General features: G+C 44.1%; 1 protein-coding gene across 1 annotated transcript; it reads right to left on the bottom strand.

The window, feature by feature from the left end:
• Positions 1-30,506: 30,506 nt before the first annotated feature.
• On the bottom strand, positions 30,507-62,115 carry LOC147663076 (monocarboxylate transporter 13-like). The gene is made up of 4 exons (XM_086950695.1): positions 61,234-62,115; positions 33,057-33,939; positions 31,992-32,376; positions 30,507-31,520 (listed from the first exon to the last, which is right to left on the bottom strand). Exons 1-2 carry the CDS (start codon positions 61,985-61,987, stop codon positions 33,728-33,730), a joined length of 966 nt encoding a protein of 321 aa, XP_086806821.1. The 5' UTR covers positions 61,988-62,115; the 3' UTR covers positions 30,507-31,520; positions 31,992-32,376; positions 33,057-33,727.
• Positions 62,116-72,089: the final 9,974 nt, after the last annotated feature.

The following is a 72,089-nucleotide window of genomic DNA, read 5'->3' as shown; positions in this document are numbered from 1 at the left end:
TTCAACTGGTATACAAGTGAGCTTTTGTCCAATATATTATGCCTGGTATTACAGCACCGGTTACAGAAACGGCTGTGATGGAGTGCCATGCATTTACTCAAAAACAATAATTATGAATCAGTATTGACAGTTTATGACTCAAATACAAAACCTTCTATATCCAACAGTAGAACCACTGATTACTGAGAGTTTTGCAAGCTCGATTGCCTTGTATTTAGGCTTGAGATCTGGGTACATGTGGTCAGAAATAAATGAACAGGTGAGGGGACAGGGAGTGCCAGGTAGGAGGGAACTTCATAGACTGTGTGCGTGTGTGCAACACCTGCCCATCCACCTCCGGACAAGGATATATAATCAATGAGGGTGCAGTGTGCGTCGGTCTTTAGCCAGACTTCCTTTCGTCTCTCCTGTCGTCTCTTCCCGCTTCCTCCCTCGATTTATATCTCTACTTCTCTCCTCTCTCAGTGTATTGAGACTGAACTATTTTGTCTGATGCCCAATGGAGCTACATGGTTTAGCTATAGAGGAGATGGGCCGCGGATTCGCTCCTTGGTCGTCACCTACCCAGTTGGCCTTTAGACAGATTTCATTTTGACTCTCCTTGTTATCTCCTCCCCATCCTCCCTTTCTCACCTTCCCTGTTCCCCACTCTCTAAGCTCCATTTATTTTGCCCTCCATGTTATTTAAATGTTTCCCTTTGAGATCTAGCTATTTGGCCATAGCCCGGTGGAGCTACCTGATCGCTATAGAGGAGATGGTTTTGGGACTTCCCCCTCGACCGTCACCTACCCAGCCGGTCTTTGGGCAGATTTTCCTTAGTCTTTCTGCCGTTTCTCCCTCCCATCCTGTTTTTCTGCGAACCTCTTCCCTCGACACTTGAGACCGATCTACTTTGTCTGACGCCCAATGGAGCTACCTGGTTTAGTTATAGGGGAGATGGACCGTGGATTCCCTCCTTGGTCATCACCTACCCAGTCGATCTTTAGACAGACTTCCTCTCGTCCCTACGGTTGTCTCTTCCCTTATTCTCACATTCTCACCTCACCTATCCCCCACTTCTTTTCTCTCTCCTCCCTCTCCTCTCCTGATGTATTGCTGATGGTTTAACGTAATGTGTAATTGTTGATCTTTTTCTGTTATACTGTTAAACCACATCTTGCACTTCCTTTCGTCCCTCCTGTCGTCTCCTACCACATCCTCCCTCTATTTATGTCTCTCCTTCTCCCCTCTCTCAATGTATTGAGTCTGAACTTTTTTGTCTGATGCCCGATAGAGCTACCTGGTTTAGCTATAGGTGAGATGGGCCGTGGATTCCCTCCTTGGTCTTCACCTACCTTGTCGGTCTTTAGACAGACTTCTTTCCGTCTCTCCGTATTGTCTCTTCCCTTATCCTCCCTCTCTCACCTCCCCTGCCCCCTTCAATACTTTTCTCTCTCCTTTCTCTCCCCTCCTAATTGTATTGCCTAATGTTTAAGATTTATTGTGTTATTGTTGAACTTTTTCTGTTACATTGTTGTTTCTCATGTAAAGCGCTCTGATACTTCCGGGTCTAGCCAGCGCTATATAAAACTCTTTAAATAAAATAAATAAATAATAAATAAATAAATTCTTGCCATTGTGCGGGGTTGGTTCATGAGGGGAACCTAGATGCGTCCGATAAGTGTATCTCGTGTTCTGCGATAATTGCTCTGCAGAGAGCCTGAAGCCATAATAGGGTGCTGGGGCCCGCCTGGGTCTTCCAGGACGTAGCTGTTATGCAATTTGCCTGCGCCAATGCCAGGTCAAAAAACTTGTTGTGATCCTTGTGTGGTGCATTGCGCTTGTTATTCCCAATAGGAAATGCAGGCCCTGGGTGTTATCGGGATGCCCGCTGCCACCGGCAGCGTTCAAGCTACTTCATCCCAAAATGGACCAAGATGTGGACACATACAGAGTATGTGGGGAAGCTGTGCCTCCAGGGCAAGACACCTGGGGCAGGCATCAGTCAAGGTGGTATACATGCATGCAAGCCTGTGCGGTGTTAAGTACGTGTGGTGGAGATAATTGAACTGTGTGTACTACATACTGGCATTTGAAGATATAGTTTTTGGGTGATTTATGCATTGTGCCCATTGTTTATTGGTAATGTTAGTAGACAGTGCCGTGTCCCCGTTCACGCGCAATGGGGCCAGCAGAAGAGTCGGATCAGGCCTAAGGGAATTGTAAATAGCCCTGATTGCCCACCTACCATGCCCGTGTGCTAGTAGGGGGATGTGGCGTGTTTGTTGCGAGTATTAACCCATGAATGGAGGAAATGCTGTGAGAGTGTGGTATGGAACAGAATGTCCCCGGCCTCTCAGGATCAAGTGACGGGGAACATGGTGGCTGGTTGATGCCGGCCCCAGGAGCTCCTGAGCGAAGGAGTGAGGGAATTCAACTTTTGGGGAAAGCGTGAAGCCTGTTGTAATGATCTGGTGTGCGGTGGTGAGGAATGGTGGTGAGTGTGATTGAATTTGGCCGATGGTTCCACTTCAGAGGTGCATATGGGCATGGATACGGTAACAGGCTGTGCCTTACAGGGGGAATCGGTGCTGGGCGGCAGTGTCATTGCAGAGATGCCACGCAGCGACGGCGTTGGCCGGGTTCAGGTTCAGGGGGGGCAGAGTCTGCACAGTCTGCGCAGAATCAGCCTATTTGGAGGCAAAGCCCAGCAGTCACTCAGTGGAGCCAGCAGGGGTCCGGCAGCAGATCGCATTGTTTCGACGCAGAGTGTACCTGGTGGCACGGCAACACAGCAATAGCAACAGCAGCAGTATTCGAGGAGCAAGGCTACAGTAAAGCGGGGGTGGATGGAACACAAACTCCCCTCTCAGTTACTCTCAGTCTCCCCCTATGAGCTCGGGTAATGAGGAGTTGGGGGGATGAAAGTATTAGAGGAGTTCCCACACAGGCTTTTACAGGGGTGAAAAGGCTACCAAGTTCTCTGTTGCTAGAGAGGGGCAATTTCCACCTGTAAGGAACAGGTATATTTTACGCTCAGCGCCTAAGAGGAAAGGTGTTGCTGGGAGAGTAAAGGATTCTATAGCCAGAGAGCCCCTGGCAGTATCCCCCGTTAAAAAAGCAACTAGAGGGACTGAGAGAACTAAGAGGTGCGGGCCAAAGGAAGGGTGCTTACCTCCTAAGCCTCCCCTCCCTTAGGTCTTACTTTAAAATCATGGAGCAGGTTGCTCCTTCCACAGAGGGGGTGGGAAGTAAGGCTGTGGAGTTGCTACACCAGGCTGAACCGCTGTTGTTGGAAAATTGCTTTTCTCTACGTCCAGAACATCAAGACGACACCCAAGCCGATGCCCAAGTAACCCAGGAAGGTATAATGGGTAGGGGAACTGTGGGTAAAAGTCCTAGCCTGACACAGGACAACTGTGGGAGCCCTGGGTCGGATCATCGCCCCCAAGAGAAGTCTCCCTCGGGAAATCAGGTAGAGAATCTACACTTTACTTAGAGACAAGATATCTTGGTTAAATTTGAGATTTCTGAACATAATCAAAATGGCATCCAAGATAAATGTGGGATACTCGAAGAGAAAATACATGGAATTGCCCAACGTACATCAAGTGTGGAAGGTGAGGGAAAGTACTGTCAGTTGCTTTGGCTGAGAACACCAGTGATATTGTAGGTCTTAAAACTTTAAACAAGCTGTTGCAAGAGGACCTGGAGAGGCTTGAATTACATGCTAGGCGCAATAATGTGAGACTTCTTAATATTCCTGAAAATTCTGAAAATAATGACATCAAAGCCTTTATTTGTAAGCTTCTGGGGGAAGGTCTACTTCAAGATAAGCCTGATATCGTTTGGAACATAGAAAGTCAAAGGGTGCATAGGGACCCGTTCAGGTTAAACTCTGCGAGGAAGACACTAAGAAAAATATTGATAAACGCCCTCTCATACTTGGTTAAGGAGTTAGTGTTGGGACGTGTCCTGAAGGAATGTTTTCAGAAGTTTGGAGACCGTAGCTATTGAAAATGATCGGATGTCGGGAAGAGAACAGCGCAGAGGCAATGGGATCGGGGCACAAAAATGAATGATCTACGCGGTAAGGGGGTCCAGGTACAGATGAAGTTCCCTGCAATGCTGAGGATAATGTGCCAGAACAAAGTGTATAATATCAGAGATCCTGGAGAAGTGGACTTCCTTTTGGCTCAGATGGAAGGGTCAGAATAGTGGAGCAGAGGATGCATCTATGTATTGATATAACTTTCCCCTTAGTCACACTTTCCTTTTCTACTACTAATTATTTTCTCTCTTAGTATTTTAAATTTCCTCCCCAAACTTGGGGCGCCGCTAAAGGCGATCACTTTGCCTAGGGATAGGAAGGGGGTTCCCCAAGGTGGGAGGGTGGTGAGGCGCACTGGGTGCAATACAATATATCTAAAGCCGCCATTCAAGGAAAAAATTTGGGCTCCCTTTACAGGTCTACCGGAAGAAGACATATTACACCTTTATTGGAGGTCTTTCGTGCAAAGATTCCTGCCTCCTTGCTGTATGGGGCAGAAATGATGGATGTAGGGAAATATTTTTTTAAATACAGCGGTGGGCCGAATTCTTAGAAGCCTAGCCTAAGTCAATTTGGCATGTTCTGCTGCCGCCCTTAAGCTAGATTTGGATTGAGAAGTACCTGGGAAAGGGCTTCCCAGGGGTAGGGCTATGGGTCTGGCAAAGAGTGATTATGGTACACTTAGGTTCTGTTGCGAAAAATATTTTTAGAAGATTTAAAAGAAAAGTCATTATTCTATAGAAATTTTATGATAGCAATAGATTTGTTGTAATCAGAGCAGACATCGATTTTTACTTTGTTGCCGTACCGACCAACTAAAAGATATCTTGAAACAGGCCACTTGGTCTTTGAATTTCTCTAGGGATAGGGAAACTTGCACTTTAAAGAAGGCTGATAAGTAAAGTACAGGCTCATATCTCATGGAACTTGCCGCATGGAGTGTGCCATTTTTGGTTATTGTTGAGGCATGGCAGGCTTCTTTTAAATCCCCTTCTGGTGAAATAGTACAGTTCATCCCCGAACTGTAACCTATGCAATAATGGTCCTCAAGATGTTACTCATGTATTATTTATCTGTCCAGCTTTGTTATTGTGTTGACGGAAATGGCTGAGACCAATATGTTTACAACTATTCATTCTTTCTACCTCAGCAGTACTAGAATCTCTTTGTGATCCTCCTAACGAAATGTTCTGTAATAGAATTTTTACTTTTTTAAAGTGTTTATTAAAGTTATATTAAGGTGCATCAGTTACTTGGGTATAGATGCTGATAATTATTTTATGTGGGTGATTTTATACTCTATTTATTGTTTGATGGTATTTTGTGGTATATACATTATTTTCTCCATATTTATCTTTCAAACCCTTGCACTGATGGCACAAAGGTCACTTTAATATTTTGTACTGTGTGAGTTGCTGCTTTTTTGTTACTTGAAAACCCTCTGATCTCTTGTTCAAGAGGAATATCTTATTGTGTCTCTTTAATGGCAAACCAAACATTGTTTTATCTATATGTTGGTGATTTCGTGATTCATGTGGACCTCCATAAATAAATAAACTTAAAACCTGAAGATATAGGCTAGAATGCCATTTTAATGACAATTTCACGTTTGTGAGTGGGGAGAACTCAGTAGCCAGTGGGGATACAATTCTCACAGGCCAACACTACCCACTTTGACATCATTTACTGTGGGGTTGGCATTATACAATCCCTCAGTGCATCTCTTTGCCCATATCCAAGATGTCTGGACCCTTCTTCCCTGGGACGGCATCGGCACACCACTGAGATGTGTTCAGTATAATGAGCCATCTCTATTGGAAAACGGTTCTACAACGGGCTTCCTCCTTGAGAGAAGAGGCCAACAATTCTACCTACACATGGAGCTGGGAAGCCAAGGTGTGACTCACATTTGCCTCTCAGAGGTGGTAATCCATTAGAAGATGGACCCTCTGTGGACACCGCCCCTGGGCCATCCTGGCAGGGTGATATCACCCCTTCTCCCTCCAGCAGATCCCTTGTTTTCCCTCCTGGGAGTACTTCACACCTCTTAGCAGGAAGGCACAACCAGGTGAAAACTCCTGTAGTCAATCAGAAGTTGCGATCAATCAGAAGAGTTTTGGAGTAAGAAAGTTGTGACTTTTTAAAGCCACTTTGAATTAAAAGTTACTTTAAATCAGACTGCAGCATTAATTCATGTGTAATGCAATTATTAATTTGATATCTTGGGAGGACTAGATTTGTTTGTCCCAAATGGAAGTCCGCACTTAGCACGTGTGCTAGAGAAACTCCATGTTAGCTAATGGGGCTACCAACCTTACTACAGTGAAAACGACAATCGTGAGTTTTCACTGGCAAGACATCTCAAGTTTATATTTGACTTGGCCTTATTTTTAATATCTGGCATGCTTCCTTATGCGTTACTAAGGCCTGACTCAGGGGGGTGACTTACAAATATTCAAAAGGAAGGTTTAGACACAACGAAGGTCTATTTTCTAAGTAGGGTTGGCAGTTTAACTGCAGCCCGCTAGGCTACAGTGTCAAACCTAGAGCCATGTTTCACTTTGACCCAGTACTTCCGCCCAAAAAGTGGGCACATCAAGTGCTGCAGTCCACTGGTGACGTTTAACTTACTTGTGCTGGATACACTAATTGCAAATACACTTTGTGGGGTCCAAAGCACCTGCACTGGAGCCTGGTCAGCCGGGCCCAGCACACTTCAGAGTTAAAACACCAGCACCATCAGTCCAGAAAACTCAGGGTGACCATTCAAAAAGAGGCACTTCTCCCAAAAGGTAAGGAAAAGTTCCTATACAAGGTTTCAAGTTATGCCGACTTGTGAATTGTTTCCAATCTCTTATATATGTTTGTTGCTCAATTCATGAATCTTTCAGCTTTTCATTTAAGTGTGTGGCTGCCTCATGTCAATCAGCTGGAGTCTTCTATAGATTTTAAGGGTCTTTAGCCTACAGACAATTACAGCTGTTCCAGAAGGAGATTGAGCTCTTCTCTTGGAAGTGTGACTATCTGTGGGTGGTGTCGCAATAAATGTGGTGAATGGTGTTTGCATTCTCAGCTTAGTAGAAGGGAGTTTGGTGCAACCAGCTGTACACACTTTTCAGAGTCACCACCTAGCTAGAAATTGTTAGTGTTATCGTTATACATCATTGATCAAATATGATAATTCTGGATCACATTTCCAAGTGTAGAGACAGGACCCTACATAGGGATGAAGTCTTTCCTTGTATTTTCCTGTGGGTCATTAGAATTTGTATATTTGCACCCTGAAGAATCCTCCCAATTGGCAGAACACTGTACTAAACAACAATAAATGATTTATTTTACCTATTTTAAATCTGATGCAGTTTATGAATAGTAAGATATAGTTGCTGTTTGACCTGTTCTGTTGAGTAGCCTTTCCCCAAATATTTTGCTTTTGACATTTTACTCAAGTATTTTGTTGGCCGTAGGACTCTTAGCCTTAACCACTATTGACCAGTGTTAAAGTGCATGTACTTCTTCCCTCAATATATGTGTAATTGGTGTCCATATCCAAAGTCAAATAACGTACGCTCTCGAGAAGAAAGCAGCAGAACACCGATATCTGAGTCCAAGTTTATTTACACAACGCGTTTCGGCAAGAAGCCTTGATCACATGTAAAAGTGCATATTTCAAGCAGTAACTGATAAAGTTTTTCCACAAGCACAAATAAACAAAGGACTATGCCTGTTAACAGAAAAACCATGGCAGCCATATTGTAGTCGTAAAATACATGTACAATTCTGGTTAAGTCGTGTATTCTGCAGAAATACTGTACAAACAAACAAAGTGTCCTCCTGAACGTACACGTCGAATGCATATGTGTACATAAATGTCAAATTACGATGTTCACAATTGGCAAAAAACAATAAGTCTAACAGACAGACCACAGCAGTGTCCACCACTGTTGGCCGATGTCAATACTGTCCTGGTTAAAAGTGCCATGAAACTCATAATTGGAGTGTAATGACCAAAAGAAAAAAAATAGAGGCACTACACATATTTATATGAACAACGGCAATAGTGTATATGTATGGTGGGCAAGTGACCAATCACTCCGGAACAGAATCACATAGAGAGCTGTGGTGAACTCTTACCGCATGTGCGTGTTCCTGCCAAAGTGTTAACCAAGGCTGATACAACGGAAGTACGTGTATTCATTGCAACAATAAAAAAAAGTGCACAGCGGGGCAATAACGGGCAAGTGCCCTTACAAACAGGGGGGCATCTGCCAATGTAATGGAAAAGTGGCTCGTGCACATACCAGTTAGCTGCTGGTGAATAAATCTATTAAATTACAGTGTGACAGGTGTGCGGGCAGGTGGGGGGAAAAGGGTAGGATGCCCGTGCAAGTGAATACATGTGAAAGGGCCCCTTCCTTTTCTCCTGTAAAGGAAACACAACAAGAAGAAAGAAAATAGTTAAAATTATGTAACAACATCTGATTACAGTCAGTTCATTTGAATGAACAGCAAATTAAAAACAGCTCCTAAAGCACACCCATAGGAGTTGAAAGCAGAGAGCCATAAAGGGCATAAATGTTAGTTATAGACACAGCCGTATCTATACAGATTCAAAAAGGACTAATCGCTAAGGATGGATTCAACCTTTCCCTTAGATGGATGGACAATTCCTCATCAATATTCAATCCTCCCGGGCTCTTAGTTTGGAAAGCTATAATGAATCTAGATTCCCGCTGCCTGAGAGTAAGTACCCTATCAGGTAGCTCAAATCTGATACATTGGAAAAGTGTTTTTCATAGAAATGTCGGGCGACAGGGTATTTAGGGTCATTGTTCGTAATGGCTCTAAGATGTTCCTAAGATCCGTTTCTTCGCTGCACAAGTAGTGCTGCCGATATATCAAAGCTTGCAAGTGCATTCCGTGGCATAAATAACAAAACTCGTGCTGCACGTAAGGAATTGTGTAATTCTTTTGGCTATACCCCTGTATTCAAGAGCTCCTCTGAACTTACTATGTCTACACGCCTTGCAATGGCCACACAGAAAAAATCCTATGAGGCCATGGTTGGCGGTGATGGAGTAGTTGGTGATGTCATTCTTGACTACGAGATCTCCGATCTTTCTGTCTCTTCTGTATGTTATAGTGGGTCTCTCAGCTATGCTTACCCCTAGGACACAATCTGTTTTCAAAATATCCCAGTGCCTAGCAAGGATACGCTTGATTTTGTGTGACTCTGAGTAACTGGTGTTATATGTAGTTGGGGTATACATAATTAGCATATTTAATGTATCTAAAAGCCCCTTGTAAAATGGTATACCATGTGTACAGGGCCTGTAATATAAATGCTATTGGTGGGCTTGCAGCACTAACCGTGGCACCCACAGAAGTAGCCTTTCAAACCTGTCTCATGCTTGCCATAGCGGTGCCTGGGTGTGCAATTTACTGGCACTTCGACTTGCTATTTAAAACTACTTAAGCTCCCATTTGTATACATATAACTCACCCCTAACATAGGCCCTAGATAGCCCACAGGGCAGGGTGCTATGTAAGTAAAAAGGTAGTGTATGTACTTTTATGTTTTGCATGTCTTGGTAGTGACAAACAGCTTAATTCATTTTTCACTACAGTAAAGCCTACTTCTCATGAAGTAGCATTTGAAATTCTCTTATACACTTTTAAGTGGTAATTCCTGATCAGAAAGGATTAGCTACTCCATGTTTTATATCTTTGGAATAGTAATGATAAATCCTCCTTACTGGTAAATTTGATTTGACCTTGCTATCTTAGAAATGCCACGTTTGGAAAGTGGACATTTTTCTGCACTTACAGCTCTGTGTGCCTTGCACCCTGTCTCAAATACACGTCTGGAGTGGGTGACAGCTACACTTTATGCAATCCCTCTAGACAGCTACAAACACAGGAAGGATAGTTGTGTCTGAGTACTCTTCTACATACATCTGAATTTAGATGGACCTGCCTGGGCAGGATGGAATTGAGGGGCTAATAAGTCACTGAATACGTAGTGTGCTGTTCCCCTAGGAAAGGGTTGACTTACACCCATAGACTTGCAGATAGGGCTGCAATGAAAGGAAGACTTGTGCACTTCAAGGAGCTGCTTTGAAGTCACCCTCACATCAAAGGCACTTTTGGGTGAAAGTACTGGGTCTCTGCCCCCTAAAATCAGACACTACAGAATTTTAACCGAAGCTGAGCCAGAAGATCTCCTGTGCTGCTTAAAAGACTGAACTGGACTGCTTATCTGAAAGGCCTGATTTTATGCTTGTTGCCCTGCTGCCTGATTCTCTGTGGTTTTGCTGAAAGAGAGCTGGACTCTGACTTCCCTTCAAGTGTGTTCCATGGGCTTGTTGGCTGGTCTCCTGTTGCTGGACACTCAGGGATATCAAAGTCTCTAGCCCGGCTCCACTGAAAGTAACCCGGATGCTTGCAATAAGGACTTCATTGCATCTCCTTTCTGTGTGTGGTAGAACCTGTGCATCAACCTGGTTGCCAGTATAAAATCGGAGCATCACATCAGAACAGGCACTTTGCCTTGTGAGATCGATGCATCGGACAGAGTATCGCAGCTGCAGCAGTTTGGAGAGATCAACACATCCCCTGTGTGGAGAAACGCAGCGCATCGCTCATTGCTTCTCGACCCCAACACACGTCTATGAAACTGACGCATCAGCATCAGCATGTGGAGAAAATCGCCTCATCCTTGACCTGCAGGAACTGCATTGATTCATCTCATGACACATCTTGCTGTTGTGATCAAGAAAGGTATTTTGCTCATTGAGACTTGATTGGGTGCTGTAATCCGCCTGCTCTCTGTCGAAGTTGACCCAAACCTTGACTTTTCCTGGGTCCAGCGCGAGCAGGTAGACATTTTTTTGTGCTATTTGCCTCTTAGTGCTACAATGCATTTATCCTTTTGAAATTCAATATCTCAACTTCTATAGATTGGATTTTTGTTGGTTTGGTCTTGTTTTGTTCATAAAAGAATAATCTATTTTCCTAAACCTTTGTCCTTTTGACTATACCATTTCACGGTGAAAGGTAATATTTCTCTCCATGTGTTCTCATACCTGGCATGTCACGCAATTTGGCGCTTACTTTCCCTCCTTGTCAAAGAACATTAGATGTTTCAGCACCCAGGCTAATGTGCTGCATAGCTACATACATATAAGGTCCCAAAGGCAAGACTGATTGCATTGCAAATGCTTGTTTCTGAAGTTCCAAGCTGGCCAGTATTAACTGGACCTGAGATGGACCCTGCTTTTGGCCTCTTGTGGAGTGAGTTATGACCACAGGTGCTGTTCCTGAAGTTGTGGGATACTTGGCTTTGTCCAACTGGACTTCTCCTGCTACCCCATAAAACCTAGGACTTAACACATCAAGAACTAAGCAGAACCAATGCAAACCACCTCAGCCTATCTGACCAAGATGCAATCTTGCTGAGCTAAAAAAACTGATTTCTCCTGCTCAGATATTCTCTGCAGCAGCAAATCCAATTTAGCGGACCCTCTGCGCGAAGTTATCCAGTCTTTTGGAATTCATTGTCAGATATGGCCACAGCCTTAACTTGCTGCTGGATTCTGAGATGCAAATAAGAGACTAAGGTCCTGATTTAGACCTTGCCACACTCTGGTAGTCCTAACAATGAGTGTCTGCCACATACAAAAAGCAAAGCAATCCCACTAATGTTTCTCTTGATAATATACCTAACAGCATTGAAATGAACTGTCATGGTATCTGGATGGAGATAGTGTAGAAGTTCAGCTTGACTTTTCATAGACACTGGCTTCATTCGTCGTAGCCATCGACTGCAAATTCCCACATTAGGTAGCTTGGCTAATTGACCTCAGGATGAGAAGCAAAGTTTTTCTGACAAATGCATTTATTTGTGCAGCTCTTTAAGATAAGCTGAGCACCCTGCCTACAATGGAGCTAGTGTTCGACGTAAAACAGTAGAAGAATGACAGTGGCATTCAGCACCGTCCTGGTAATAATCAAGAGCAAGGGGGGGAAATAGAAAGAATCTGATAATCAAATTCGAATTAAGCTACTAGCAGTTTAAAAGAGAATGGCCAGCCGTTTCTAAATGTTAGACCTCTCTGGTACCGTTAATCTTCACATGCATGACCAACAATCTTCAAATGAGTTTCCGATCAAAGTTTCCAAGCTGGCTAAATGCGCCATGACTCATGTGCATGCATCACAATGCATTGTGACACTCGCATCATCATGTCTGTGCACGTATCTGCCATGTTGCCCATGTGTCATAATGCAAGCTAACTTTTTTCAATTTGCAGTGGTTCTTTCTAACCTGGTAAATGGTGTCAAGCTTCTTCCGAAGACGGAGATCTGCTAAGAGTTTTTGATTGACCACTTGAATACCACATAGGAGCAGGAAGGGGAATCAGGGAAGGGAGGGAGAAGACACAGGAGCACTTGCTGTCTCAGATCAGTGTCTGCAAAACTCAGCTTGGAGTAGCTTCTGCTTGAGGATTAGTCCACTCACTCTCCATAAGTTGATGTATGGAACAAAGGCTAAATATGTATGAGAAAAAGGTAGAAGTCAGTAATCAGTGGTTCTTAGATCTGAGTTCATCATCTGTACATTCAGAGCACGCCTGCATAGTGTAAGTAACAATTTAAGAAAGCCACCCTCAGCCCCCTCCAACAGAACCAAATTCACTGAGTCTCAGACCTCAGCTTCAAACAATGCAGCAGTTTTAGCCTGTGCTCTGTACATGTCCACAGGTGGGGACTTAGCATTCTGCCAAAGCCAAGGGTACTTTTTGTTCTATATTTTCAGGTTATACATTTTTAGGTCTCGCTCGAGACCTATTGCTGTTGAGTCGGCTCTCAAGGGACACAGACAGGGGCACGCGCGGCGATTTCATAGCGTGGACGCGCATGCCCAGCCCCCCGGAGCCGTGCACATATCCTGTCACATTCCCAGCAAGTCAGCCTCTCGCAACCGTGCGCGCGCGAGCACACATACACAGCCACACTCACGCATGCACACACACACGCGCACACACACACGCATGCACACACACACGCATGCACACACACGCAGTCAGACACACACACCCCCACCCCCTTACCTCACCAGGCTCTTGTCGCTGCGCTGGTGTCATCTCTGCATCACCTGGCTATCCGCTGGTTGTATCAGGACTCTCTCAGCCTCTCTGGCTGGATCGGTGCGCCGACAGTGTGAACAGGATTTCAGCATGTGATCAAAATCACCAGGAGGCAGCTTTAGGCTAATCGGACTAATACTTAGCCCCAAAGCAGCTTCTGTGGCGGTTTCCGTTTCCGAAAGCCACCCGGCTTGTATGCCAAGAGTACGCCACTTCCTGCATGTCTTCCGTCCCAGCTGCGTAGGTCGCAGTGGCTTTAGCAACAGTAGTTCAAAGGTCTTTTAAATCCTGTGGTCAAAGTTCAGGCCGAGGCTGGCTGTTACTTTAATAGGCCTGTGGCTTTGCGCAATTGTATAACATCGGCACGGCATGTTTATAATCTGATTTTTCAATGTGCTGAAAAAGGCAGGAGTGCCGTACGTGTTGCAGTTTTTTCTTCAATGAAAACTTAAATATAGCGGCGCAGCGCGGCATCTCCTTGGTGACCGGCGGCTTCTCACCTCATCGTGGCCACTGCTGGAAGTCCGGGCGGGGGCGGCGGGTCCTCTGGAGTCCGACCCAGGGTGTCAGGGGTCTCGAGCACCACGCAGCTACCAGGCGGAGGCAGCCCTGGGGGGCCCAGGCCATTAACCGGCTGCTGCAGGGGCGGCGGCGGAGCGCGGGGCGGCGGCGTCCTGTTGTGTCCCGGCGGGCTGGCGCTCCTCGGGCTCTCGTGTCCTGCCCCCGCGGCGGCGGCCTCCTCCAGTTCCTGCCACAGACTCTCTCGGCTCGTGCGCACTCTCCCTCCTCTCGGGCTCCGCGAAGCCAAAGAAATACCGTTAGCGGCCGCCAGCAGGGGGCTGCGCGCGCTCACCAATGGATGGGGAGGTGGGGCGCGCCCGCAGCTCCGTGTGGGATGGAGAGGAGGAATTGGGCGCACGCAGCCAAAGGGATGGGGAGAGGGAAAGTGGGAACTGGGGGGTGCTGACGGTCCCCGTGGACTGGGGTGACGGTCGCGAGCGTGCAAAGTCCAAATGGAGGCGCTTTCAGACAAGGGGGGGTTGAACAGCGTCGAGGGCGCGCATAACTTCTTCCACCTAGGGCTGGGAATTGGGATGGGTGAAGTCCAAGAAGTAGATGGAAGGATAGATGGAGCAGGGAGACGGGTTGCTCGGTGTGTGCGAAAGCGGCGGCCATCTTTAAGCAGTTCGATTACGTTAGGCAAGTTAAAGTAGTAACCCAGAAACAAGAGAATTTTTGGTTTGTGCCAATCTAATGAAATCGTGTATTCTCTTAAGTGAACTTTAGACACATAGCTGGTTTTTTTGATTGCTAGTATTCAGACCCGTCTCCGCTACTGGCAAACGCTGCAGACCGCATTCCAACACTGTGTCCCTTAATCACCCGCCCCTTTCCAGGCCTCCATCCCCCCATCCCCCTGAGTCTGTCTGTCTTTGCCCCTCTTAAACCGTGTCTCTTCTACCACCGTCCACCTACTTTTTTCTCTCCTTTAGTTTGTGTCCCCTCATCGGTCTCTCTCGTGCTCTAGTCTCCTCATGTAACATACTAGGTTCTACGGTGATGCGCTCTGACACCTGTGGGTAAAGTCCGCGCTATATAGAAATGCATTCAATAAAATAAAAAAAAGTATCCCCTCCTCGCTTTTCATCTCTCCGCCCCTTTGTGGTCTGCCCGACCACTTTACTGTGTCCTTCGTTGTCTCTCTTTCTCACTGACTCTACTGATATCCCTCACCCAATCTGTGCCCCCCCATCTCAGCGTCTCCTTCGCCCTCCCCCCACTAACTCTCTGTTCCCACCCTCGCCCTCTCTTCCCACCCTCACCCTATCTTTAATTTTACTTTTGACTTCTCTCTGACCCCTCGTCTCCTCTTCCTGTGCCCCTCGTGCATGTTTGCCTCGCCGCCCCTCTCCAGGCGCTCATGTCTCCCTCGACTCCTCCTTTCTACCATCCTCCCTCTTTCCCTCTGTTTCCCGTCATCTTTTCTCATACGCATCTCTCTAACCCCCCTCCCCCTCATCTTTCCAGATGTGTCTCCCCTCCCATGTCTCTGTCTGTTGCCCTCTGTCTCACTCAGCCCTTCTCTCATCCTTCCTGTTTTGCGCGCCCTCCATTTCGTTATGCCCCTCTTTCCTTAATGCCACCTCTCATCTCTGTTATGCCTGCACGTGAGGATACTGACAGCATCAACACGCACCCTCTGCCTCTTTCCAGCTCGGATTTATGCACAGCGGGGATGGGTGCAATGCCAGCGTCTCCGCTACTTGCAAACGCTGCAGGCTGCATTCTAGTCCATCGTTTATCGCCCACTATGTCACTCGACAGACACCAGCACGTGCACAGCAGCTTTGGAGCTGCCCCGTCCAGTCCCAGCGGGCAGGCCAGGGCTTCTCTGGATGGGAGACAAGCCACTGCTGACCGTTCCAGCCCATGTCTGCCCGGCCAGGGGGTGGAGCCCGAGTTCTGTGGCAAGAGGGCCGGTGCTTAATTGGTTTCTGGTGCTTAGAGATAAGCAAAATGGCAGTTTATGAATACAGTATGCATTCAAAATTACTAATACCTGCCTCCCCAGACTATGTTTTAGCTATAGGGACTTGGAATAAAGAGCACTTGCTACCCAACATATGCACTCATGTCAAATAGAACCTCTGGTACAAAGTACACCATCATGAAGTTACCTATTGGAGTTTGTGGTCGGGAGGTGGAACATGCCTTTATGCATTGGGGTGTAGAGGAATGACTTGGCAAACTGGATGACTAGCTTATTGCAAGAGACTGAGTGGTTTAAGGTTTACATGACTCTACCGCCCCCACTCTACCACCCTCACTGTACCACTCTACTGCCCTCACTCTACCTCCCTGACTCTACCACTCTACCGCCTTCACTCTATCGCCCTCACTCTACCAATCTACCACCCTCAGGCACTCATTCTACCACTCTACCGCCCTCACTATACCACTCTACCGCCCTCAGTATACCACTCTACCCCCCTCACTACCACTCTACCACTCTACCACCCTCACTCTACCACTCTACCTCCCTCATGCTACCGCCCTCACTTTACCGCCCTCACTCTACCGCCCTCACTCTACTGCCCTCACTCTACCACTCTACCGCCCTCACTCTACCACTCTACCTCCCTCACGCTACCGCCCTCACGCTACCGCCCTCACTCTATCGCCCTCACTCTACCGCCCTCACTCTACCGCCCTCACTCTACCGCCCTCACTCTATCGCCCTCACTCTACCGTCCTCACTCTACCGCCCTCACTCTATCGCCCTCACTCTACTGCCCTCACTCTACTGCCCTCACTCTACCACTCTACTGCCTTCGCTCTACCGCCCTCTATACCATTCTACTGCCCTCCCTCTACCGCCCTCACTCTACCACTCTACCGCCCTCACTCTACCACTCTACCGCCCTCACTCTACCGCCCTCACTCTACCACTCTACCGCCCTCACTCTACCGCCCTCACTCTAACACTCTACCGCCCTCATTCCCTCATTCTTCTGCCCTCACTCTACCACTCTACTGCCCTCACTCTACCGCCCTCACTCTACCACTGTACCGCCCTCACGCCCTCACTCTACCGCCCTCACTCTACCACTCTACCGCCCTCACTCTACCGCCCTCATGCCCTCACTCTACCGCCCTCACTCTACCACTCTACCGCCCTCATGCCCTCACTCTACCACTCTACTGCCCTCACTCTACCACTCTACCGCCCTCACTCTACCACTCTACCGCCCTCACTCTACCAACCTCACGCCCTCACTCTACTGCCCGCACTCTACCACTCTACAGCCCTCACTCTACCACTCTTCCGCCTTCACTCTACCGCCCTCACTCTATCTAACTATCGCCCTCCCTCCCTCACTCTATCTATCGCCCTCACGCTATCTATCGCCCTCAAGCTATCTATCGCCCTCACTCTATCTATCTATCTTTCGCCCTCACTCTATCTATCTTTTGCCCTCCCTCTAGCTATCTATCGCCCTCCCTCTAGCTATCTATCGCTCTCACTCTATCTATCGCCCTCCCTCTAGCTATCTTTCGCCCTCCTTCTAGCTATCTTTCGCCCTCCCTCTAGCTATCTATCGCCCTCACTCTAGCTATCTATCGCTCTCACTCTATCTATCGCCCTCCCTCTAGCTATCTTTCGCCCTCCCTCTAGCTATCTTTCGCCCTCCCTCTAGCTATCTTTCGCCCTCCCTCTAGCTATCTATCGCCCTCACTCTATCTATCTATCGCACCACACTGCATCACTCAGGGGCACCACAACATCACTATGCGCTACCACAGCATCACTGAACGCCACAGAATCACTCGTCGCCACCACAACATCACTCATCGCCACCACAGTATCAATCTGTGCAACCATTCAACAATAACTGGTTCAAATATTTTCTCTTAATGTTTCAAGCTGTATTACAAATGTCACAAAAAGATGTTAATATTTCACTTCTGTTCTTGGATTTTCGTCACAATAAAATACATTGAACATAAGCTTCACAAACGTTATTTACAAAAGTTTAAGCTATTGCCATTATAAATTACAGTAACTTATTTAAGTATTAATTATTTTAAAAAAATTAAAAGCCATTGTTATTTGTAATATAAATACATCTAAGTCACGTAAATACAAAACATGTTGCATTACAAATGCTATAGGTGTCACATTTGCAAAAGATAAAAGTATTGGCATTGTAAATGACAAAGCTATTAATTTAGCTATTTTCAAAACCAACACATGAATAAAATATTTGTCATTTACAAGACCAATAGCTCAAACTTTCCTAATGCGAGACCTATTGCATTGCAAATGCTTGTTTTATGATCTGATTGGACCATTTGTTAGTACCCATGATTTACACACCAAGTAATCAAACTCTTGTACACATTGTATGTTTATGTTATCTAGTTGATAGCTCGTTTATAGTGCTTGGGGGCATGTACGTCATTTAGAGGTCACCAGGGGTCGCAGCTGTGACCCCTGGCTTGCCCCTTGCTACCCCTGGCCCTATCATTATGACCCCCAGTTTCAGATGCTGCAGCAGCAGTGCTAGAAGCAGGTGGAAATAAGGGCTTTCAGGGCAGTTAACTATGTCCAGGCGGCCCCCTCCTCGTAAATATCAGAGAGGCAGTCTTCAGCTCATCACGAGCAGCAACAGTATCCCTTTGATCTGGGGAGCTAAGAGGAAGCTGTGGACAATTAAAAAATACTGAAAGTTAACAGGGTAGGCCCAAGTCATTACCTTGTTCTGTTTTGCTGGTGAATTGAAGAAAGGAGTTTTCCAGGCTCTAGTGGGATGTGGGCCTATACTTTTTAAGATTGGCCGCGTCCGCCCCAGATTTCTTTAAAAGGGGTATGACTCTAGCTTCTTTTAGGTTGGATGGCATATACCCAGTCTCCAGAGAGTGGTTGAGCATGGAGATGATATGGCTTTCCAAGACAGGGAGTGCCATGTGAAAAATTTGGGGGTGGCAGGGGTCTGAGGGGGAACCTGTTTTAATTTGAGTCATGATTTGACGGAGGGAAACAGGGTCCAGTGTGGGGAGGCTAGTGAGCATAAGATCTGAGGGGGGTTCCTGAGGCAGGTGAGCGGGGCTATCGTTAATCGAGATATTATCAATGTCAGAGGGGATATCTCTCACTTTCTGCAGAAAGAAAGCTTGGAATGTGTTGCAGTCAATGCTGCCATTCTCTGGTTTCTGCTCTGCCTTTTGGCTGAGTTCCTTCAATATTCTGAAGGTCTCCTTCTGTCTGTTGGCCGCTGATTCTACTCTCATAGTATTCTGCTTTGGTGGCAGTGATTTGTTTTTTGTATAGATTGAGCTGGGTCTTATAGATTTCTCGCTCTGCTGGGTCGTTAGTTTTACGCCATCGCCTCTCTGTGTGGCGGAGCTTTGTCTTTGCTTCCCTTAATGATTTATTAAAACCAGGGTGCCCCCTCCCTTATCTTTGATCCTTTCCCTTTTCTCGGGTGCAACATGGTCTATCGCTGCTCGTAGACTGTTCGTGAGGGTTTCGCATTCCTAATTTAGGTTACTCTTTACAGCCATGGGGGGAGGGGACCTGAGGAGGGTTTCCACTAGCAATGTGAGTTCAATTAAGTTCCATTTCCGTACCATTTTCCATTTGGGAGCGGGTTTGGGCAGGTGGGTATCTGTCGGTATACAGCAGCATTGTGATTGGTTATCCATGTTTGGCATATTTGTGTTACCAGTAGATCACTAGTAAAGGTCACTGAGTGTGCCAGGGCTGGTAACTCACATGCTACAAGTGGGCTTGTAGCACTAATTGTGCCACCCATAGGAGTAGCCCTGAAAAGATGTTTCAGGCCTGCACCACAGTGCCTGTGCACAGTTTGTTAACTTCCATGTCGACTTGGCAAGTGCACCCACTTGCCAGGCCTTACCCTTCCCTTTTCTTACACATAGTACACCCCTATGGTAGGCCCAAGGTACCCCCCTGGGTAGGGTTCACTGAATGTGAAAGATAGGACATGTACTGGTGTGTGTAACATGTCCTCATAGTCAAATACTGCCAATTTCGTTTTTCACTATTGAAAGGCTATCTTTCCCATAGGGCAGAATGGGGAAGGCTTTGTAACATTTGACAAGAATATCTTCCCATAGGAATAACATAGAAAATTGGAGTCTGGTATCCCTGAACTCAGAATTTAAAAACACATCTTTCAGTGAAGATGGTTTTTAAATTATGTGTTTGAAAATAGCACTTTTAGAATGTGGCTATTTTCTTGTTCAACCTTTCTGTGTGCCTCTGCTTGTACGTGGATTGACTGTCTGGTTTCAGTGTGACAGAGGCAGAAGATGTGCATTCCCTATAGACCAGTGGTTCCCAAACTTTTGACTCCTGAGGACCCCCATTGAGGCACCACTGGAAGCCGGGGACCCCCAAGCAATTTGTATGATTTAAATTTCAAACATTAAAACAGTAATTCGAAAACAATAAACACACATGTGCACACAAAACAAATACTTGAATTACTAAGGATTTTAGTATTTTATATTGAAAGAATTTGCATAACACAGGAAGGTTAGTGATGCATCTCTGTGACTAACTTTTAAATGGTTGGTTTCATTTCGCAGTATGAGGCTCCTGCCAGGGCCAGAATGGAAACTCAAAGCAGCCCTGGCAAATGTTTTCAGACCAGTCCCCATAGAGTGCACACCAAGTGCAGTGAGTGAGCCTGACACTACAAAAGGGGCTTTGGGAGGCTATCCCCCCAAGAAAATATAGGAAACAATGGTGCATTCTACAACAAATGTATCATTATATATTTAATTGTATCAGCTTTTAAAGAATAGTAAATGATGACCTTACTATGCACCAGGATACGACAATCTTTATTGGGGTTCTTCAATTATTCCATTATCACCCTCCAACAGTTACTCTCACATCTCCATAGCCCCTCTGACACATGTATTTAATTTGTTTTATAGCATCTCTCATACCATTGAAGGATGTCAGAGCACTTTACATCACACACATATAGGGGCAGATTTACAAGCCCCTTACGCCACGGGTGCGTCACAAAATGTGACGCGCCGGTAGCGCATTTTACTGCCCCATATTTCCATGGTAGGGAAAGCTACCCTGGTGACTTTTCCTGATCTTGTAAATATGGCCCATTTGCACACAGCACTTTGCATGAAAGGGACGTTCCATGGGTGTTCCTGTGGGTGCATGGGCAACACCCATGAAACCAGACACATTTCCAGATTCACAATAATTCGTAAATCTGGAAATGTGTCTCAATGCTATGCGTCCCCAGGGGAGGCGTAGGTAGGCGCAACGAGGAGAAATGTATTAATTTCTCCTCGTTTTTTCCTCTTTCTATGCTTGTTGCATTCTGCAGCATGCATAGAAAGAGGGTATCACCTCTGGTGATTGTTTATGTACTGGAAGGTGTCCCTTCCTACACATAAATGCATCACACTTAGAAGTTGAAAAACGCCATTTCTGATTTTTGTGCGCAGGAAGGGAACCCTTCCTGCATATAAACAATCTCCCCACGACTCAGGCATCCTTGCACCATGGTGCAAATGTGCCTGTGCAGGCGCATGACAACAGTTTGTGCGCCAGCACTGGGGGAAGCACAGAGATGCGACATATTGTTGTAAATATGTCACATCCCTGTGCTTTGAGAGTGGCTCAGTGTGGCACATCCAAATGGCTTGCAGCACACACTGAGTCAGACTCCTTGTAAATCTGCCCCCTAGAGACAATGATTAATACGTGTAAATCAGTGTATAGAAAATGTTACATAAAGCTACAACGTGTAGGATTCACATGTCATTCATATTGGTAGGCATTTTTAAAGAGTGCTTGGTCTTGTCTGGAGAAGCACAAACTCAGGATTCAGAACGTAACACAGGGGTTAGCATTGACTTTAACAATAAAAGTGTATTTCCACCTAAATAAACCTTTTTAGCAGCATCAGGATAATGAAAGACTTGGAAAAAACATATGTTTCTAACTTGTACCATGCAGTTTGCAAGCAGCTCTTTGATGACAGTTTATAGGTCACTGTGCTAGATTACGATTATCACTTATGAACTGCACATTAATGAAAGAATCTCTGTGACAAAAGCAGTAACCCACTAACCTATGCACATAAAAACAGTTTTTCAAAAAATGCATGGTACACGTTCTTAGTAGTAGGAATATTAACCCTCTGTGCTACATTAGATAAGTCAAAGCTGCCACTTGACAAACCTCTCATCTCTCTCCAGCAGGGACATTAATCACTGGCGTTATCTTGACACTTTTATTGTTGCCGGAAAACTGCTAATTCTACAAGGATCTTTGCTGTGCTTTTAAAATTACTGCCTGAGGACCCCCTGGGAATGTGTCACGGACCCCTGGGGGTCTTCGGACCACAGTTTGTAAAACACTGCTATAGACAGCCTCTGGGGGGGTTGAGGTGGGCCTGGCCCTTCCTGGATGATCCAGCCCTGAGCTGAATAGGCCTGATCTGCATTTGGAGTGGTGGGAGCAGTAGCACCTGTACCTGAATTGGGCAGTGCATGCCTTCTACAATGCTGGCTCCGCCCCCCTGTGGTGTGTCTGGGTTCAAGACCCACACTGACAAAGGATGTCATTGTGCACTTGCAGAAGTGCCCCCAGAACTGGTTTGGACTTGGCTCGGAGCCCCTTGCACAAAGGGATCAGAAACATTTTTGGGGTATAAGTATCAGACCTAAAACCCCTGAACTTTAGACTACTTATGGAATCAAGACGAATCTTTGCTGAGGAAAAGAACTGGAGGAACTGAAGAGAAGTACTGCCCTTGCTTTGTGTCTTGGATTGGCCTGCAGTCACTGTTTCTACCAAAAAAAGGAGAAGTACTTTGCTGTGTGCTGAGTCTCAGGCTTAAGGAAAGTCTCCAAGGGTTTGAAGAAGAGCTTGCCTCCTGTTTTGAAATCCCAGGAACAAAAGGACTTCACCCCCCAGCTCCTATTACATTCTCTACTGGGAGTTCTGACCTGCTAGGAGGTGCCTGTAACTGTGTTGGGCCTCTGGAGGTTGTCTCTGCTGTTGGAAGCTGGAAGAAGCCCAAGAGAAGTAAGAAATCCTGTTTTCTAATCCGTCAACGCCATCGCTGTGACACCAGAACCTGCACCGTGGCCTGGGGAGCCGTTCATGAAGTGAACGACGCATCGCCCGGGCTGCTCCTCTGCTCCGATGCCCAACGACACCTGGCGACACCCGCAGTGATCGGCCGTGCCCGATGCCAGCACTCGCATCGACTCCGTCTTCGCCAGCACCTGCATCTTGTTATCGCAGCGCAGATAACCACTGAGAGTGACTAAAGAAACTTGCCGATGTCGCATCATCACCGGAGCGGGCATCGGCCATCTTCGATGCAGTGCATCGTCAGTGACATAGTTTTTAAAGGTACTGTCTGTTTGGGGGTCTGTGTGACTCCACGCCCGACGCCGTGATCCTTGCGGGCAGTGCTGTACCTTTGTTTTTCTTATTGTCCTGACATCGTGATAGCCCCAATTGGTGGTATTTGATTTCTACAAGCTTATTTTGGCAACATCCCTTTTAAAGACATTTTACTGAGCATCTGTATGCAGGACTTTTGTAGTTTTGGTCTTGTTTAGCTTAGATAAAGATACTTTATTTTTCTAAACTGGTGTGGCTTCCATTTGTAGTGTTTTCACTGTGTTACAGTGAGTGTTGGTACAAATACTTTACACATTGCCTTTGGGATAAGCCTGTTTGCTCGTACCAAGATACCAAGGGGGTGAGCAAGGGTTATCTAAATTGTGAATCTCCATTACCCTGACTAAAAGCAAGGGTCCCTATTTGGACAAAGTTACCTACCTCTGCCAACTAGAGACCCCCATTTCTAACAAAGAGACATATATCTTTTAATGCAAATCCTAGTCAAAAATTTTTAGTACATGGGGTATCCAAAAACACCGCAGGATGGTCATAAATCATTGTCGGAGATAATTGTCATTATTATCACAGTACAGCCATAAGTTCTTTTTCCATTAACACACTTTTCCTCCACAGTAAGAGTCTTCCTTACAACTCCAACCTGCATTTGCTTCTCGATCACTGATTTCTCTTCAGGAGTTTCTGAACTGGAAGAATACCAGATATTGTTTGGATGCTCTTCATTCTCCTATTTTCTTCTTTGTTGTTGTGTGCCGATTTCTTTGGCCAAGTCATTAAGAGCTGCTGTAGGTACGGGTTAATTCACCACCAAAGTGAGGGCATCTTTTAACTCTTCTCTAAGGCTTATTAAAAAGAAATGATTACTGCCTCATTTCTTTAAGCTGCTGTAGCCATTAACTGTTGGAACTGAAAAATATAGTAGGTGGGAACTTGATGAGTTATCCACAAGACCTGCCTCTTTTCAAGTGTAACCTTAAATTGAGTCATGAATTTTGTATAATTAACCAGCCAACAATTCTTTTCTAATCAAGGAAGTAGGACAGAAAATAGTTTCCCTTGCACAGTAAGACACAATGAAGGTAACTTCAGTCGTGTTATAGGAAAAGTACTCAGGTTGTAACAAAACAAAAAAATTGACACTGGCCCAAAAATGACTGAAAATTCAAAGGATTGCTTGAACATTTTTTTATTTGGAGCTGGCAGAGAGGGTGATGCTCCCAAAACTCTTGTTACTGACGGACCCCAGGATGCAGTACTTCCCTTGTTACTGTTGCTAACAGAAGAGAAATCTGTTATTTGTATAGAGCTCACAGGTTACAAAGTCAGCCAAATTGTTAGCAGTTGCATAGTACACATCCTGAAGTGGTCTCCTGGCATGATGCATGTCAGATACTGGCTTGCCAAACTCTCAAGCTTAGGCCAAAGACACAAAACTGCTGAGTGCCCTGGCTGTCCCAGACTTTCTCTTGAAGTATTGCCTCCTTGAATATCTTGTAAGAGAAGGAAGGGGAGAATGAAGAGGGAGAGAACATATAAATACGCAATTGCTGTTGTAGGTTGTGTCAGCTAAACCTGGGTGGAGTAGTGTCAGGTTGCAAATTAGCTCACCTCTTCAATGTTCAGTCTTCCAGAGTGGTCTAACTTTCAAACTCTTCAATGTCCAGACTTCTAGAGTGGGCTAACTTTCAAACTCTTCAATGTCCAGTCTTCCAGATTGGTATACCTTTTTAACTCTTCAATGTCCAGTCTTCCAGAGTGGTCTAACTTTCTAACTCTTCGATGTCCAGTCTTCCAGAGTGGTCTTTCAAACCCTTCAATATCCAGACTTCCATAGTGGGCTAACTTTCCAACTCCTCAATGTCCAGTCTTCCAGATTGGTCTACCTTTTTAACTCTTCAATGTCCAGTCTTCCAGAGTGGTCTAACTTTCTAACTCTTCAATGTCCAGTCTTCCAGAGTGGTCTTTCAAACCCTTCAATATCCAGGCTTCCATAGTGGGCTAACTTTCAAACTCTTCAATGTCCAGTCTTCCAGAGTGGTCTACCTTTTTTACTCTTAAATGTCCAGTCTTCCAGAGTGGTCTAACTTTCTAACTCTTCAATGTCCAGCCTTCCAGAGTGGTCTAACTTTCAAACTCTTCATGGTCCAGTCTTCTAGAGTGGTCTAACTTTCAAACTACTCAATGTTCAGTCTTCCAAAGTGGTCTAACTTTCCAGCTCTTCAATGTTCAGTCTTCCAGAGTGGGCTAACTTTCAAACTCTTCAATGTCCAGTCTTCCAGAGTGGGCTAACTTTCAAACTCTTCAATGTCCAGTCTTCCAAAGTGGTCTAACTTTCTAACTCTTCAATGTCCAGCCTTCCAGAGTGGTCTAACTTTCAAACTCTTCATGGTCCAGTCTTCTAGAGTGGTCTAACTTTCAAACTACTCAATGTTCAGTCTTCCAAAGTGGTCTAACTTTCCAGCTCTTCAATGTCCAGTCTTCCAGAGTGGGCTAACTTTCAAACTCTTCAATGTCCAGTCTTCCAGAGTGGGCTAACTTTCAAACTCTTCAATGTCCAGTCTTCCAGAGTGGTCTACCATTTTTACTCTTAAATGTCCAGTCTTCCAGAGTGGGCTAACTTTCAAACTGTTCAATGTGCAGTCTTCCAGAGTGGCCTAACTTTCAAACTCTTCAATGCCCAGTCTTCCAGAATGGTCTAACTTTCAAACTCTTCAAAGCCAATATGTCTGACTTATGAAAAAGTCCTTTTTGTGTCATTGATGAGTTTATGCAGTCAATAAGTTGTCATTTATGTACTGTCCTTCAGTTTTGCACTCTTGCATCCATTCATCAATCAACTGACTCATTCTTGCATTCACCCTCTGACATGAGTGCGAATAACATACACATAAACTCAACAACATATGCAAGCTGAATTAAGTAGAAAAAAAGAAAACATGCTGCAATCTGATCTCCTCAAGTCAAGGTCAAGCCAGACCTAAAACGTAGTGTTTGAGAAGGCAGCAGTGAAAGCAGTGATGCAAGCCAGTCAAAGACATGACATAGAGGCGATGCTCCATGGGAGGGGCAAACACGTCATTGACAAGCTGTGAGACCCAAGCCCCTCTGTGTTCTTGGTAAGCCGCGAAATGCCTCACAACAGAGAGCACATGTGGTGTTTTGTAGGCAGGGCTGACTTTAGCACTGGGGTGCCTGTGTGACAATCTTTGTTGACATCCCCTCAGCTTGAGTTACAGCCCTCTCCATGGATTCCCTCAATACCAGCATCCAAGGGTGCCCATCATCTTTCCATAGCCCTTCTCTCACATGAATTTAATTTTCTATAGCTTATACCAATGTATGGTGTTCAGGCACTTTATATCACACACACTATACAGAGAAAATTATTCATAAAATGTATAAATCAATGTACAAAAAATATTACATAAGACAATGCAAACAATATTTTGTGCATCTGACCTCTGACCCCCTGGCCAGAGAAACTGCCCTCCCTTCGCGCAGCTCCATCTTTGGTCCGCTACCCACAGCACCTCTCTGCTTGCAGGTAGGTGTTTGAGGACCTCCTCCACCCGCAGGCTCATGCCTGCGCCTCATCCCTGGCGGTCCAGTGGGAGAGCCTTGCTCTTTTGCTGGTCTGCTCGGCCTGCTTCCATTATCTTTCTGTTCCTTTTCTATTTTTCTGCCTATCTGTGTCTTTTGCTTCTGGCTATTTGTGCACGGTTTTCTTTCTATTGCCTTTTACTGACTATCTGTTGGCTCTTTGTCTGGTTGGGCTTTTTCTCGTTGTGCCTTTTTCTGTTTTCCTGTTGTTGCCTTGTGTTGTATTTTTTCCGTTTTGCCTTTTGCTCCATTTTCCCGCCACTGCTGCCCCTGTGGCCCAATCCCCCCCATTGGTTCCCGTTCCGCCTTCCAGCTGTGCTCCCTCCCCTGCCCCCTAGTTAATGGCGGCTGCTGCGCGACAGGTTGAGGAAGATCTCTGACCTCTCTGCCAGAGAAACTGCTGTCCCCTCGCGCTGTTCCGTCATTGCGCTGCTGTCCCCAGCACCTCTCTGCTAGCAGGTAGGTGTTCGAGACTTTCCTTCACCCATAGGCTCCTGCCTGCGCCTCATCCCTGGTGGTCCAGTGGGAGAGCCTTACTCTTCTGCTGGTCTGTTCAGCCTGCTTCCATTGTTTTGCTTTTCCCTTTCTGTTTTTCTGCCTATCTGTGCCTTAATGCCTCTGGCTATTTGTGCCCGGCTTGTCTGTCTATTGCCTTTTTCTGTCTATCTATTGGATTTTAGTCTGGTTGTGCCTTTTCTCGTTGTGCCTTTTTTCAGTATTCCTGTTGTTGCCTTGTGTTGTGATTTTTCTGCTCCCTTTTCCCACTGCTGCAGCCCCAGTGGTCTCTCCCTTTCTGCCGGTTCCCGCTCCCTCTTCCCTGCTATGCTCCCTCCCCCGACCCCTACTTCATGGCGGCCTCACAATGGACTCACGCAGTGGGTGCATCGCTGGCCAAAGACCAGCCCATCTGCGCCAGGGACCTTCGTCCTCCGATATCCCAATGCTACAAATCAGCCGACCTCCATACACTCAACCCAGGATGAGGCAACAGCTGCCAGCTGTCAATTCTAAACACCACCCATGGCCAGTTCTCCTGCTGACACTGCCACCACACCTTCACCCACCTATGGACCCCCATGGCTACCACCCCCCACCGGAAACCATCGAGCGAAAACCCTGACTTGCATACTCCTCAACATACGCTCCCTGCACAGATACCCAGTAGAAATCTGGGACCTCCTCGACACCCTATCACCTGACATTGCTTTCCACACAGAAACCTGGACCAATGCCAGCTTCGCCCCTGACATTGAAACCGCCATCCCTGATGGATACAAGATCCAGAGGAAGAACCACCTCAACCACCCTGGAGGAGGACTCGCTCTTGTTCATAAAAGCTCCCTCCGACTCACTACAGCCAGTACGAATGCCTCCCCGCCCTTAATGGAACACCTACACTACCAGATCCAGACCAACCCCAAAATGACCCTACATTACACCCTCACCTGCAGACCTCCTGGACCGGGCACTACATTCACCTCAACCATCACAGACCTCATCACACCTTAAGCCATCGCCTCCATGGTCTAAGTACTACTCGGAGACCTGAACTTCGACCTCCATAACCTCAGCGAGCCCAACTCCACTACCCTCCTGGACAACCTCAGCAACATCGGACTGATACAGATCATCACCACCCCAACCACAAGGCTGGCAACTCCCTTGACCCCATCTTTGCAGGGGAAACAACATCCGCTTCAGCCACACCACGCAACCCCTCTACACGACCACCAGTGCTCTTCTCCTTCTCAAAAATCACCACACACAAGCCTACAACACGCCCCCATGCAGGAACTGGAGCAAGGGCACCGAAGAGCACCTCAACTCCTACCTCAACAATGTCCTGCACCCATCACGACCAATGCCAACTCAGCACCCAACAAACTCCACAGATGGATCATCGAATGTGCAAACACACTCGCCACCCTCCAGAACTCAGACAGACAACACCCCACGAAAGCCTCCTGGTTCACCACTGACCTCCGAGAATCCAGATGCACATACTAACGTCTTGAGAAATCTTGGAGAAACAGTAACACCCCTTAAAGCATGCACCACTTACAAAACCACCATGACAGAATACCACCAACGCATCAGATCCACAAAGTGGAACTTTATCCAGGACAGAACCCTCTCTAACTCCAACAACTCCAAGGAACTCTTCAGCATCATACAAGAATTCACCAAACCCCCCAGCGAAACCTCAGACGCCCCCCCTCCCAGGACCTCTGCAATAAGCTTGGCTCCTACTTCCATAACAAGATCAAGTCCATATACGGCTACTTCAACAAACAGAAACAAATACGAACCATCCATGCTCACAGCAAGCAGGCACTATGCACTTACATAGGTGGACGGGCGGGCCTGCTGTCTGCTGCAGACATAGCCACTGAGCACATCCTTGCCATGGTTGCCATCCTAGCCACGTGGGCATTAACCCCCAGTGATGCATAGGGAGTCTGTTGAACAGGATGCCAATATCAGAGCTAAGCGGTCCATGCCTGGGGGCTCTCAGGAAAGGAAAGCGTAAGTACTGGGCAGCTAAACATGGCAGTCAATCACATGAGCCGGGTCAGATGCCTCAGAAACGAGCAGCAGCAAACTCTGGGGCTAGCAAACATTCTGCTGTCAGTAGAAACTTCTGTAGGACAGAACTGACCTCAGGCGTGGAAGACAATCAGAGCTAATTGTACAACCACTGTGCGACACCTGAAGAAATGCGTACCAATCACCAGCAATGTACTTAAATACTTGTAACCCCAAAAGCTAGCTGGAGCCTTCTAACCTGGTACGTGTTGAAAGGAGTGCCTCGTGTTCACACTGGCATGCTGATCTGCAAACAATCTACCCCACCACGCCATAAATGCCTACCTCCTATGAATGATGTGGCTAAGGCAGCCAGATGTGATGCACAGCTGGCACAGTAATGCCACATAAACACAAAGCGCAAAACACCAAAGCAGGTGTCATATTGTGCACTCGACACTCCAGACACGCATGGATATCAAAGCACAGCTGAGCCCTCCTCGGGTGAGGACTATACCCCTCCGCCTTCATCTGTGGCATTTACAGACCTCTGTCAAGGATCCAGCGTACAGAGCAGAGTCCATCTGCTTTCCAAAGGGCCTCTCTTCCACTCCTGGGCGTGGCCATTAGATTCAGAGCGAGGAACTCTTTTAATCTCCTGCCGGGATCTGTGCCCCCGATCTACACAATCTACCTCAATGAGCCCCAGACTCTGTTCCAGTACACAACTTAATTTAAGTTCCCCAACTTGAGCTCTGGGCCCAACAAACCATACAATCTTCACCTCCTAAGCAATATGTATCTCCCCATGTATATGTCTATAGGAAGAAAGCTGTGGCACTCTGCAACTATCTACCATGACACTGTGCGATACATCTCTTCTGCCTTCCCAGTCTGGAGGCAGTGGCATGGATTGGCTAGCTGGAGGTCTGGCCATCACTGGACAGTCTAGGGGACATAACGAACCTTGTTTTAGTGGAAACCTTTACGGTCTATTTCAGTAGCGCCACACCTTGAACATTGGGGGTTTGGACGCCTCCCCCTCCTATTGAAAGTCTTTCAAGAATGGAACCTACAAGAACTCACAACTCGGGGGCTTATCCACACACCACAGAAGATTCCAGATGCTCTTGAGTTACCCACTCTCCAGTCCCACCCATGAGTCCTTTGCTCCTACACCAAAACAGCAGCACATTAAATTAGCAGATACAGAGTACATGCACTTCATTAATATCAAAGGGAAAATTACAGCACTTCTCAGCAGGGGTTCAATACCTTTTTTATTGTTTTAGTATTTTCTGAGAAATATTACAAAGGCAGATAAATACATTCAAACCTTACAGAATTCATACATAATTCATACAAACTTCTATAAATGATAACACTAGCTATTCAGGCCGATGGATTACACACTGCATCGCCGCAACTGGCAGGGGACTGCCATTCCCTGATGGCGATGATGTGGTCAGTGGCTTAGCAGCTGCAGCACCGGCAAGCATATTACAAGTTTCAGGACCCCCAGCGGTGCTATGGAGGTCTTTAGTCTTTACTCCATGAAAAGGCTGTCAGTCCTGAAACAGAGGAGTCCCTTTTGAACATAAGCATAGGCCACAATATGTGCTCCCCTGTATGCATGCACCCCAGTTCCTGCATGTCATGGACTTTAAAGTTGATGCTGTGCAGGAACTGTTTTTGGCATTCCCATTGTGGTGCCCATTTTCAGAGGCACTGCCATAAGACCAAAAAAAATCCCACCAGACACAAGGAAACTCGTAATCTGTCTGGCAGTGCACAATTGTTTTGGCGTGTGAGAGCGGGCGGCCAGCGTGGCGTTCCACTCCCGCACCGCCAATCTCGTAATCAGACCCTTTATGCCTATTTCTAATTCTATCTCCCTAAACAAAAACAGTATTATGGGTAGTGCAATCTTTATTGTATTACAGTGCCCAATGATTGTAACAAGTAGTTTGTTCATCTATTTCAAATCAGTTGTCAACTTTCTTAATAGAGAATTGTAATTTAGTGGGACAGTCTGTCCTGCTGAAGCAGTAATTTTATCTCCAAGGTATGTGCCACAGTGGGTCTTTCTATTGTCTGTAAAATTGTAGTTATGATTGGAAACTATCTGTGTCTCCCATGCCACTTATGAGATAGCTAGAAACTCTCCCACAAAGAGAAGCGTCCAACTCAATTTCACGCATCACGGTTTCTGGATTCATGGTCATTATTGCCACATCACCTGCATATGCCAGTAGCCTAGATGTAAATCCTCTAAGCACGGGGGCCTCATTTATGAGCTCTTGCGTCACTTTTACGCAGCCGGTGCGTCACTTTTTGTGACGCACCAGCAGCGTAAAAAATGTGCCTTGTTGCACCATATTTACAAAGTGACGCATCTAGGTAGATGCGTCACTTTGTAAACCCCTGCGCCACATTATACCTGCACCAGGTATAATGTATGCACACCTGCCTCACAGCAGGCATAAGATTGACGCAGGCCCTTTCACATGGGGCTTGCCCCATGTGACAGTACACATTGCTGGAGTTGCGTCACGTTTGTGACACACTCCAGCAATGCGTCACTTTTGCGCCATACAGATACGTCAGAAATACTGACGCATCTGTAACTCCTTGCGCAACGATGCATCATACTGTAAACATTGGTGTCGCAAGGAGGGCCGCAATGAAAAGTGACACATTGCTGTTTTCACGCAGCGATGCGTCACTTTTCATAAATGAGACCCAGGGTCGTCTGGTTCACAAAGGTAAGCTTACACTTTTGTGTAAGTTTGTGATTTTTTTCAATTTAGGAAGAAATGTTAGTGTTAGTATCTTTCATAATCTAATATTATGGTTGTTAGTTCTTTTTCGAGTTAGGTCAAAGTGTCAGAAAGTATCCTAATTAATTTAGACTGCTGTTTCTTCCTCTTAAGGGTATAACTCATAGTTTCACCTCTGAAACTAGCCTTAACTGCATCCCACACAATTTCAGACGAGGCACTGCCATTATTCCACTCAAAGAACATTGGTGGAAGATTCTGCTAATTTCAGTCCTCAGCATGCCCTGAATGCCATGTCTTTTAATTACAATACACTGAGACTGAACACTATCTTTTACCATTAAAGACTACCCCCCACATGCATCATTGTTTCATTTTGCACTTCCTAATTTGCGATTTTTAGGGAATCGCAAATTAGGAAATGCAAAATGGGATGCATGTACATTTTTGCAAAATATTTGAGAATCGGTAAAAATCGCAATTTTTACCGATTCTCAAATATTATGCGAATTCCAAAGTGCGAATTCGCACTTCCCATTGTTTCCTATGGGCCAAAAGGCCCATAGGGATCAATGGGAAGGCTTTAACAAATTGCGATTTTCATTTTGAAAATCGCAATTTGTTAATGCATTTCATGGGTGCCCCTGCACCCCTGAAATGTATTTTTCGCATCATGTTACACACACACATGTCCTAAGGACATGTGTGTCCGTAACATGACTGCTTAAAAAAAGCATTTTTAAGCATTTTTAAACCTTTTTCCAAATTTACCGAGTGGTTCAACCACTCGGTAAATTTAACCCCCTAATTGCGAATTCGCAATTTGAAAAATATTCATGCATTGCTTTTAAGAAATCGCATATTTGCGATTTCTTAAAAGCAAATGCAATTTTAGAAATCGCAAAAATGATGCAAATTCTAAAATTGAATGATGCATTCCAAAAAGCTATTTTGGAATCGCAAACGGCCGATTTTAAGGAATCGCACCGTTTGCGAATCCAAAATACTTTGATGCATGTGGTAATACAACTCTATGTGAGCGCAAACATCTATTCAGTAGAAATCAAATCTAGATCTGACGCTGAGACTTTCATGAAAATTGTAGGACAGGTTATCTTTGTTGCTCTTGCAGAAGAAGTACAGAGCTGGAGCCAAGTTATGTGCACTCAAGTGAAAACATGTGGCTATGAAGATACAGTTTATGTGGCAGCTCCTAGCATTCTATGGTTGCTCAGTGGTTTGATTTTGTTGAAGATGCACTCTTCCACAGTGATCATGATACACCATGGCAGTAAGGCGATTGCCACCGAGGCTCATGTCCCCTGTTAACCAGTCTCCCTTAGAAGGGGATGGAAATCTTGGCTGGTGCTGCTCCTGTCTCATCACCAGTACAAAGCTCTGGCTGAAGATGACTGTCATGATAATATTTTAAAGGGGTCTTGAGCTCTGTATGTTAGTCATCATACATGTTATAGCAAGAGCAAGTGTCTATGCTTCCTACATTTTAGCACACCTGAAAATGGAAAAGATGGATAAACAATCCCTGGTACTCTCACACCCTCTAAACCACTTTTGTCCAAAGTGGAAAAGAGAGACCATTTCTGATATTGCACACCAAGGCCATGTTGTGATTTTCAAAGATGATAATCACTAACTGGACACAGAATACAGTCCGTTGTTCTTTGAGCTGTCCAGAGATTAGTCCATGGATGAAAGTCTCATCATAGTACTGGGCGCCGGAGGTTCCTCTTCAGTATGTGGCAACTCACTGTTCTTCTTCATTTGGCAAGGCAATGGGGTTCTTGTGAAGAACGAGGGGCTGCACATCATAATGCCACTCCCAGCTAGCGTGAATGCCGCAAAGACAATGAATGAGACCGTGAAGCCCCCAGTGAGGTCCCTGAGGAATCCTGTAAACAGAAAAGGAACAAGCATTTGCAATGCAATCAGTCTCGCCTTTGGGACCTTATATGTATTTAGCAATTCAGTACATTAGCCTGTGTGCTGAAACATCTACTGTTCTTTAACATGGAGAGAAAATAAGCACCAAACTGTGTGACATGCTAGGTATGGGAACACATGGAGAGAAATATTGCCTTTCAGAGGGAAATGGTATAGTTCAAAGCTCTGTTTTTAACATGAAATCAGGGCCTTCAATGGTCATATCACTGAAAATACAGGATTTGAAAAAAATATTATGGTCTATGGGTGCTCGTGGAAGATAATTTCTATGGACTGGAATCTAGAGAATGCGAAAGTGATTCTGGTATTTTACTGACCTCTGCTGTTCGTTTTCTATCAAAAAAGTTAAATAGAGGCAGTTGCCAGAGGAATAAAAAAAAGAAAGTCACTCAGCAGAAAGCAATTCTGATATTTTACTGACCTCTACTGGTCATATCCTACCAAGACAGTTAAATAGAGGCAGTTGAACAGAAAACAAAGCCCCTAAGCGGAAGCAGACAAGTCCTAGGGCTGATCTCCAGAGCCTACAAAGTACATACACATATAAGTATATACTAAAGTATACACAAGAGGTCTTGAATGCTCGACCTAATAATAGTGATGATCGTGACATTGTGACATCTGAAAGCAGAAGACAACATGCTAGCAAACCAAATTACATCGCAAATCCTGTCCCATTGTTTAACACCTCTTCCCAGCCCCTTCCCAACTTGCTCCAGCTCCATAAAGTCTCCCCAATTATCCGTACATTTATCCTAATTCCCCTATGCCCCCTTCCTATCAACATCCATGCTCCTTTCTGTCTGTTTCACTGCTCTTTTTCATCCAAATCCAATTACTTTTAGTAACTTCTCATCTTGAGCCCAAATCTCCGCTCCTCCCCTCTTCCCTACTCTTGGGCACTCCCTTCTCCTGATAGTGCTGTATAGTGTTAGAGTCAATTTTCCTCCCAATTCAATTTACTCTCTATTTTTCTGTCCAGCTCTTTCTGGTGCCATTTAATCTCCTTCCAGCCACTTCTAGTGTCCTTCCATCTCTTTCTCAACTCCTATGAGAACATTGGAATGTTGAGAGCTCCATTGAAGACAACGGAGCAGCAGCCTATATAAACTGGAATAGGCCCACTGCACTCAACATTTCAATGTTCTAATACACAGCCTCTGCCTTTCTCTATAACCTGCCACTTAAAAATATATTATTTATTTAGAAGAAAGTGAAAGGCAGAGGTCGTACAGGAGGACACAGACAGCCTTCACTCTTTTCTCCTCCTGCACATTGCCACTGGGACTTCAGGAGGAGGGTGGGGTAAATTCTGCTCAGCTCCTGGGGTTTCCTGGCTTGGCTGAACTACATAAAGCAGTTCAGCCAAGCTGGCGAGAACCAGGGGCTGACTTCAGTCCCCATTCCCAGCTCCTGCTGTAAATGTTCAACAGCTAACAGCGGTGACCCTGCATGTGCTGTTAGCTTTAGAACATTCACAGCAAAAGCTGTGGAAAAAAAGACTTTAGAACCTAGGGGAGTCAAGCCCCTCGGGCTCCTGTGTGGTGTATCTCCAAATGACACAACTCCAGTAAGATGAAGCAGGATTCTTTATTTCCAGCCCCTACGCAGCAGGCACCAACACGAATGGTCTTCAAGCAGAACTGCCAGCAAGGAGAATGCTCACTACATAATACAATTCTATAGTTCTAGATTATTAGTACAATTCTAACATTGACTTACAACTAACCCATGAAGCACTGTGGTATCTAGGTTACCTGTATCTTGGTAACCTCATGCCACAAGTTCTAGAATGTTAGATCATGTGGGAGCGGTTGGTGACAGCTGGAAGGAGATACCAGAGGTGTCGTTTATCATTTGCTTGCTCTCCAATATTCCGCCGTCTCACCTCCATATGTACGAGTTATCCTTACAATTTGGAGATGATTTTGGGATACTGATCCACGTGGACCATCGGCGCATACACAGGGGAGAGCAAGCAAATCTGAGTTGCCACTATCCTATGGGTGTTGCAGCAGATTTTCTTCAGACTCCTCGAGGTTGAGGGAGTCGCACAAGACTAGCAACGGTTGTGCAGAGCGTTGAAGAGGCTGCGACACGGCAAAGGCTCAGGAACAGAAGATTTAGGTGAGCGCAAGCACTGAAAAGGATCTGCCTGCGCTCGGTCTTACCCATGGTGCTGGTTGTGGAGAGCACAAGACCAGTGAGAGCGTCAGAAGGCTGAGGCAGTGCATGACTGCTGTATAAGTCACTGAACAGGCGTCACCGGCTATCGAGTGTGACATAAGGTACACGCTGACGCCTGCGCCATTTTGAGGCCAGGCACTGCACAGTTATTCACACACCCTGGACTACAGTTTGGAGGCTAATATATTTGTATACTAGTATCCAGGTGACAAGCACATCCTGATATCATAACTTAATAGTAATTTTGCTTGAAAATTTGGTTCACCATGGTGACAGGCACATCCAACACCTATACAATATAATGGATGCTTCTCCAGGTGATAGGCACACCTCTAAGTTACGGACTGTTGTGTGTACTTCTGTGGTGATTCGCACACCTCTATAAGATTGTGAACTATTATGTATACATGCCAACATTTCCACTTCGATAAGAGGAAGAAATATGCGTGGGTGAATAACCTGAATAATGCGTAACATGAAATAGGTCACAGGAGTAACTGGGAGAGATGTTTTTTACCATCTTCAAGAAATGACTTCTGCTTTATAGAAATAGGTCATACATACACCTGTAAGTAGAATGTAGCATGCTTACTTCCAGCCAGGAAGAGAGTCATATGTATTAATTTCATAAATGCATGACAAGTCAACATAATGAGAGAAACTATAAGCCAATACACCTGGAAGAAAAGACTGTGACAAATACAAGGGGGTAATGAAGAAGGCATCAAATTACAAAGAGGTGCTTTTGCCCACAGTACACTAGTTGTGTTCTTGTTGAAATCTGAGACAATATCTGTGACAGTTTGTAGCACTAAAGTACAACTCTGTATACCTGGAAGAAGAGCTGGTGATGGAGATGAGATGGAGAGAGTACATTAGAGCAGATACTCTTGTTTTGCACAGTGCACTAATATATTTTAGTTAAAATTTTGTGAAAATCTGGGGTAACAGAATGTTCTAGTCTGGGTGAAGACTTGGGAGGTGAGCTGGTAACAAAGCTAGAGGGTGGTAAAGATGAGAGTGGTATAATAAATTGCAGCAGAGACAATACGGTTCTTACAAAGCAGATGTATTATTTATGTCACTGTTTTCTGCTTTAGTGACATTTAGTAATATGAACTGAAAGAAAATGTTATGGTCCAGAGACATTAAGACCCTGCAGGACAGGGTTCTCTCAAGTCCACAGACAGGACATTGAACACTGTACCTGTGTGGGGGTGGGGAAAGACCGGTGGCAAGGGTAACAAAGGGAACTCCACTGCAGGATAAAAACAGGACAGCTTGGGTGGAGACGAGCTCCCCAAAATGTAGAAGAACAAATGGGATGGAGAGGAATCTACATAATAAAAGGAGTAGGCATACTAAACCTTTGGCTCTGTTTCTTCTTCTGTCATCAAAATAAAGGACATGAAAGCAACAATTTGTTTGCAATAACATTTTATTAAGGTTTCAGAAATGCACACTTTCAAGCAACAATGTGGTTCAAACTATTAGAGCACCAAGCAGAGTGACATTCATCAGTGTATCATATCGCTGGGACAACTTCTCACGTAATATACATTTCCTTAGACAGGAACTATTTTAATAGAGTTCTAAGATATACTAGTGAGGCCTGTGCATATGGCTTTTTTTGCTGCCTGCAAAAGAGGTTTTGGTGGCTGACACTGATAACTGGCAGCTTTTTGTGACTTGAAGACATTCAGTTTTGAGACTAGGATTCCAACGAAGGTGTTTCTTGTTCCTGTCAGTTCAGCGTAAACAGAGGTCAATGCATGACCCCCTTTGGTGTCCTTGCCTAGGTTGTGCCTTTAATCCGAACAGATTTTCCTAACTGTACTAAATATTCCTTCACAATAGGCATTGCTATGCGGCAATAGTAAAATAAACTTTGCCAGTTTTACAAGGCTTGGAGATAAAGGTAGCTTAGTAACATCATTGTTTAATTTGGAAAGACTCTCCCAAACCTCATCAATTCTTTCACATTCCGGTATATCGCTGTCTGCCATGCACTGATATTGCTGAAATTGTTGATGAAGACTTTCTAACTCTTCTGCTTCAAATACTTCTGGAAATCGCGATATTAGATTTTCAGCTTGTAGTCTGGTATCAGGGTTCAAGAATGTGAGAGACATGAGGATGTCATCCTTTAATGCAGGCATTTACTTTATCATATATTTTACAGCATTTATGTGAACATTCTTTGCTTTATTCAGAAATGTGTTGTATGCTGCTGAACCCAGAAGATCCTCTTTCCTGGCCTCCTGATTGGTCATGAGGCCAATGTAAATTTCATTTAGTGGCAAGTAATTGCCTGGGTTTTCAATGTCAATTTGTAGAAAATCTGAAGCTATAGCCATAACTTGACGTTTTATAAAGTTGGCCATCAAAGTTTTGAAAAGATGCATTGCTGAAGAGTGGAGAACATGTATCATTGGGGCTTCACTTTGAAGTAATGCATTGAAACAATCAAAAGTTGGAAGCACAGCCTAAAAAAACAAGAAATAACGTTTTGTCATTGGTTTTCTGAACTGTTTTACAAGTCATAGACTCCATCACCAGATTTTCTCTTTTTCTTATTGCCTTCAGAATCCTCATCAAAGTTTTTAAGGAAGTAAGACTTTAGTGAGTCCCATTGCTTTAGTGTTCTCTCTACAGACTTTCCCAAGCTTAGCCACCTAGTACTGGCATGTTTAATCCCTTTCCTGACTTCTGTCTCAGTAAATTTCATATACTCTCTGAGTATACCTTTGCGCTTCACACTTTTTTCACAGTGGTAACCTATGTCTAGGAGCATATCATCAACTTTGACAGACAGTGCTTTGGAAGCTTTTTGTGCACTCAAATGACAAATTATAAGGACAACCAACACCATATACCTTTTGTTTCTCATCCTTTTGTTCACTCCTGATTTTACTGAGTAGACTGTTGTGCTTACCGTTAATGCAATTAGTGTTATCAGAGGAATATGTTGCACAGTTGTTCCAACTAAGATTTTTTTCTCTGATAACATGGTTGGAAGTGTCAAACACGGTCTGGGCATCTCCTGCAACAATAGAAGGCATGTCAAGCAATGATGTGACTATGTGCCCTATATTTGGATCTTCATGGTGCACTAATATAAGAAGATATTTATAATTTCCATCATTACTTCCATTAGTTGCTAGGCCATACCACGCTTTCTTCTCCAGAGCCTTTTTTACCTCATCAACACTGTATGGGGCTATAGCTTCATTAACTATATGACTGGCTTTTGTCCTTCCACAGGAGAATTTTGCAGCTATTTTTGAATCAGGAAACGTTATTTTGAATAGTGAACCGGCGTGATCAGAGACTGCTAGGGGTATATTATGTTCTATTAGGAAGCCAATAAACATAACTTCAGCTTTTATCACCTTTGCATCAATATCCTCTGCTGCCGGGCCTCCCACTCAAGCAGTCATTTTTCTAGTCTGAGTCTGTGACAGTTCACAATTTTTGTGGTTTGGTGTATTGGCATCCTTTAATACATCATTCCTGCCACCAAGGGTAATGCTGAAATCTGACGTACACATTTCATAAAATTCACTGCCTGGCCCATTTCTAGATTTCAAAATGAAAGGAAATTCTTTTTGCCATGTTTCTTTGAATGTACAATTGTACTTCTTTTTTTTTCTCGCCTTGGAGGTGTGTGATCTGATCGCTTCCAGCTCATGCTCAAACATTATTACTGTATTATCCAATCAATATAAAGTGGACAAAAACGCCTGACCTAAACAGGGGCTGATACCCTGTGCACCGCATCAACTTGCAGTTGCAAAGACTTGTTGGCGTTGTTCCTCCAAGTTCTTCCAGCTCCGAGTAGCTCCTACCTCCAGCACCTCCAGTGGGCAGAAATCCTCGTCCACATCGCATTGCTTACACTGTGACCTGCATCTTTTGGTGAGCTGCTCGAGGTCCTCTTGTGCCTCCTGCCTGTGGGTCCTGTTGAGGGTCAACTATAACTTCTTTGGGCTCCCCTGGTTTCTCCGTGCCTACCCTGACTCCCCTGTTTGTGGTGATCCCCCTGGACCTTGCTGATCTTGACACTACTCCTTCATCAATCTCCACGTCCCTTGCACCTGCCAAAGCTTGTTGGTGCTCCCAGCCGACAGCGAACCCTCAGCTTCCGGTATCTAACGTGGGACAGCTTGTGCATGGATCCTGGTCATCTTCAGCATTACCTGGTTCTCACAGTTGTAGAATTAAGGTCCCCGTCGACTCTCCTGCAATGCACGATATCGGAGGGCATTCGTCTTCCACGACTCCAGTTCAACCCTGAGAGACATAGACTCTGTCCCCTCTACTTGCAGGTTATTCACTTCCAGAAAACACCTTTGGATTCCAACGGACACTTTCTCCTCTTCCAGCAGCAGCACTTTCCTAAAGTCCTCCATGTGTTCGACTGCGGTTTCCGACACCACTTCACCCCTATGCACCCGACATCCCTGGTGTAGGTAACGTGGGTACTAGGGTATCCACGGGTGGGTTGGCTCTCCAACATTCTGTCTTCCACAGGGTTACTTCAGGGTCCACTGGGAAGGGTCCTTTTTCTTTAAAATTGCAACAGCGACTTACAAATTGAATTGTACGGACATCGCAGTTGTATTCGCACACGCTCTCCATGGGATCCCTATCTACTCACCTTGGGTGATTCTCATCAATTGTATGTCCTCTTGACTGTGTCTCAAGTCGAGTCGTGATTCTTATACCACTTTCTTAATATATGGTTTGGTCTTGGCCTGGGGCCCTCTGTGTATTCTGTGCTTCTTACATAATTTCTTCGGTAAGTGTTGTGTGCATTGTATTTATCTCCGGGTAGGAGATATCTGTGTGTATTAGAGAGTACTGTGTAATAAATACATATTTTTATAAGTACATTGTGTGGTTCATTTTTTTTTATCCAATCTATACCTATAAGATCGCATACTGGTAAAACAAGCTGCTTTCAGGCCCAGACTGGCCGTTGCGGGCACCGGACAATCCGGTGGGCGGCATGGGTGGGGGCAGGTTTTAAGTCCCTGGGGGCTGTTTTTGTAACAGCTGCAAAAACGGCCCTGTAATAAAAACGGCTGAAAACCCGCCATGGCAAAGAGCGAGGTTGCACCCCCAATCCCCTCTCCCCTAGGGGATGGGGGGCGGCCGAGCACTTTGCCAGGGCCGGTTTCGGTTGCCTGTCCGGCCCTTTCTGCTTTAAACTAAGCCTTATGGCTGCTCTCCACAGCTACTACTTAGAGAGCTTTCTAAGGTTGTCTAAGACCTCTAAAACCACTGTATGGGGTTGTCTGGGCTGGTGCAATGGGCCCACTCACATAAGTGGATATTATGTACCAGGCCAGCCTCTCACAAGAAATTCGGGTGAAATAAAGTATTTGTCTAAGATCACAATTTAAGCGGACAAGCTATTTACACATCAGATACTAAACAGGTATCTGTTTGTCTTTACTTATATTAATGCTTTGTTTTTACCTTGTTGTTTATTTTTCATATAGCAGAACCGACCTACAGATACTGGAGTGCTTTACATGAGCACCAATTACATTACACAATGTCACCACTCACTGTATATAGGGAGATTAAGTTATTTACCCAGAATCACAGGATGATGAGCCAACTCCAGGACTTGAACCTGGTTTTACAGTTCCAAGTCTGCAACTCTGGCCCTAACACCAGATCATGAGTATAGGGAAAATCAGTATTTCATTTTTGGCACTAACAAAAACAGAGTTTAGACTCTGTTTTTAGCTGCACTTATAATATGTAAAACTACAAAAAATGTTGATTCCTGTCACATGCTCCTATCTCCCTCTCCGAGAATTAAGGCCAAAGCATTAAGCTTTTGTGTTTGAGATAATTTTTCGAGAGGGATATTAAAGCCTGTGTGAATGAAGACTGGCACCAACATTTACATTTTGGTAGCTTTACACAATGCACAAACAAAATACAGAGCTTAAAACACAGTTTTTCTCCAAGGGCTGTTTCTCGGTTTCACTAAATGTTTACTTTTCTTACCTTTATTAAACCTGTGTCAGGAGCACGCTACAGCAGGCAGAGGGCACTTGACAATAATATTGTGCACTGGCATGCAGGAACAGGTTACCGGCAATGCAGTACTTCGAGCCTCACTCTCAGCCTCAGGAGAGATGCCTGCAGTGCTGAAAAACTATTACAGAGGGCGTAGGACTTGGAGACAGGAAAATACATTTGTTTCCGGAGTCCTGAACCCTGGGCCCGCCCAAGCTTACTTCTAAACCAATAGCTTTTGGGCAGGCTCAGGCTATATTCACAACTAAGGACCAGATGTAGGAGCCCTATTACCGGTAGGAAACGGACGATTTCAGCCGTTTCCGACCGGTATTAGGCTTTTCAGATGTAGGGGGCCTACCGAATCGGTAATTTTACCGATTCCGTAATTTCACCGATTCGGTAAATATACCGATTCGGTAAAATACCGAATCGGTATATTTACCAAATCGGCAAATCCATATGTAGCTGACACTCCTAAGAGTGCCACAGGCCCTTAAGAGTCGGTATTTTACCACACAAACCTAATTTAGGTGTGCATGCACACCTGTGCCATGTGACACACAGACATGCCCTTAGGGCATGTCTGTGTGCCACATGTCACACAAGCCTGTACTTGGGGTGCTAGAGGGTGTCAAAGTGACACCCCATGCACCCTTGCAGGATTAGTTTCCCATTGATTCCTATGGGCTTCAAGGCCCATAGGAATCAATTGGCAATACCGATTTGGTATTTACTGAATCGGTAAATACCAAATCTTACTGATTCTGTATTCCTAAATTCGGAATTACCTAAACCTGCCCCCTTCCCATTTACAGACTCTTAAATACCGATTCGGTAAAATTCGGTATTTAAGAGTCTGTAAATGGAAATTAACTACATCTAGCCCTCAGGGAGGTGGGGAGGAAAACAAAGGCTGGAGAGCTGACATCATTTTGAGCTTTGAGTTTAGCTCAATTTTGAGTTATTTTAAGCAGCCGAAGCAGGTCATTCTGTAATTCGTGCTGCATCATGTGGAATCGGGTTTCTGGATGCTTGAATCGGGATGTGGGAGACTAGCCTTCAAATCAGTAGTCTCCCGCCTGAATCAGGAGGGTTGGCATGTCTGAGCGTCTGTGGTGATACACACACCTTGTTTTGAGAGTGTAAGAGAATTAGACATATTAGTGTGATAAAAAAAACTCCTTAAGATAAGTTAACAGAATGTTGGTCTTACGCCACCTGTTTCATCTCTTTCTCGTGCTGGTGAACCTAAAATGAAATGGCCAGACTGGAAGGAATATTTTATTAATTACTTATCTGCCATAAAGGAAGAAAATGGTGAAGATTTTGCTGCTTCAAGGAAAAAGAAAATAGTACTACAAAGTTTGGGTCCTGAGTGATTACGAGTCTATGGCTAAATGGAGAAAAAAAACAGAGACCTACTAGTGGAGATGTGCACTAGAGGGGGCTCTTGAAGATTTAGATATCCACTACCATCCTGCAGTTTGTTCAGCTATTGACAGATATACCTTTTTCCAAAGGTGACAAACTAAAACAGAATTGGTAGAAGACTATGTAGCTTCACTCAAGAATCTGGCGATTTCTCGCAAATTTGGGGTTTTGAACGATGATCTTATAAGAGACCAAATAGTGATGCTTTTTAACAATCAGGGTATACAAATTAAGATATGGGTGCGTGGAGATGCTCCACTCAATTAAATTATTGCACTTGTTAAAAAAATAGGAAAAGCCAAGAAGGTGCGCTAAAGATGCACTGAAAAAGGGTGCAAAAGGGGAGTCAGTGTGCACAGTTTTAGGTAGCAAGGACAAAGACAAGAAGATGGAAAGACGCAGTGGCAAAAATATGATTGGGAAAAAGTCTGGCAACAGTAAAGCTGATATGGAAGACAAACGTCCTGTATGTTTTAGATGTGGGAACAAAGCTCATATTGTTAGAGATAAGAATTTACCAGCTATAAAATGTAATTGTGCATATCGCAGGATTATGGACCTTTTTGCTAAAGTCTGCAGGAAAAAGAACAGGGATGCTATATTATTTGTAATGGGCAATAAACAAGAGTTAGAAGGAGAGAATAAATCTATGAGTGATGAGGGCATCATTAGTATTGAAGATGCGGTGCCGGATGTAAATTTGGTGTCAAGAAAGAAACCTATGTACAATATCCATAGGTGGCGTGAACATACAGATCTTAGCAGATTCTGCTTCACCATAAACCATGTACAGCATTCTGTGCAGGGAGATAAGTTTGCAGCAGCTTTGGGGGACCGTTTAAATCCCATGGATGCATCAAGTCACCTTTACAGGAGAAATCATCCCCAGGGTAAGTTACAGGGAAGTCAGCTTTTAATTTAAGGGGATGACAGCCTAGCAGAAACTGTAGGTAGCAGAAAAAGGCCCATCAGTATTAAGATGGATTGATCAAGGGGCTCTAGGTATTGCCTTTGACTCCAATAGCGGAGACCATGTTATGTTACTGGGTGAACCCGTGATTTCCACGCAAGATGAACTAAAAGCACAATTTCCAAGTGTATTTTTGGGTAAAGTTGGTAAACTAAGTGGATTTGTTCGCAAAATCTATTGAAAGAAGGAGCACTGCCTGCTTGTCACAAAGTAAGGAATATACAGATGAATGTGAGGGATGGTGTTATGGAGGAATTGGATGCGCTGGAAAGTAAGGATATCATGAAACCTGTGGAGAGTGCAGAATGTAGTTGTAGCTGACAAACCTAATGGGCAATTAAGGTTATGCATTGACCTCAGAGAGCTGAATTTGCATTCAACAAATTTCCTCTCCCCAGGATTGATGAACTATTGTGACTGCCCAAAGGCGTCAAGTTGTTTTCGACAATAGATTTGACCTCGGCCTATCACCAGGTTCAACTTCATCCATCTAGCAGAAATAAAATGTCATTTGTCATTCCTTTTGGATGTTACAGGTTCATATGTATGCCGTTTTACCTCACATCAGAGGCTGCAGTGTTTCAGCGCTAAATGTACAGGCCATTTAAGGGCATTGAAGGAGTGACGTATTTCCTAGATGACATACTGTTGATGGTCTGAGACAGGCATGAGCACGATCCAAGATTGAGATTGGTATTGGAGAGGTTAGCGGACAAATAATTGACTGTGGTATTAAAAAAATGCAAGTTTGCACTGGGGTCAGTGACATATTTATGTCATTAGATAGAGAGAGATGGAATTGGGCCCAAGAAGGGTATTCTTGAGGCAGTCAGTAAGGCTCCGACCCTGAGTTCTAATGAAGAGGTAAGGTCTTTTCTTGTCCTTGGGGAATTTTATTTGAAATTCGTGCAGAACTTTGCCATGAAGACACATGGGATAAGACAACTGCTAAAAGTAAGGCAAGATTTCTGTTTGAATAATGAATTACAGGCTGATTTTGAGGAAACAAAGAATGACATAAGTACTGCAGTTTCTTTGCAAGGGTTTGAGGTTGGGGCAAGCAGTGTAGTGGCACTGGATGCCAGTGGGAAGGGCCCTGAGGCAGTGTTTAGCCAAGTTTCAAACAAAGGGGTGGAAAGTTCTATAGCATACGCTTCTCAGTCATTGTCTTCTGCAGGGGAAAATCTCTCAGTAATTGAGAAGGAAATGTTGGCTGCAGTTTGGACCATGGAGAAATTCAGGCAGTACGTATGCGGTTGCAGCTTGGTGTGGATTCCCCTGTCTTGTTGCCTCTACCTCCTGTCCTTTTTGCAGTGTGTTTTATTTTTTTTCTGGTCTAGATGTTTTGGGCACTTTGCCACTGCTGATCAGTGCCAAAAAGCAAGTGCTCCCTATGTAAATTGTACATATGGATTGGTGTATCCATGATTGGCTTGTTTGACTTACTACTAAGTTCCGAGTACAGTGCCCAGGGCCTGTAAGTCAAATGCTGCTACTGGGCCTGCAGCACTGATTGTGCCACCCACACAAGCAGCCTTTCAAAAGGGGTCTCTAACCTGCCATTGCAGGGTCTGCATACAGTCTCTACCGCCATGTCGACCTGGCTAGTGCACCCACTCGCCAGGCCCTTACCTTCCCTTTTATTACATGCGAGTCACCCCTAAGGTAGGCCCAAGGTATACCCCTGTGAACAGGGTGCAGTGTATGTGAAAGGTATGCTATGTACTAATGTGTGTGACATGTCCTTATTTTGAAATATAGTGATTTTCTTTCAGTATCGAAAAGCTATCTGTCCCATAGGATAGAATGGGAATTTATTTCTAACATCGTATAAGTATAATTTCCCACTGGAACAAGATAGAAAGGTAGAGTTTGGTATCTCTGAACTCAGATTATAAAAATGCATCTTTTAGTAAAGATGATTTTTACATTGTGTGTTTGAAAATACCACTTTTAGAAAGTGGGGATTTTCTTGCTTTGCCATCCTGTGTGCCTCTCCTGGTTTGTGGAGCGACTGGGGCTTGGTCATTGAGGTGTGTCCTGCCTTTCCTGGATGAGTCAGGGCAGGGCTGAATAGACATGGGCTGCATTTAGAGTAGTGGGAGGAGATTTCCCTGCACCTGAAAAGGCCTGGTTTGCCTTGGACAATGCTGTCTCCACCTCCTGGCGGGAAGATGGGCCAAAGAGGACAGAACTAGTTTTGACTGAGCACAGAGCCTCTCTGCCACAAGAGAACAAAGTGAAATGCAATATAAATATTAGGGCCCAGACCACAGAACTTTAGATAACTTCTGGACTCAAAAGGAACCTCTGCCAATGAGAAGAGCTGGAGAAACTGAAGGAGAAGTACTGCTCCTTTGCTGTGTGGGGTTAGCCTGCAATGGCTGTTTCTGCCTAGGAGAGGACAAAGACTTTGCTGGGTGCTGAGTATCCTGCTTGAACAAGATCTCCAAGGGCTTGAAGTAGAGGTTGCCTTCTGTTCTGAAGTCTCAGGGATACAAAGACTTCACCACCAGCTACCCTGAACTCCCTTGCTGGGAGTTCTGACCTGCCAAGAGGTGCTTGTTCCTGTGTTGGGCCTCTGGAAGTTGTCATGCTGCTGGGAGCTGAAAAAACTTGAAGCAACTGAGGAAGTGTGATGCATCCGCATCTGTTTTCGATGCAACATCGCTGTGTGTGAAGAATTTCCACGCATCGCCACAGTGCAGCTGGAGAAACCAACGCAGCACCTGCCTAAGGCTTGAGAAACCGCTGCACGCCGAGTCTTGTGCACTGCTCACCAAAGTCCGACTCAGACGCAGGCCTTGTGTGCGGCTGCAAGAATCAACACTTCCCTGACTCCCTGACTCTTGGCACATCGCACTGTGGTGCCGCAGTAAGAAACCAATGCATCACCTCCTTGCACAGTAAGAAACAGATGCATCACCTCCTCTCCAGTAAGGAACCAATGCATCCCCTCCCCTGCGTGGCAGGAAGGAACCAACGCATCACCTCCCATGGAGCAAGGAACTGACGCATCACCTTCCCTGCATGTAAGGAACCGACGCATCAACTTCCCTGCGGCTGTTTTTGCTTATGATTTTGACTCATCCAAGGAACTTTGTGTTGAAAGTGTCACATCTATATTTCGCTAGGGACAGAACTGTTTTTACCTGTTTAAAGTCATATCTTAATAGCTGTATGTTGGATTTTTGTTGTTTTGTTCTTGTTTGGTTTGGATAAAGTTTGCTTATTTTTCTAATTGGTGTGTTGTCCATTTGTAGTGTTTTCACTGTGTTACTGTATGTTTTCACAAATGCTTTACACGCTGCCTCTGAGATAAGCCTGTCTGCTCGTGCCAAGCTACCAAGGGGTTGAGCAGGAGTTGTCTAGGGGCATAACTCCCTTACCCTGACTAGAAGCAAGGGTCCCTATTTAGACAAATGTGCAAACCATTGCCAACTAGAGACCCCCATTTTTGATACAGGTTCAAACTCCGTACCAACCATAAACTATTGGTGAAAGTACTCATATCTAATGGAATAATGAGGGCCACACAACGTATAATGAGGATGACTTTGAGATTGTTAGATTTCACATACAATGTTAATATTTACCTGGGGAATAGAACACAATATCCGACTGTTTAAGCGGGTATCCTTTAATATTGTGCGATCAGTAAGGAGTGGGATAATTACAGGGTGGCCCTGGTCAGGAAGGTAAAGTGGCAATACTGATTGAGGATCTGAAAGCTGGTTATGAAGGGGATAAAATCTTAGGGATAGTAAAACAATTTAGCACTGAGGGTGGACGGACATGAGCAAGTTGCATGAAGAATGTAAGAAGTTGTGGTAAATTAAAGATAAATTGTTCCTTAGTGATGAGTGTTATATTCTCAGAGGTGATAGGCTGATACCTTCTAACGGGTTGAGGCAAAGAATGCTAGAGTTAAACCATGAGGGACCTCTTGCGATTGTGAAACTCGAAAGAAGAGTGAAGTCGTCTTATTGGTGGCCAGGCATTGATGTGGACACTGAGAGATTTTGGAGGAATTGTCAAGTTTGTGCTAACTCAGACAAGGCACAGTCTGTATTTTCAGCAACCACAGGGGACTAGAGAATGTCCAAAGAATTCTTGGGAAGACTTAAGCATATAGCTAAACAATAGAGAGGGGGAGAAGGAAAATGGAAACTTATCCACCTTCCAAGATGATCAGTAAATACAAAAAATAAGAATTATTTCTCCCTACTAGACAAAAGGTTAGAAGATTAGATTCTTAGAATCTTAGTGGCAAGTGTGCCCTGGAACCCGCGTTGTGTTTTTAAAGAACCCTCACTCACCATCCTAGTCAGTGACATGGTTCATCATCGGGTTCCCACCCTGGTTGGCGAATGCTTCAAGGGTGTGCAGTAACACCTGATCACAGCGGAGCTGGCTTTTTGTGATTGTGACAGTGTATGTGGTGATGTGTGTTTTAAAAATGAGGACGCTCATTGGCAGGTTTGCTAGGTCCATGTGGTCCATGTGGTTCACTTTTGCTCACTACCCACTAATTAGTATTTACTGACGCTGTCAAATGAGTCCTCGTGCTTTTAGGTACCGCCCACAGGGTGCATCTGCAATTGTAGTTTCAATGTGGAGTAATATCGCAAGTCATGTGAAGCTACGCTTCCAACTGGTAGCTATGGAAACACGAACTGCGCGTGCAATCTTCTGCAATTGAGTTTGTTAGATCCCAGCGCGAGTCCGCTGATTGAGCCTGTCTTCCAATGGCTAGTACGTCCCTCTGAAAACCATGGAAATGGGGGGAAAATGCCAGTCCACATCTGCCTAACATTGCTATCATATTTGATTATCTCTGTATTCTTCCTCTATATATGCAAAGTGGATGGTACTCTCGGAGCGAAGGGGGGATCACTAGCAATACATCTTGCTCTCCAGTGGCGACCGTCAGTGCGACCTAGTATTTGCATCCTATTGGAAGGCACGATAATACTCTGATTGGATTTCTGTGACTTAGTAGTCACCAGGAGGATGGGCGCTTCTTGCAGACTATTACTGTAAAATGAAGTAAAAAATCTTGATCTGCAGTATGCATCCCGCATGTTATTGGGGATTATCAGGGACACCCAACTACAAAACAGTGTTCTATGGAATATTGTCATTTAATCTAGTTTGTTGGGTTGACATTCGATAAATTCATCCTTGTTCTTTCTCAAAAAGACGTTTTTCTAGATTGTCCATGGTCTTCTATTTTTGTTAAATGATGACGGAGGTCATGTTTTTGGGGGTGTGTCCTTGGGCCAAGAAATGGTCGGTCAGTTTTGTGGTGTTCCTCTTGCATCTCACATTGCTCTGGTGTTTGCTGATCTGGATTTTTACTTTTGTGGTGGTCATCCCAATGTGTCTGAGACCATAGGTACAAGTAATCAGATATACCACATTCATTGAGTTGGATTTAAGCATAGACATTTTGGGGCCCATTTTGGATTAGTGGGGCTATCCAGACCAGTAATTGCGGTCATCAACCACTATTCCAAATTGCCAGAGATTGAAGTAACTGAAGTGACCTATACTAGTGCTATAATTTTCTTACTCAAGAAGTTATTTTGAGAGAGGGCATTCTTAAATCCATTTTAAGTGACAATGCACCACAGTTCTCTTCAGAGAAGCATGAAGAATTCTTAACTAGGAATATAATTACGAGGAAGAAAACTACTGTTTATCATACTGCTGGGAATGGCATTGTAGAACATTTCAATAGAGTGATGATGGGAAGTGTACCAGCAGTCATCAATGCTGGCAGGGATTGGGCGAAGGAATTAAGGAGTACTATTTGGGCCTACAGAAGCACAACCACATCAATGGGCTATAGTTCTTTTAGAATTCTGGAAGGAAATGATCCATTTATGAAAAACAGCATGGCTTTACCAACATGAAACTTTGAAGCAAATGATATCCTTCTGTAGTGAAAAGCAACTTATTAAATATGCAACAGTTGTAAAAAGCGTATTACAACAGGAGACATGAAGAAAGAGATGTGTATTTGGCATCAGGAGAATGGTTAAAAGTGAAATTGGCCCATAGAACAAATAGAGGTTGTAGCAAATTTTCAGAGCCACTGCAAGTTGTAAATGTTTTTTTTACCAATTCTGCCTTGCTGAGCCTACCAAAGGAAGCAATCAGCATTCCGAAGTGTGAGATATTGCTGATGATGAACCTCATAAAGTGGAGTTCGCATCTACAGGAGTTACGAATGAAGAGCTCGAGAATGCTCATATTGCTGAAGCTAGTGAGTCAAGTGGTGGATGAATGACTACACGTGTAGGAAGAACAGTTTTGTTACCTAGGAAGTTCAGTAATTTTGTAATAGAATAGTGCACTTCCATAGGTCTAATATTGCCTAGTGATATGTACGTATGGGATAGTGTAATACAAATGCATATCAGTATGCAGCAGTTAGGTATGGATTCATGTTCTAAGCATGAATCATGTACTTTGTATGGTGCACTTAAAGATTTTTTATTAAGAAGGGACATGGGGCTCCTGCTGCTTTGGTTAAAGCAGCACCAGCTTTTTATGTGTAGCTTATTTCTCCTTTATTTATTATCTATTCATTTATTGTTAGTGTGGAGTTGTTATGATTAAGAAGGGGAGATGTGGTATCTAGGTTACCTGTCTCTTGGTAACCTGATACCACAAGTTCTGGAATGTTAGATTGTGTGAGAGTGGGTGGTGACAGTTGGAAGGAGATACCAGAGGTGTTGGTTACCATTTGCTGGCTCTCCAATAAACCTTCGATCACTTCCATGTGTACGAGTCATCCTTACAGTTCGAGAGGCCTTTGTGTTGTTTAGTGAGAACATTCTGTTCTCATGGGGCGGAATGTTCTAATAGCTTCAATGCCCACCGTAGCTGGGCTATACCAGCCATTGAAAGCCTGCTCCCTTTTTAAAGGCCCTCTCCTTCAGCTCGGACCTTTAATGCTGTTTCATGGCTTTTAATGGACAGTATAACCCTCTGTGGAGGGCTATAAAGATATAGTAGTGCCCTCATAAACTTCTGTTTCCATCTCTATACCAATTGTAGTGTTGTGCTAACTCTGCTGCCCTCTACTCTACCCAAGTTCTTTCTAATACCATTTAATGCCCTTCTATCTCTTTCTAGTGCCCTCCCACCTCCTTCCAATTTGCTTTCTTCCAGTTGTTCTTTCGACCCCTCTCCCATCTTCATAAAGGCTTCTGTGATATTGTGGCAGCATCTGGCTACAACACTGCCTTCCTCCAACCAACAAAATACAAACTCATGAACAGAAATATATAAAGAAGAGTGAAAGCCCAAGACCCACGGGTGTCCTCGCAATCAGGTGACAGTGAGTGAGGACTAGAGCTTTCACATAATCCTACAGTCCTATAGGGGCCTTAACTGCAGTTCCAAATATTTACTTCAGCATTGCTACCTTTGAGAGGGTGATATCATGGTGGACCTGATAGTGTTCATTGGATCCCTAGATGGGCCTGCGGCGGGTGGCATAGCCGGTTCATACCCAAGGTCACTTGGGAGATCAGGAGGTATCTTTAAGAAAACCTCTTGGGATTTGGCTCTGTGGGATGGAGAACTCACACCTCCCCCTGTGTAACAGGTTTGCGGATTACATTTTCTTTATGTTATATTTTTCTTGAAATGAAATTGTGCCATTCGTGGGCTTTTTCATTACATACATTTAGGGCCGGATTTAGATATGGATGGTAGCCAAAAATCCTCCTAATTGTTGATTAAATGCTAAACCTGAATGGGTCGGTAGAATTACCTCCCTATGGCAGTGGTAACTGTACTTGTGGATTCTTCACTAGAGAAGAATCCTCCAAAGGAGGGGATTAGCAATTCCTCCACAAACCAATTCATTTTTTATTACCACCCAAATCCTAATGTTATTCATAGTTTCCCTCCAGGGGGGGTTTGTTCTTCAGGAGGCCAATGTCACAATAATTGTACCTCTTATTTTGCCTGCCTAACTTTATTAATATCTTTCGAATGTTTATAAGACGCTTTAAATTCACTATAGGAATCAATGATTGTTTTTGTTGGTCAAGAAGTCATTCTGCTGCAGCATCATTTCACCTCAGAAAGGGAGGAGCATCACAAATCCTGTGCACAACTCTGATCCACATGCCTGCTGTAAGGGGTTTGCACACTCACCGGTTTCTAATTACACGGTGAGAGTCCAATTTTCTACATTCTAGGAAAATCTTAGTTAAGCAATGCCCTCTGTACTGCTACAATAATACCTATTTAGCAAAAATCAGCTTCATCTCCACTTTCTTTGTTACATCTCAGGGGGGATATAGGTATTGTTGAATGCCTTCTTGGTTCACATCAGCAGCTGCTACATTCCAAAGTATTATACGGCATATTTTGAAAGGCCTTCTCATAGTGTATGTGTTTATATCAATGTTCTCGTTCATGGTGAGGGGGAGGAGGAACTTTAGGAATGTTTGAAGAGTTTAGGAGGTGCAGGAGCTTACGGTAAAGAAAGAATCATGTCAAATTTGATTGGGTTTGGGATAGATTATCTTGTCCGCATCCTGGAGGGAATAAAACACACACATGATTTAATCAAGGCAGTAAAGATGGCACTGGTTCCTAGTGATAAGGAGCAGCTCAAATAATTCCTAGATCTTGCATAATACTGTTCCAAATTCATAAAACAGGTTGCTGTATTGTAGACCCTTTGGGAACTATAGTTGAAAAGAATTTCCATTTTTATTTATCTTAAATGGGGAATAACGATGAGTTTATTGAGCGTTCTGACTCTAGATCTCTAAAAGACACTGCGCAGAATTGTTTTGTAGTGGGAAGATAGACCCTAGCTGGTTACTAGGCAGTAAATTGTTTCAGCTCTTTCTTTCGTGTCCTCGCATTGAAGCTGAGAACACAGGACAGAGGTGAGGCTCAGGATCCTCTGCCCGCACCGCCCACAGGATATCGATATCAGGGCCCCCAATGGTCTGTGCCTTATCCCCTCCATAGACTGAGAGCATCGGAGGAGGGTTGGTGAGCGGAGGGCCGAGCCCGTGAAACAGAGGCAAAACGACGTGGGACCGGACCCTGCATGGGCGTGAGCGCTACTCCGACCCCCACAGACTACGCCTATCCTTATATCAGGTGAGGTACGGAGCGCGGGTGAGTGGAGCCTGAAAAACGGAGACTAAACAGCTTATCACCGGACCGCTGAATACCGTCGAACTACCAGGGATCACTGCTGCTCAGATGGGACAGCGACACAGAGTACCCTGGGATTGTTATTTCACGATAGGCAGACGCGTAGCACCCGCTACACTCCCTCGCGGACCCACCTCGGCCCCTTGCTGCTGGGAGGGATTATTCCAGGAGCGCTAAAGGTAGGGTTAAAGCAATATCGATCCGAGCAAAGAAGAAGACTGGGGAGTCAGGGCCCGGCCTGCCTGACCTTAAAATGTTGGCCGCCGCTGAGGTCCAGATCTAAAGCAACATTGGGTCACAAGCAAAGGCAGGCACTGAGCAGACACTTCACTCTCCTCCTCACTGTCAACTTCTGCTGGCTTGGGCCCTGGCCATCCTGAGTGGAGGATGGCTCCTTATTAAGGCATTATCTCCAAAAGGGCAGGAACAAGAAAGGACAAGTGAGAGAGGACGATTAATAGAAAGAGATAAGGACATCCAGGTTTCAGATGAGCTTGGCAACCACGAAGGCGGCCATCTTAAAATTACTTTTAACTAGGAAAGAAATGGGAAAGAACGCTGAATTTTAAGCTGGTTATACATCCTAAGCCGAAGTTTACAGACTTAACCAAATCCATTCAAGACAGGGAGAGTTCACAAACGTCCCTCACAGTAGGTATAAGAAGAGAACAAACTCAATTACAGAAACCACAGGCAGACAGGGGAGTAAGAGAGCACATCAAGCATCAAACTGGACAATTGGCAACTAAGCAGAGAAGACAAAGTAACAATTGGTAAATATTAGCAATTAAGTAGAGAAGAGACACTACAAGGATTACATTAATCTTGCTAACAACCGGAGACAGAGAGTGACATGTAAGAGAGGGCAACTCATACAATACATTACGCCAAGCAGCAAATATGGACGACAGCTACTTAGAGCCAGTAGGCATGAACGATCATGTCATAAAATATCCAACCAAATTATCCAAAAATGCAGCCAAAAAATTCAAGCACAATCTAATAAGGAAAAACCTGGACACGCTGATCTCTGACCCCTCCTTTAGCACAGACAAAGGCATTATAGTGAATGACCTGATATTCTTCACCAAAAGAACGGCTAAATGGTGCAATGCCATCACAAAAATTCTCAACATGAAAACTATAAACAATATCCCACATGGCACAAAACTTATGATCAATGTGTAGAAGAAATCCGCTGCACTCCAAAGGTAAATCGGTGAGCCTAATTGGTAAACGGTGAAAGTACAGTCTTTTAGGGTGCTCAGGGTGAACCCCTACTGTCCAGGAGGGGAAGAAATATGAATACACGAAGAACCTTACAGGTGTAAGGTGGGTTAACCTGAGCACTCCTGTGTGCTACAAAAGCAAGTTGATACAAGGGTATTTTGATGTTCAAAGTTTTATTCACTTTGCAACATGATTCATGTCTTTTTTCTAGCTTTGCTTTTGTAGCACACAGGAGTGCTCAGGTTAACCCACAAAACGTATGATCACATCGTCACCCTGATGCAGAGCGGACCTGTGCATAACTATTTACAAGAACAGAATAGTGCTTTTACAAGCAGCCAACAACGAATTAGATAAATTCGACAACATGTTCTCAACCTTAAAAGAATCTGTAGAGAACTCAAGATCTCAACAACACTGGACCCCACAAGAAGACACTCTAGACACCAACAACGCTACCACCACAGACTTCATACGAACTAGAGACCCTTGGGAACAATCTACGCTACTAGGAGACACAATTGTAACAGGAAGGACATTGGTTGGGAATGATACAGAAAGAATGGAGATGTCTACACGATATGCGAATAACGACCAGGAGCAGTGCCAGAGAGAAGAATCAACGCCTCTCCCAAATGAAGGTGCATCACTTACAAGTAGGCCACTCAATGAGATCCTGCAAATAACTGATTTGGAAGATATCAACCCTTCCATACCCCATGCTACTACAGCACAAGTGACATCTAGAACCATCCGAAATGTATGCCCCCCCAAACGTGGTACTAAGATCACAAAGCATAGATAATGCATCCCACATCACAAATAGAGGTGGAGCAGACAACCGAACAAATGACAAAAAAAAAGGATCTTGGCAAGGAGAACAGATCTTAAAACACGGAAAAGCAAAACGCGAACCACAAAATAAGCAAGTGAGCACTCCTAATATGCAACCCCAGACTCAGAGAGAAATCAAAGAGCTTCAAATACAAATAGGCAACATGGCGCAAGACATACTAAGCACTCTGCAAACGACAGAAAAGTTACTCGAAATCATGGTAAACACTCACTCTGAAGTTGAGCACATCCAAGAACTAGTACACAACTCTCAAAGAAAGAGCAATGAGACGGCCATGCCATTATCAAAAAGGCATAATCGACCAGAGAGGAATCGTAATTACTTATCGGAAGAGGAAACCCTATCCTTACTCCGGGCGTATGAGCCCACGGACCGCAGTAGAGGTGAGGAAATTAAAACAGTCCTGATCGACGCTAATAGAACATCCATACAGAATGAAAGGAAACCCAACCTTAACAACTTACAACATGTCCAGCTAATCACCGACTCACAAAAACCGAACCCAAGTAGCTCAGGGAAACCTCTGATATGACTACTGCTCAACTGTCGGTCTGAAGCAAAACATGCATCAGACATAGCTGACCTCATCATTAGGAATTTGACAAGACAATCCTTACAGAAACATGGCTTTCGGAATCCTCGTCTCCATTCATGGATCTCCTAGTACCCCTCAGTATAACATTGTGAGACTAGATAGACTAAAAAGACAGGAGGTGGTATAGCCTGCATTCACCGATCGGATATAGAGGTCAGCCAAATATAATCCAACCCACTCGAATCCTGTGAATATCTCGGTCTCAATATAAGATCGGCAGACAACCAAAGGTGCAACCTGCATGCGCTTTACCACCCACCAGGAAATAATGCTACTTTCATAGACCAGTTAATGGAGATCATAACGGCTAACTCTAACACTGACACTAATAACATATTCCTAGGTGATTTTAATTTACACTGGGACGACGGCAATGACAAACAGGTCAACGCTCTCAAAGACTTTTTAGCGGAGCTAAACCTCACCCAAGCATGCACACAGCCAACACACTCGAAAGGAGCTACGTTAGACTGGATAATATCGAGAAACAATACTTCAATCCTGTCAATTGTTCCATGCGACTGGTTGGATCACCATGCTATAACCTTCCTGATACCCACTTTGAAAAAGAACAAGACCAGGCAACATATCAAACTCAAAAAATGGACTCGGGACACTAAAGACTCGAATATTAAACTGCGAGTAGAAAGCTGTGAGAAGGACCTAAATCCACCTAACAACCTGCAGAATGTGAATGACCTAACAAATCACTACACTACATCAGTAATGAATATAGTCCACACCATCATGCCACTAAAACTGAAAAGAGTCACAGAGAAGGTTAAAAATCCATGGTTTAATGGGACACTAAATGAAGACAGACGGAAACTTAGACTGTCAGAAAGAAAATGGAGACAACACCCATCATCCCCCGAACTGACATCCCTAAGAAAAATTAGAAACGAATACAACAAAAAGATCCTCAATTCCAAAAAGGAATTTATTAGATCGGGATTGGATAACGTCAAAAACAGACCACAGAAACTATTTGAAATCTTAAAGCAACAATCCAATAAGCTGTCCAAATCCGCCCAAGAGACTACTAAAACGCAATTAAGTTGTGAAGAATTCTCAACATTCTTCACCGATAAGGCCAACACGCTTGAAAGAGAGCTCAGGAGAGCAGCTGATAACCTTCCCAACCAACAAACCTCAACGATCAATACCACTTTGAAAATTGTCTATAATAAGGCAAAAAACTAGGCCCAGTGGGATACCTTCAAACTATATGACCAGAATACCATCGCCAAAACGCTCTCGGATATCAAACCTAACAACCACTACAATGACCCACTCCCTTCAAAATGCCTGAAAGAAATCAGCCATATTGTGATTCCAATATGGACGAAAATAATAAATGCCTCTCTATCCCAAGGGATCCTTCCAGAATGCCTAAAAACAGGTCAAGTCGTCCCATCATCAAAAAACCTACAGCGGACCCGGCAGATCCTAATAATTTGTACCCAGTGACCAACAATATTCATTTACTTGCCAAAGTAATTTAGAAATGCGTGCAAAATCAACTGAGCCAGCACATCGCCAATTTCACGCTACTGGACGACTGCCAGTCGGGATTCAGAACAGGACACAGCATGGAAACAGCGATCCTACATATTATCGATGGCGGACTACAGACCCTAGATCACAATCGCACATGCCTACTAATCCTCCTTGTCCTGTCATCTGCATTTGACATGGTAAATCATGAAACATTACTGACCAGGCTCCATGACAGGATGGGAATGTCTGGAAATTTGCTGAAATGGTTTGAATCCTTCCTTCAGAATAGAAAGCAAAGATTCCTTGTCAACCAAACACTTTCAACATCATTCTCTAACTTTTTTGGTGTCCCGCAAGGTACTACATTGTCTCGATCAATGTTCAACATGTATGTCGAACCTCTTACAAAAGTTCTCCGAAACTCAAAGATATCCTATCACATGTACGCAGATGACACACAAATATATATCAAGATCGTGTCTCTGGAAGACATCAAGTTAATGAATGAGGCCTTAAAAATGTCATTACAATGGTTAACGAGCAATCATCTGAAGCTAAACGCACAAAAAACAGAATTCCTAGTAATTTTACCATCAAAGAACCATACAGAAGTGAAGGAATGGTCCAAACTGATCACAGCCTTAAATTGCACCCCTACTCTAGTTGACTCAGCGAAATCACTAAGAATCACGTTGGATGAGAACCTAGACATGAAAGTCCACATTAAATCAATGGCAAAAAGTGCCCATTTTCATTTGAACTACATTAGTAAAGTGAAACCATTCATTTCTAAGGCGGATCTCAAAATGGCAGTCCAATCATTAGTTATCTTAAGGATTGAATATGGATGTACAACCTTAGCAGGTCTACCAAAAATCTCCAGCGCACCACTAAAAGCATGCGTCAATGCAGCTGCAAGACCCATCATCGGATCGAGGAAATTCGACCATATCTCTCTACACCTGAAAGCATTAAACTGGCTACCATACGAGGCCAGAATTCAGCTACAAATGGTATGTATCACCCACAAAGCGCTCCACTACGATACACCAAGATACCCTGCACAGAAAATTGAATTATCAGGAGGAAGCAGACCAGCCAGGAGTGCCAAGGAGCTATTGTTGAGACCACCCATTTTCAGGAAGAGGAAAACATATGACAGAGCTTTCTCAGGAGCAGCCCCCAGAATCTGGAACTCACTCCCTCCAAACATTAGGAAAATTCAAACACAGCAACATTTAGGAGGGAAGATAAGATCTTCCTGATGAGTAAGTTCCTTACATAGGTAAGACAGTTCATCCCTAGCACCGTGACAGAGATGTTACCAACACAGAACATCAATGTAAGTAAGGAGAAAGTCACCGGCGGTACGACTCTACTCCTGGCACAAGACTGTAGAACGCAGATTGCACAGGATGAAGACAGTTAAGAACTTTTGCATACTGGAAGTCCCAGTACACCTTGACACCAAGTTGTATCCTAAATCTACCTCATGTCACTGTGTATATATTTTTACGCTTAACTCCTGAAGGCTATATACTTACCTACCTCATATCATTATGAATCGTTATATTATATAAGTTCTATCTCTAACATACCGCATGTTATGTAAAGCGCTCTGATACCTAAGGGTCTCGTTCGCGCTATATTAAAATCTATAAATAAATAAATAGGAGAAACACAGAACACTTGTAGTACTGGCCACAAGCTCTTCATTCATGCTTTCACTACTAAACGTTCAGAAAGGACAAACCCTAGAATTTACAAATGGATGTTGGGGCTAGAAGGCAATAACTTTGTCATGGAATACTTACCTGCACTGAAGAATATGGTTACCAATTGGGTATTCAGCTTACCAGTGACAGATACAGAAAAGGAGAGTAGCACAATTGATGATGTAGCTCTGAATATGAGGCAAAAAAGTTTTACCAAACATGAGTGAGATGTGGATTGTGCGGAGGATGATAGGTACAGAATCAACCAGTATATATTGGATGATTGACTTAAGAAAAAAGCTTTGGAAAATCAACTCAAACAATATTGGGATGAGAGAGATTAATTATGTTTGTATGAAGGAAAAATTCTGAGAGTTAAGATAATAGTAGCCCCTTTAATAATAATGTATGGTGGGAAAAGGTATCCATAGTGGATCCATTCCACTGTGGAATTGGAAAAACATAGTGCAGAAGGTATGGAAGCACCAAGAAATGTGTGAGGAAAAGTGTAGCAAAGACCGCACTATGGAAAAAGACATCCGGAGTTTGGGTCTACATAGACCAGGGCAAAAACAGGCCAAAAGGATCAATTTTTCAGATGATCAAAAAATGGTGGTATTTATGGGATTATATGGAGAAGATATGCAAATCCAAGCTCTGTGATCCTTATTCGTGAAGGGCAAATGGTTTATTCTAACAAGACAGTACAGAATAGACCACTGAGTAATTAGAACTAAGACGAGGAGGGCAACCAAAATTCCTACCGGTTGTAAGGACTACCAAATTAGCAAATTTACCCGAATCATCTCAATATCTAGTGTTTTATATATTACCTCCTTAGAGGAAGAGATACTCAAATAGGTAATGTTACTTACCTTATTTTTAATTCTTCTTTCCCTTCCCTTTCCCCTGACCCTTTGGTTTACTCCATGATATGCTGCCGGAGACAATGTAGGAGATCCTACTGCATGCAGACAGTAAGAGAAACAGATGGCGATTTTTCTGACCAGAGCTGTTGGGTGTTGGTGATATTCCTTGCATGTTCAAAAGAACTCTTCACTTACCTTACATAAGTTGCTTTTAATTGGTCAAATAGAATGTGAAGTCCTCATGTGCAAGGAAATGCCCTCATCACCATTTGATATGCTCTCGGAAGTGGTTCATCTAATACTGACTAGCCCATTGTATGAAATTTACAAAAGACAGACACACAGAAGTTCACTCAAGCAGCTATGTGCATACAAGAGTAATTTGTTAGTGTGCAGTGACTAGAGTAGTCACAGTAAGCGCATCAGCACTATGGTATTGAAAAAACATCCATCTACAAAAATCCATTTGATATCTCCTGAATGCATCCAAGTCAAATATGTTTTATACATTTATGAGTGTGGATCATTTCCACTTCTTCTTTCTTTCTGACGTCCTTCTAATACTACTCCTATTTGTCACTCCTCTTCTACTAAACTCCTGACTTGCCCTTTGCAATATGATTTGCTCTGTTCCAATTCATTTTACCTGAAAATGGGGGACCCAGTAGTGCAGCAAAGCCATTGACCATCATGGAGAGCCCTACAGCACTGGTCGTCCTCTCCGTGGTCACCAGATCGGGAAGCGCATTATAAAACACTGGTGCAAAGGCACCAGTGTTAAGGCCGTAGAAGAGCCCAAGGGCCATGATGCCATGGAAGGTGCTGCCAAGGGGCAAGAGGAGCATACTGAGACCAGTTATTGAGGCCCACAAAGCTGAAAGCTGCAGGGATGAAAGTAGCTTGAGGTCAGCAAACCAGCCTGATAGGGGGCGAGAGCACATGTCTGCTAGACTTGTCACCGACATGAGAAAGGCTGCCTCGTAGCTGCTGAGGCCCAGGTCTTTCCCGTGTGACACCAGGTGGACGTAAACCATGAAGGTACCAGTAGAGAAGAGAAACGTGCCCAATTGAAACATCACAAAGCCACGGTTCCGGTACAGGCTGAAGTTCAGGTCAGAAGTCAACTTGTGCAAGAACAAAGCACATGTGCTGCGCTTTTCTGCTTCTCCGTTGCAATGGTTGTGGTCTTGCCTCACACAGACAGGCCTAAGTAGAGCCCCACAGATGCACAGGTTCAACTGTATTGCTGAGAGGATGAGGAGGGCCCCTCGCCAGCTGTAAATGTCAATAAGAAATTGGAAGAGTGGTGAGAAGAAGATGGTGGAGAAGCCATTTCCAGTGAGTGCCAAGCCCAGAACCAAGCCCCTTCGGCGGAGGAAGTGCTTTGGGATGGCGCCCATGGTTGGTGAATATACCAGAGCCCAACCGAAGCCTGAGAGGGAAGAAAACAAATATTGTTATGATCTGCCTCAGTTATGGCACACACACACCACTGGTGTCATGTTCCTTCTCTCATTGTGCTTCCCTAGTGTAGTCCAATTATGTCTCTGGGGAATCGCCTTCACACATAGATGCACAGTTGCGCACTAGCACACATACAAACACACAAACAAACAAGCAAACACAAGCTCCCAAGGGATACCCAGTTATAGATTCCTGTAGAAATCAGAAGGTCCGGGACAGAGAAATTAAGAATTACTTTATTGGAGACCCTGGCACCAAAAACAATGGAAAATATACATTACATTAAAAAACAAATAAAGTGGAATGATGAAGGCAAGAAAACTGAAGAAGCATGAGACAGGGAGGGAAGAGTGTGGAGCAAAAGAAAATAGAAAATATACATGACAGTCGACTAATTATTGGGAAACAGCCTTTATAATGCTGTCTTTACCATGCAATGTGTATACCAAGCAATGTGTTTACCATGCAATGCCTTTACCACACAGGTACGTTTTTGTGCCTTTACCACACATGGAAAGTATTTGTCATCTCGGCGTGGATAGCTCTGTGCTAATTCTAATCTTAAAAACTTTGATAGAAAAACAGACATTTGAGGTGATCACATCTAGAGTGTCGCTGGTGTTGAGAGTGCTCTAACAGGAGCTGCTTCCCACCTAAACTTGAGAACTACCCAGAGTTCTCTCCTTCTTTTTTGCATAATTTATGCGTCACTCTATGCCTGAAAGGGTTTTGTTTTGACTTAATACTGGGTGCTCCCTTGTGTCTGGACAAAGCTATACCTCTCTGAAGAGCTCTAATTAGAGCGAAACACTGTGTCAGGGGTTGCTTTTACTCATTTCAGGTTGGCTTGAGTTGGTATTTTACCAATTCAAAGCTGTAATATTGTGCCTGGAGTGATAAATGGCTTTTGTCATTTTACAACTCGGCAAGGACAGCACTGTACTAGTCCTATGCTTAAAGACTTTGCTGTATAAATGGCAAAAGACTTTGTCATTTTCTATCTCGGCGTGGATAGCACTGTGCTAATCCTATGCTTAAAGACTTTGCTGTATAAATGGCAAAAGACTTTGTCATTTTCTATCTCGGCGTGGATAGCACCGTGCTAATCCTATGCCTAAAAACTTTGATAGAAAAACAGACATTTGAGGTGAGCAGATCTAGAGTGTCGCTGGTGTTGAGAGTGCTCTAACAGGAGCTGCTTCCCACCTAAACTTGAGAACTACCTAGAGTTCTCTCCTGCATTTTTTGCATAATTTATGCGTCACTCTATGCCCGAAGGGGTTTTGTTTTGACTTAATACTGGGTGCTCCCTTGTGTGTGGACAAAGCTATACCTCTCTGAAGAGCTCTAATTAGAGCGAAACACTGTGTCAGGGGTTGCCTTTACTCATTTCAGGTTGGCTTGAGTTGGTATTTTACCAATTCAAAGCTGTAATATTGTGCCTGGAGTGATAAATGGCTTTTGTCATTTTTACAGCTCGGCAAGGACAGCACTGTACTAGTCCTATGCATAACCCTTTCGATGCTGATGACGAGCTCAGCTCGTCATCAGCCACGGTGGTCGTGTGCTGATGACGAGCTGAGCTCGTCATGAATAATGGCATCAATAATTTTCCAGCACACAGCGGGAAAACGCCTAGCAGCCAAGGTGTTAAAGACTTTGCTGAATAAATGGCAAAAGAATTTGTCATTTTCTATCTCGGCGTGGATGGCACTGTGCTAATCCTATGCTTAAAAACTTTATGGAAAAACAGACATTTGAGGTGAGCAGATCTAGAGTGTCGCTGGTGTTGAGAGTGCTCTAACAGGAGCTGCTTCCCACCTAAACTTGAGAACTACCCAGAATTCTCTCCTCTTTTGCATAATTTATGCGTCACTCTATGCCTGAAAGGGTTTTGTTTTGACTTAATACTGGGTGCTCCCTTGTGTCTGGACAAAGCTATACCTCTCTGAAGAGCTCTAATTAGAGCAAAACACTGTGTCAGGGGTTGCTTTTACTCATTTCAGGTTGGCTTGAGTTGGTATTTTACCAATTCAAAGCTGTAATATTGTGCCTGGAGTGATAAATGGCTTTTGTCATTTTACAGCTCGGCATGGACAGCTCTGTACTAGTCCTATGCTTAAAGACTTTGATGTATAAATGGCAAAAGACTTTCTATCACAATTAATGACTTTACCCATCCCACTTTCCCCTTTTCCTTCTGGGCACATTGTATATATTGCAAGATGGTTTTTGTCATACATTGCCTTGAGGAGGATGTGATTAAACAACATCCCTCTTAAAATTGTTGTTTTATTATTTTCACTTCAAATTGAGTATAAAGGATTGTTTTGTTTTTATAAAAAAAGTGTACACTGGGACCACTTTCCCTGTAACATTTAATACCCAGGTCCCAGTACTTTTTGGGTCAACTCTTTTTATGTAATGTCTTTTCTTTTTTTTGGCAGAATCTCATAGGTGTGCTTGTAGTGACCAAGGTATTTTCAATGATTGGGTCGGTTATGACCGTTGCCCACCACCATCTCAGCATATTTTAGCCTAATATAGTGATATTTAGGCCTGTTTCTAACTTTACCTTGTTTTATGGCAGTGCTGACTATTACCTTTGACATGCTTTCATGTTATCTTGCTTTGCAATTCATATCATCACATAGACATAGTGATGTGTAGACCGGAAGCTACAAAGAAGGGTTTGATTATGTCTCTTTCTGTTTCTCACTTCATCTTGCTTAATGGCAGGGCTTGCCTATTGGCTTTGGCATGATCTCATGCCTTCTTGCATACTAATTTTGGCTCTTTGCAGGAGTAGAGGCCTTTGCCTCTACTCCTGTAATTTCTCATCACTTATGGCACAGATCATTCCGGGACTTGTTCTTGTTTTAAAAACTGTATGATCAAGATTAGTAATTGGATGAATAACAACAAATTGCAATTGAATGCTAGTAAAACTGAAGTCATGCTGTTTGGTAATGCTGAAAAATCCTGGTCGCAAGACTGGTGGCCATCTGAATTGGGAGTATGTCCCTCCCCAAAACCAGTTGTACGCAATCTGGGAATAATGATAGATTGTGCCTTATCCATGAGAAACCATGTTAACCAGGTCACAGGCACCTGCTATGGTATCTTACGTAATCTTCGGAAGATTTTTAAATGGCTTCCTATCGAAGCCAGAAAACCCATGGTACAGGGCTTGATCATCAGCCATCTGGATTATGGGAATGCTCTGCATGCCGCTATCAATGAGGGTCTGCTCTCAAAGCTGCAGACTCTTCAGAATACTGCGGCCAGATTCATTTTGAATCTTCCCCCCTGAACTGCCTCTGCTCCATGCCTAAAAAAACTCCATTGGCTCCCGGTGCGTCAGAGAAGCCATTTTAAGATTCTGAGTACAATACATAAGACTCTGTACAACACCAGCCCTGAATATCTTAAAAAAAACTCAACTGGTATGTACCCACTAGACCTTTAAGGTCCAGCAATAAGCTACTTCTGATTCAACCACGAGTCCGTACCTCCCGTTATGGCCAGCGTGCCTTTTCCTATCTTGCTCCTTCACTTTGGAACAAATTGCCCCACACTTGATATCTATCACTGAACATAAACAATTCCGTAAAATGCTCAAAACTTGGTTGTTCCCAAATAACCCCACCATTTTTCTCAACAGCTACTAAAGTGGTCTACCGTTTTTGCTGCAAGCGCCTTGAGACCTCACGATGAAAGTGCGCTATACAAAAACCTATGACATATGACATATGACATATGCTTGAGCAACTCCATATTCTAAACTGCTGCCATCTTCTGAGCCTCTTTAGGTGAGAGGTTAAGTTTAAATTACTAGTTGTTTTTCGCTCATGCTAAACTAGAGAGGACCGGTTCTTATCAGAGGAATGTGCTCACTCCATGCCGGAGTCAAAGCAAATGCCTGGCCAGCTGCTGTTGTGCTCTCGGTACGAGGTGGTACAGGAATCTGATAAGAAAAGTAGGAGGATTGCATTTTATATTAGAGAAAGGATCCGAGAGCTCTCAGGGAGAGAGTGAGTTAGTCTGGTGGTTTGGCGGTCTGGTGATACATCACGGTGCAGACGTGCAGTCGTGACTGTGGAGCAGAGAGTCCTGACTGAACCAGAGGAAGAGAGATGTATAGAAACTTGGTGAGGTGTTCCACTAATTCTTATTTTCTAACTGTCTATGCTTAACTATTATTTTTATTTTCAGCTTCTACATATATGTATATGTTAGTAATTGCTATTGTGAAAAATGTCTACTGTGATGTTTAGTTATTTCTTTCTTTTGTCATTCTATCATTATGTAATAAAGAAACCCCAGAGCATATAATTTGTCTGTATTCCTTGTGAGGGAAGGTCAGGCGCCTTTTTACCAAGTGCTTACAGAGGGTTGGGCAAGTTTCCCCTCTAATGGGTAGTTGTTGATACGGAAGGGAAATCGGCTCCCAGCAGGAATGTCTAAATTCTAAGTGTTTCTTCCCAGCATAGTGGAGGAGGTATGTATTTGTTTTGTTCACTGGAAGGTGTTGTTCGCACAGTGAAGCGTTGTTTGTTCGCACAGTGGTGCGTTGTCGTGCAGTAGCGCGTTGTTTCACTGGAAGGTGCTGTTCACACAGTGGTGCGTTGTTTTGTTTTGTTCACCGGAAGGTGTTGTTCGCACAGTGGTGCGTTGTCATGCAGTAGCGCGTTGTTTCACCGGAAGGTGTTGTTCGCACTGAGGGTGCGTTGTGTTGCTCTTGATTGCACTGAGGGTGCGTTGTGTTGCTCTACATACCCTCCTAACTATGGCTATAGACTTGCAGTATTTCTAGCTATCAGTGTTATTCCTTTCTCAGGTAGGTATTCTAAAAGTGTGGTGTTTTTATGAGTCCTGAGAAGGGCTGTGGTAAGTAATGGCCTGGTAACTGACAGAGGCACCAAAACATACGGAAAACCGAGTCATTACAGTGCTGCAGGATCAGGGCAAAACCGCCCAATTTTTTTTGTAAAGTTCTGCCCCAGAGTGAGTCCCTCTGGGTTCCCCCCACAGAGCCTAGGGGGGCAGGGTATCCTACCACGCCCCCTTATATTCTTTATTTCAAATAATTCCAGGACAGGAGACTAAGTACCTGAGTCCTCTAATGACTGGCAGCAATATTTTTCTAATTTTTGCTGTCAGCGAATCAGAGCCTTGCTCCAGTGGGAGTCGCGAATAGGCCCAAGGGAAAAAAAGCTCCCTGAGCCAATCAGAATGCTCTATTTTTTAATAATGGGTTGGAGGGAATTGCGCAAGTGTCCTTTGAACCCAACTGTCCAGATACCCAAATGTTTTAAACCATAACTTCCCATAAACTACTGAACAGATTTACACCAAATCATTAAAGAGCACAATCTGTGGACCACGCTCTAGCATTCTGCCAAGTTTAGTGTAATTCCGTTCAGCAGTTTTTGCAGTAGTGCTGCATAAAGAAGTCTATGGAAAATGCATAGGGATCTTGTGTTTTGGGACACTCTTATTTCTCAGCCCCCGTTTGACGTATCACCCCAAAAACTTCCAGGAAGGGACTGTGGTGGATGAACTTTTTTGGAACATTTTCTGATGATTCATCAAACTGCGCCAACGTTATTAGCAAACCAGATGCGCTCTGTCTTTGGAAAAAGTAATTTTAGGGTTATGGGCTGGGTAGTGGTAAAGGGTAGTAAGGGTAATTTTAAGGGTTTGGGGTGGTAAGAGTAGTTGTAGGGTTTAGGGGTGGGTAGTAATAAAGGGTGGTAATTGTATTTTTAGGCTTCAGGGGTAAATAGAGGTAAAGGGTTTATATTTTTAGGGTTTTGGGGTGGGTAGTGGTAAAGGGTGGTAAAAGTAATTTTTGGTGTATGGGTGGTAGGGGCATATTTGAGGTTTTAGAAGTGGGTAATGGTAAAGGACAGTAAGGGTAAATTCAGGATTTTGCCTGAGCCATGGAAGCAAACCCCGGTGTCAGCCGACACCCCTGCAGCCCCGTCAAAGGGGGGAATATGAAAGGAAACGGTTACCGTAATTTGAGGAACAAAAAGCAGTGAGGTGCCCCAGAACTTGTAACCACACTCCACTTGGAGGTTACGTTGTTATATTGGCAGTCCTACACACGGCAGCTCACTGGAGTGGTATGGGCGCACTACGATTACCAGAAGGCCATGGTCATGGTCACTCCCCCGGAGGCGGAGTAATCCAATCATCAAAAGTGCCGCCAGAAATGCTGGAGTACAGACTGTTTATCCAGAGCCCCTGATGAAGTGGTTTATACAAAACGCGTTGGGCTTGATGTAAGGACTTTGTGGACAGTGCTGATGGTTCTACAACTGCTGCCTGAATTAAAGAATTGGCGTATACCTACCTGTAGTGGGCTCTGCTGCTTACGGGCAACTTTGGGGCTGCTTTTAATCAAGTGAGTGAATTACTAACATTTCGAACTGTGCAAAGAAGCTGACATTGTTTTTGCGCATTGGAAAGGGCATTAAAACAAGGAAGTCGGAGCACTGAATGCTCTTTCCATTCAAAGCCTTCAAGTTTTCCTTTGCGCACTCTGAAAGAGAATACGGCCCACGCTGTGTAAAAGCAGACCACGTGGGTGGAATTCAAAATACAGAGACTGCCTCCCGTGACCAAGGCTTTCACAAGCAGAAACGTTGGGATAAGGAAGCCTCTTGCCTTCGTGTTGTTTCACTTAATAAATGAAATATTGCAACCCAGCCAGAGCCAGTGTGCCTCTTTGGAAGGAAAGAAAGGAGGATTGGACTTTAAGTTTTCCTGGAAGCCTCGCACCAGCAACACTGGCTGCCCTGCAAAGGTTCAGGTCTATTTGCGTGGCAAATGTGGATGATATATATATATATATATATATATATATATATATATATATACATATATATATATATATATATATATATATATATATATATATATATATATATATATATATATATGCTGTCCGTGTGTTGCAGAATAAATTAATTTACTCACGGAAACACTGGGTCTCCTGTTCTTTGGCGGCGCTGCGGTGATATTGAGACTACGGCGCTGTTCGCGAGAACTTGTGTGGATATATATATATATATATATATATATATATATATATATATATATATATATATATATATATATATATATATATATATATATATATATATATATATATACATATATACATATATATATATATATATATATATATATATATATACATATATATATTGTATCCCAAAGTGCCCTGAAGCATTTAGGAGGTCACTCGACCGAGCCTCCCCATGCGGCTTCCAAATGCAACCTGCTTAAGTGCTCCTTTTCATTTTTAAAAACCAACGAGTTTCAGGATTACAAATCCCTTCTTCTAGGGCTGCCACAAACCAAACACCTGAGCCTCGCATTGCGTTTGAATTTCAGCTTTATTTGTCATCATTGCTACCCTCTGGTGGGCGTATGCTCAGTGCAGTTAAGCAGTGCATGCTGGAAAAGTTCCTAATGCGAGCATTTGTTAGTCATTTCAGGTAAGTTCAAGTGTTTATTTGTAATATTTAGGCTTACTTTCTGTCCTTAGTAGGTTCCGGATCATTAGGCAGGTTAAATCAGCATATGAGGCTCTGTGCTGAAAAACGTCTTGATCAGTGCATGACGACAGCCTCACTTGCTGGAATCTGTGTTTCTCCTCCAGTAAGTGATGGTGCTCCTCATGGCCAGGCTGCTGTGTAATTATTTTGTATCCCAAAGTGCCCTGAAGCATTTAGGAGGTCACTCGACCGAGCCTCCCCATGCGGCTGTCAAATGCAACCTGCTTAAGTGCTCCTTTTCATTTTTAAAAGCAAACGTGTTTCCGGATATATATATATATATATATATATATATATATATATATATATATATATATATATATATATATATATATATATATATATATATATATATATACCAGCAGCCCGTCCCGACGTTGTCCGGGCATGAAATATAATGTGTGCAATGTTTGTAATAGGAAATGTGAATTTATTGGGAGTATGCAGCATTACGTAAGTATGACAAAAGGCAATAGGATTTTTATGCGTTCTTTAACATTGATCTTGCACGTTGTCTTTTACCTGTCTTGAGAAGTTGTTGATCTAGGTTAACGTTAGTTGTTAATTTGTGTGCAATTTGTTTGTCCGCTTGTGCATGCACTGTTAGGAAGAGCGTTGGTGATATGTGCCTCCTTAGCTTTAATGTATTTGAAGAGTCTTCGTGATCTGTGCGTCATCAGCGGTAACCTTTGCAGCTTGTGGGTGGTGTGGAGTGGGTTGTTTATGTAATCCCCAAGAGCGTTGTGTCCGACGTTAATCCTTGTACGCTGACAGTGCCCTGCGTCACAGCGTGCTTGCAAGGGCTGCGCGTGTGTGATTCACGCTGGTAGGCTGACTGGCTTGAGGCCCCGCCTGAGCCCCAGAGTAAATTGCAATCGTTAACTGTGTGATTTCGCCTGCTACGCTGCCTCGCTTTAGCCTCCGCCGGAGCCATGGAGCAATATGTTAAGGTGTGAGCTCACGCCCACAAGGGAGTCTTCTAAACCTTTCTTTTTCGGTGCACCATATAGCAGTAATTGCGCGTGAATGCCAAGGCGTGAACGGCGCTTCCCGTGAATGCTGCGCCCCGTGAAAGAATTGCATGTGAATGCCGAGGCGTGAATGGCGCTTCCTGTGAATGCCGTGCCCAGTGAAAGCCGCGCCCATGCGCCCCGTTAAAGCCACGCCCATGCGCCCCATGAAAGCCATGCCCATTTCTTTTTTTGTTTTTGTCCAGGCCGCTGACAACGCCAACGCCCATAAGTGTTTTTTGCCACGCCCATTGCTGATAGCACAACGCTGACGCGCAAAAGGGACTACTTTCCCCCTAAGGTTCTTTTACCTTTTTAGTGTATATGGTGGGCAGCTGTATAGCCTATGTCCTTCTGCTGCACCTGTCCTTTACAATGCTGTATTGGGTGTTGTGATTCGTGCTGTACTTCTTGAGCTTACCCGCCTCAAAGGTTTCAGCTCTCTCTTTATAATAGTAGTATAGATATATATATATGTATATATATATATATTTATATTGCAACAATCCTTTTTCTCACACTTTTCCCTGAAACCAGAAACCTGAACGAACTCCACTTTCTTTGTGCAAATTTTTGTTTTATTTAATTTGTGTGCTGTGCCGTCATTACATATTTTCAAAGAACAGAGGTCCTTAGTAAAAGAAAAGGAAATTCTGACAATAAATATAGACTAAATAGAGCTATATTTTTAAGAATGCCCAGCCGGACACTTTAATTTCTTGATAGGAATAATATAAGACAAGGGGAATAGAACACAAAGTGCGATGGAAGTGGGACACCAGCCGGTGTCCGACTAACACACTTGGGGAACAAACACAAGGGAAGGAATATTCAGGCAAAAACGGGTTATCTGACAATTAAAATTGCACAATGATAATCCTCAGTATACACATATGCATGTTCAAGTTGTATGTTAACTATGCATTTAGTGCACTTGTTGTCGACGAGGTTTCGAACCTCACAAATTATTGGTTCATCCTCAGGACAAAAATGATTGCCTAAAGAGTTAATAATTAAGCTTGAAACCCCAATCAAGATAAGCTGAAAATCGCTTTGGTAAGGGTAATATTTCTGTTACTGTGTGTGAAGGCTGCCTCACGCTGTGCAAGGACCCCCATTGTGGACCTACACCTTCTTGACTCCAGACTCTTGGACCAGGGCAACGTTCCCCTCGAATTCTTTGTATTTACGTAGATTCTATCCCTAGAAATTTACTGGAAATATTACCCTTACCAAAGCGATTTTCAGCTTATCTATAGTGGGAAAAAAGTGACGCACCGGTGGCGCAAGGCCTTCATAAATAAGGCCCTGAGTTTCTTTGCTGTTGGTTTCTGTCTTCCTTTTTGATAATGCTTGCTATGAACATTTGCAAGATAGGGGATTTGTATTTTGTGAAACAGTGAGGTTTCAGTAGTGAAATTGAATGCTTGTACCTAGGTCCTGAGCTGTGTTTCTAA

The sequence above is a fragment of the Lissotriton vulgaris genome, unplaced genomic scaffold, assembly GCF_964263255.1.
Source record: "Lissotriton vulgaris unplaced genomic scaffold, aLisVul1.2 SCAFFOLD_1120, whole genome shotgun sequence".
Classification (NCBI taxonomy): domain Eukaryota; kingdom Metazoa; phylum Chordata; class Amphibia; order Caudata; family Salamandridae; genus Lissotriton; species Lissotriton vulgaris.
Note: the sequence above shows the minus strand (reverse complement) of the source record. Positions and strands in the feature narration are given on the sequence as shown.

Bases quoted from the DNA above. Each gene is read 5' to 3' on its own strand.
- LOC147663076 (XM_086950695.1), bottom strand. From the start codon at position 61,987: ATGGGCGCCATCCCAAAGCACTTCCTCCGCCGAAGGGGCTTGGTTCTG. The intron at 33,940-61,233 runs GTAAAATGAATT...TTCTGTTTACAG, and splicing joins ACTGGGTCCCCCATTTTCAG to GATTCCTCAGGGACCTCACT.